The sequence below is a fragment of the Thunnus maccoyii genome, chromosome 6 (genome assembly GCF_910596095.1).
Source record: "Thunnus maccoyii chromosome 6, fThuMac1.1, whole genome shotgun sequence".
NCBI classification, from domain to species: Eukaryota; Metazoa; Chordata; class Actinopteri; order Scombriformes; family Scombridae; genus Thunnus; species Thunnus maccoyii.
In genome coordinates, this window is record NC_056538.1 from 32,239,003 (window position 1) to 32,299,950 (window position 60,948).

The window sequence follows — 60,948 nt, forward strand, 5'->3', positions numbered from 1 at the left end:
GTGTGTGTGTGTGTGTGTGTGTGTGTGTGTGTGTGTGCGCAGCAGCATTAAGTTTCTGTTCTCATGAGCGAAGCAGCTTCCTGTCTGACCAATAAAGTGAAACAATGACAACAGACCTCCCAGATCCCCATCACAACCACACACACACGCACGCACACACACACACACACACACACACACACACACACACACACACACACACACACACACACACACACCACATCCCCTTTCTGAGTACAAACCTTATATTTTAAAGGACTGTTAGCTCAGATATATATCTTTATATTTCCTTTTTTACTCTGAGTGTCATCTGTCCATCTACATTCAGTTTGTAAAGGAGATCAAAGCTTTTTTGGTTTCAACATTAGATCTGGAAAAACTCAGCATTATATGTGTTTATCTACACACACGTCATCGTCGACAGATTAAACTTCAGGTGGACTTCTTAAAGAAAAGTCACATATCTGTACGGCATTCATTATGGAATTTGATTTAGAGCTGTAGATGCAGGTCGCATTATTGTTCAGTTTACTACTTAGTGCTGCGATGTTCATTAAATATTCAGCTTACATTAAAATACTGTAGATCCTCAACAGCAGATAGAAAATGTTACTAATGTCTGATCAGTCTTACAGTTATTTTAACATTTGCAGTGGGGGGGAGGGGGTCAAAGGAGGTAAAAACCCTCTCGCATAAAGTTGTTGTTTTTTTTTAACTCTTGTGCAACCACAGTAACAATCACACAGCTGACTTCCTCCTTTATGTTTTGAACTTTAATGACTGAACATCCGGTAAAATGCTTACTTTATATTTTGTCATTTGGCTTTTAAGACAATCAAGCGTTAGAGGACAGTGACTCAAAAGAGTTGTGGTACAAATTCTCAGGTATCTGAGCAGGAATAGACAAGCAAGAAATACCATAAACAAACAAGAAAGTAGTGCAATAATCAACAGAGTGATTCAGGTACAGCATGATAACAACAATCTCATAAATGATGAAACTGATGATGAGCCTTTTAATGGAGTCACTAGAAGATAAAGTGAGCAACACTCACAACACTCACAACACTCAGTAATTAAAACTGCTTCAGCTGCAAATTAAGTTTTAAAATCCCTCCAATAAAGCTGCATTCACACATCTTCCTACAGGATTGTGTGGAGGTGTGGGTGTGTTTATTATTTGTGCTTTAGAACATAACAGCTGAGAAACAATCAGAAAATTAATTTCTCTGATTCACGGCTTTGTTTTCGCTACCGCCGCTCCCTCTCATCCCTCATTCACTCTCTCTCTCTGTTTCTCTTGTCTTTTTTAAAATGAGTCAGGGAGCTGACAACAAAGTCAATAAGTAAACAAGGTTCTTCTTGGCCACCACTGTGTGACGTTAGGTTGCGTTTTTTCTGCTGAACTCCTCCTGCAGCTGCTGTTTTTCCTTCAATGCCAGATTTTGTGTGGATGTGGCCTAATGCAGGTTTTGAAAAAAGAAGTTGGACCTTTCCATTAATGTTGTGTCATGTCTGAATATAAGAAACATTTCCAGAATATTCACCTGTCTAAATGACAAAAGGTCACCACTGTAAGGCTACGTTCACACTGCAAACCTTAGTGCTCAATTCAGATTTATTGCTCAGTCACCATTTACAGTTTCATATATAAGTTAATGTGCAGCGGAAGCCAGCGAATCTGTGAGCAGATGATGATGAGGATGAGGAGAAAGCAATGACTGAGCAATGGCTGCTACTTCTGCACAGGGGTGGATGTGGAGTCGGAGCCAGGACTGGTGGGATCGTGACGTGAAAGGCTTCAGATTTCATCCAATATTTCGGGACGTCAAAGGGCTACTTTTAACTACATCTGACAGTGTCTCTCCACAAGACCCTCAGTCCAGGCGACCCGTCTCCCTGAGAAAGCGAGTAGGAGTCGGGTTGTATTGGCGGGAGTGACAACTTGAATTCCGATATGACTGTTCGGACTTAGGTTGCATTGCAAAAAATCAGACCTGTATCTGATTGTGGACCACATGATAGTGGCCCAAATCAGAATTTAAAAGATCAGATTCCGTGTGGTTTGTGTTGTTCACGCTGTTATGAAAAAAACCAGATCTGAGTCACATATGAGGAAAAAAAACAGCTAACAGCTCAATAAAGCCGGCTGAACTTAATAACTAACCTGAAGTTACCTCTTCACACATCGTCCACACTTATTCCTGCCAGGATGGTTACCATGGAGACTAATTACGGGACAGATCAGGCCAAGTCAGTAATTACATCAGTGTCATTTAAAGGCAATAAACACAGAGAGGATACTGAACAGAGCAGGCAGAAGTCCAAAACAACGAACCAGAGAAGACTTCTTCAGTTCTCCTCGACAAACGATATGATCTGCCTCATGTGGATGTATTTGTTTGTGACGCTGAAAATATTGAAAAACTTGTCGTAAAATCGCTCTTTTCAGCCAGATGAAAGTCACCTGTTCATTCCTGAGATTAGATCATTTTCATTATCAGCTCCCCTGATTATATCCATACAAGTCGACCTGTTCCGCTCCTTTTTTGTGGGCGAGTTTCAATCACAAAAATGTTCCCAAAAGAAGAATTTCACACCACGGAGCTTCTAGTCCTGCAGTCACAAATCAGCAGATAAATTTTATCAGCGTCAGACGTCATATTAAAGGAGCTGCAACAGTTAGAAAACATGAATCCATCAGAGCAGCAGCTGCACTGTGACAGAAATAAAGAAGTAAGATGCTAAAAAAGGTCTTTCTAAAGCAAAGCACTCCATGACTAATATGAGAGGTGGTCATGTGACCGTCACAGAGATATTAGAGGAGAGAATATTACAGCCTACAGTAGGTGATGTCACACTGTCAGAGAGCTGCAGCTGTTTACTACTGAAATGTAGAAGCTGCTGCACCAAGATATGCTAATAAAAATCATCTAAAAAAAACCTCTCAGTAAATTGGCAGCCATTATGATGATGATGATGATGATGATGATATGGTGAACAGAATATTAATTTTGCCTTAAAGGGAACTTTCAGTATTTTAAGGCTTGTTCAAGGAGAAGTCTCATTCTGAAGTCTTGCAAGAGTTGAGTTGTTATCGAAATCAGCTAAATATTCTTTAAAATTAGCTAAATGTTCTTTATGTGAGGTGAAGACTCAGGGGAAGAAACAGTCTCAGTGGTTGTAAATGAAACACTGTTTACAAGACTGACGTCACCTGTTCACATCAGTCTACTGTCAACAGCTGCAGAGTTTACTGCTGCAGAACTGACTGTGCAACAATCTCTATTTCATTGCAAAAGTATTATCCCCCAGCCACATCGCTTACTTCTGATTCATTTTCTCGGTAAATACAGTCTTTCTTGCTGTAAAACTCTAGAGGCAGTTATCTACTGACACACATGTTTTTGACTGTTGGGCAAGCACAGAGTAATACCAGCCAAACATGGGTGTGGTTTCATGTAGGCACTAATAAACATGCCACAGACCAACAGCTCAATGCAGATGTTTAAAATATCACAGGACGGCTTTTAGATGATGTGTGACATAACATATATGTATATGTAACATATCTAATGTACCCGAATGCAACTCTGCCAAACCGTCTTTCACTCGTCTACAGTGAACTTTAATATATTCTGAAGACGCTTCAGGCGCTTTTCAGCTGTGTCAAGCCGCCAAGAGTTAGTTAACAACTGCACAGGAAATTACAAACACTTGCCCTCAAAATAAAAGCACAACGTCTGTCACAGGAAAGACCACCTTTTATCTCTATAAACAGATATCAGCATATGAGTGCAGGACCTGCAGGCAAGGGACGACATTTTGGTATCATGTTGGAGCAGTTCAAGTCCAATTTATTTATAAAGCTTATTAAAAACAACAACATTTGACCAAAGTGCTGTACAATTAAAATAACACAATAAAAACACAAAGACCAGTTTACAGGAGCAGGCTTTGGTTGCATGCAGGTGAATGGTCTGTGTGGGGAGCGAAGGAGGCGAAACGCATTGGCCGACATGTCGTCTGGACCTCAAACATCTACAAAAAGTATCAATGTTTGTGTATAATGTGGAGAAACTTTCGACAAAGTCTGATTACACGATTGCCTCTGAAAAAATTACAAGAGTTGGTGATTCTCCCGGGGTGGTCTCAAGTTGCTTTTCAGACTGTAAATGACTGGCGCACAGAGGAGGAAGTCTTGGCCCTGAAACATTGGGTGCGTTCTGATATGACCCATATTATCATACTATTAAGTGTGCCAGAAAAAAGATTAAGTATGTCCCAATACATAGTATGTAACTACCAGGATGTACCAGCATGCTTTTCTGACTATTCTGACCCACAATCCTCTGCGCAACATCAACTGAGCTGCCAAGAGAGCACAGACCAATGAGAACGCGCCGACGATGACGGAAGCCGCAATGGGATATGAAGTGCGTACTTTGTGAGGGCGGCTGCAGTACATACTAAGAGGAAGAAGTAGAAGTATGCATAGTATTCACAGTGTCTACACGACACACCTACTTGGTAGGTTTAAGCATGAGCAGGGGGATGGTTAGGGTTAAAGGTCAGGGCTGTGTGTGTCCTGTAAGTCTGTAAGACTGCAGATAGACCCTTAACGAAACATTCGCCGTTGCCCTGGAGACTAAATCGTCGTCAGATGATAGCCGATGGGCTCGGAGATTACCCTAAACTTTTATATGACCCCACAACTTCTCATCAATCTTTGAAGATAGCTTTGCTAATCATCTTATTTTTATATTGCTGTCTTCTTATTTTTGGCATTAAAATAGACAGCAGAGCCCGACTGATAGTGGATTTTTGAGTCTGATACCGATATTAGTGTGTAAAAAAAATTCCCATATCGATATATCTGCCGATAATCTTGTACATAAACACACATTTTTTTGCAATGATCCCTCAAATGTGGTTATAAAACACTTGTGACAAAGCTATATAATGGAGGCAGGATATTTTACAGTTTAACAATAAACTTTATTGTATAAAATGATCAGTGAACTGACAGTGAACAGTAAACTTCACTGGGAATTTAATAATTATAAATAACTATAAATAAAAGAAAACAACTTTAAAAAATAAAAAAATTTCAGTGCATATCGGACAATATATACACTGATGCCAATATATCTGTAATAGGCCAATATCTGCTAATAATATCAGCTGACAGGTATATCGGGCGGGCTCTAATAGACAGTAAAAGGTTTTCGTTGTACAGTATACAGTCCTGGTTATACTTTATACTCCAAACTAGTAAAAGTTATTGATAACAGCCTCCTTAATTGATAACAGCTGCGTGACGTGTGTTGAAGGTTGTTGGCGGAAGTGTGTCAGTGTGTATTTGCGGCAGCTTGAACGAGGGATGACTTTAGATTTTTCATCTTGTGTGTAGGCGAGGAAAGCAGAACGGTAACAGATAAACACAAACTACGTCCTGCATTATTCAACCAGAGTCTATAACACAAATACTACTACTGCAAAAGTCCCATAAAGAGTCTTTACGCAGTTAAATTAATGAAACTCCATCAACTCCTGCGAACTCGGAAACAGATCCTTTTTAATAACAGTAGTGAATCACATGACTCGTGATAGAAAAGTTATTTAATTACACTTTACCTGGAAATGTCAGCTCTCTGGATGACTCTCTCTCCTCACAGAAGCACTTCAGTGTGTTTTCCTTCTCTCTGCTTTCAGCTCGGCGATGCACGGAGCTTTTCTACTGAGCTTTCGCTTCTTTCTGTCTGTCTTTCTTTCTTTCTTTTTTTTTTTTTACGACACCCACAGTTTCAGGTTTCTTTTACCAGCACACGGACAGGCTGGTGGATTAATCTCAGTGTACAGATGGAGGAGCTGAGACACTCTCTGGAGCTCAAAACTGAGCGGCCCGCCTTCACTCATCTGGAGGGTCGAGAACAGAGTCTGTGGTGCCTTCAGGTGCGGCCCGGACAATTTACGATCAACGGGTTAAACGCAATTGAACCTTAAAACGACTCAACTTTATGCCGTTCACGTGGAAGGGGATATTCCTGTATCGATCCCATTATACTCATTAATAAGCAATTTACACGTAAAACAGCCTTTTCTGATTACTTTATCCAGAATGAGATCTTCATAGCGGTGTTTCCGACTGTGTAACTGACTAATTTACTCAGGTAGCCTGCTGTGCTTAAGTACAACTTTAAGGTACTTTTACTTTACTCAGGGTTATCCATTACTGCTACTTTATACTTCTACTCCACTATATTTCAGAGAAATATTGTACTTTTTACTCCAATATGTCTATTTGAAATTTAGTTACTTAAATTACTAATTAATTACTGATAATAAAACTTGATGGTTGCTAAAGATGAACCAGATATTTTAGTGGCTTGTATAAAATCAGTGTGTAGTTGTGTCTCCTTGTCACATTTCAGATGTCTATGAGTTGTTAACAGCTCCACCAAATAGTGATTTTTCCCTCTAAACTTCTCACATGCTTTCATTTCAATACATGTTCAAATGATCCAATATTTCAGCAGAAATCAAAGATTAGAGAAAAAGTCCAAAAACTGAAAACAGATTTGTGTATCAGAACTTTGTTTTTTCTTCTTTCCTCTCCCATTAATCATCTCACGACCCCTCAGATTTATCTGCTGACCCTTTGGAGGGGCCCGACCCCTAGGTTGGGAACCAGTGGACTATACTAGCTAACTGTATATAAAAGTAGTTGAAACTAGCTCCACCTCCAGCAGCTACAACAGTAACATGCTGCTCTAACACTGATGAAAATCAGTGAAATCTATATTATAGGTGATTGATAAACATATTTTATGGGCTAATGTTGTTCTTGGAAATTTAACATGCAAAATGAATCAGCACATGTGCACAAAGCCTAAATACTCCCAACCAGGATTCTCTTCAAAACTTATGGCCACTAGAGGAATGTGCAGCCTTGGCACTGTGCACTATCTCAGTGCTTGCTAGTGTTATGTTTTATATTTAACCCTTTCATGCTGTTCTGTACTGAAAAAACATTCACAATCACACTATATTATTATGGTCCTATGTTCCCTAAAACAGGAGAACACAACATCCATCATGATTTCAATTTTATTCAATGTGAAGAATGCAACATTATATTTTTTAAAAATAAATATGGGTCAAATTTAACCAGGAACACCGTCTATGCACAAAAATGTCTTCTGGAGTAATGTCAGAATCCGAACAGGCCCAGGGCCGCGATCAGAGAAAAACGCCGGATCAAACTGGAGAATAAGATACGCCACCACAGAGGAATTAGAGTAAGCATCACACACACTTTCCAGAGGTTTATTCAGTCACGCATAGACAGAGTTCGATGCAAGAATTTATTATAAGTTATATTCCAGTATTTGGAAAGTACTCAGATACTTTAGTAAAAGTACTAGTATAATAATATATATATAAAAAATCTCAATTACAAGTTACATTACAAATCCCTCATATAAAAGAAATATTATCAGCAACATGTACCAAAAGTATCAAAGGTAAAAATACTACTACTCTGCAGGGATGTATTGTCATCAATTACATTATTAGATTGTTCATACTGGTGCATTAATGTATAAGTAGCATTTTATTGTTGCATGGTAAATATGGGATACATTGATCCAACTTTTTCTCAATACAGATCCCATACAGTGCTTTTTCCCATAGAAAATGAGTTTATTATTATATGAGACAAATCACTGGGAATATGCATGAACAATATACCAGGAGAACAGAACATTTCTGTGGTCAAAGACGCCCCCTGCTGGACAAATATTGTCCTTGTCAGTTGTAGTTTTAACTGTATGTGTATGTTTTTAAATGTGTTTTAAATGTGTATTGTTGAGCCTTGTCAAAGGAACATTTCTGTTACTTTGTGACAGACACTAAAGTTATCTTAAAATGTCTTAAATAATGTAAACGTGATAAAAAAAAAGGCCACATGGCAGATTGGAGAAGTGCAAAGGAGTATTACTGAGTGATTTAAGGGAAGAATATACACATAACAAAAATATGCATGAAGACACATCATGTGAGACATTAGGTAGCTTAAACCGATCTCATGATTTATAATTCTTTAATTAGACTTAATTGCCCTCTTAATTGACTTACTGGTAAACTGTAAAGCAACAACAAAGTAATGATTCCCTGCATACTGGTAAACTAGAAACATTAATATAATAGCTTGATTCATACCTTTCAAGTTCCCATTCGAGGAATTTAACTGAATATAATACATTTTGAACAAAGCTTACGCTTTAGTAAGTTACAATAGAGCAATGTCTTTGACATCCCATTTGTGTGATCTTGCCATTTTAAGAGAGGGGTCTTAAACTACAGTTAAGCATTATAACTCTAGTGGCTGTAGCACCACTTAAAACACTGCATTTGAAAATACATACCTCCAGAATTTACATTAAGTTTCCAGGTCAGAAATGTGTGGTTTGCAGATACAAGTACAAAGTCTTTAAACTGACCAACGTTTGTTAAACACCACAAAAAGTCCAAGATTTCAAACGAAAAATACTTTATTTTCACTTTCAGCAAACATTTACAAGTAGTGTTAACATAAAGCAACTCAAGACAAAAACTCAAAAAAAAAAAAAAAAAAGCAGCCATGTCTTAAACTTGTAAGTCAGGGATTTCCTGGTCATTTTAGGACACCCAAAATTGACACACTGCCACTCTTTGGCATTCTGCTCCTCCTGTAAAGAGAAGACAGACATGTTTTAAAAAAGCATGCTCATTACCATAAACATTTTACACACCTAGACAAGTTTTACACATAGCCTTGTTTGATCAGCGTTAAACAGGACATCTAGGGGCATCAATTGCTATACTGAATTTGTATCATTTACTTGGATTTTGATGTAGTTCGTTGACTGGAGTTTGCATTCGTAGTCTGATTGTGTCCCCTTTAAGTGGGAGAGGCAAACCACCTCACCCACTTTACTGTCCAACATTGCAGCCTCCCTCCATAGGCTCACCACTACACATGTGCCATCCTGTAAAAGACAAAGAAATAGCTTTTAGGTACAAGATACAACCAAAACCACGTGCAAACTACTCACAATCCGCACACACGCTGTAGACTTTCACAGTGCACTGTCCACACACTGCACGCAGGCACTTTATGCACATTTTTGTTGTTTTGTTTTTTGTGCATTTGCATTTTACACCGCAATTCTTCCTCTTCTCTTCAGGCATGGTCGGCAGGATGGGACTCGCTGTTTGTATTGGCCCGGTGATGTGCTCACTGCGTTATTGTTTGCAGAGCTCCAGGATGAACACTCGCCGGGTTATAGCTGTGTCTATGCAGCTCCGGTACAGGACACGCGCTTTCAGTGCAGCCATGTCCAGCATGTTACAGAAAACCGCGACTGGCCATCTTCTGGGAGCATCTTATCCAGCAGATCCACTCCCACCTAAGATAAGATAAGATAAGCCAATATTATTTTAGGGAAATTCAGGTGTCATAACAGCAACAGCAATGATAATGAATCACTGTTTTTGTCGGTGGTACCAACCAGGCTCATGTTTTTTGCCAGGAGCTTGTAGGCAAGGGGGAGTGAGGTAAAAAAGTTACACACTCTCCCTTGGCTCTGGGTTGCGGGGCGACTCGGATCCCTCCCCAGATAGGGATATCCATCCAACATGTATTTAGTTTCTACATCTGCAGCGAGCCACAACTTTATGCCGAATTTGTCGGGTTTGTTGGGCGTGTACTGAGTGAAGGGGCAGCGTGACTTTGTGGGGAATAACTGTTCAATAGTTCAATAGTGATTTCTGCCCGTTGTTTATGTAAAGCGATGCTGTTGTCAATCAGCCTATCCCACACCTCACTGATCAGAGCAAACTTGTCACTTGACAATCGGATGCACCTTGTGTCCTTTCTGTCAAACCAACCCAGTCGCCAGAAGAAAACGTTGGCATTGAACGTTTCTGCAAACCACAGAAACGATGAATATATACATTTCAACACGTGAGTTACGTATCATATCAACATTTCTACAAACGTAGCATATTAACATTTCTACCCGTTGAATAATGATGTTTTATGGTGTGACAGCACTGTGGTTAAGATCTGGTTAGGTTTAGGCACAAAGACCACTTGGTTAGGGTTAGGAAAATTTGATAATATGGCGGATGGAAGAAGTGGATTATCAAGTGGTTACCAAACAATTTTATCAAAAACCTTATGATCTGAAGGTCTTTGCACACCATTTTTTTCGTCCGAAATTGTCGCACGTTAAAAAATAAATACGTCACGTTTTGTTGATCACGTTAACACACCGACTCCGAAAGTTTCGTCATTAAAGTTTTCAGAGCAGGTTCGATTTTCTGTTTTTTTGCATCCGTCAAAAGCCTTTACAGAGTTGTTTGACCACTCAAAGCCACCGTACACGCAAACAACAGCCTGGAAACACTGATACTATCAGCTCTAGCAGAGAAGTTATACACAGACTGATCACAGGACGACTATTGATCATGATCTTGTCTGTATGTCGCAGCGTTTTGAGGCTGTGCCCTGAATATCTGCGGATCCAGTCGAAAGGCTGATCACCTGTGATCAGGTGTGTGTGTGTGTGTGCTGCCAGCTGCTGTTCAGGATCAATTGGATCGTGGAAATTGGTGGTCCTTTTTTTTACTGTGTGGCTCTTCCTTTTTCTTTCAAGTATTTAGAGGACCACAAAATCATCCTCACTGCTTGACGACTCCCATTTTGCCTCGTATTGCGAACTGTCGCAACGAATATAGTAATAAACTGGACTCAGTGTGCGAGGTTTCTGTGCGTAACGATTTTTGTCAGATGACGGATTAAAAAAAAGCATACGGAAAAAAACGGACTTGGTGTGCAAAGACCTTTACTTCCACATCTTACACTTTACACGCACAATTTGTACAAAAAATGTAGACAAACTTGTCCTCTCTCATCCAATGTTACTTCCATTAGAATAGGACTCACGGTTTTTGAGTAAATCACCCAAAAGCACAGAGAGTACTGACCAACAGTCTCATTCACTCCAATGTAATCTGAGGTGTGAAATTCGCTTCTCTGACCTCTACCACAGGGGTTGCTGTCACCATAGCAACCTAGGTGCTTTGAGGCTATTTTTAGACCTGTTTTAAAAATAGCTTCTATTCTCTTCTCGTCAATTACAATTACACTACATAAGACACAATACATAACAAGCCAAGATAATTTAATCATACAATAAACATAAAAAATACAATAAATACAGTTAATAAAAGTTAATGAATACATTTGTATATAAACTTTTAACAGTGCACAATAAATAACAATAAATAAGAATCCAATAAATATAATCAGTATAATAAATACAATAAATGGTATAGTGAAGGATGTGCAGGAAATAAATAACTATATTACATTTTTATATTACATTTGCAAACAAATTATAATTCCCTGCTTGCACGTTGAATATGGCTGATGGACTTGCCTTGAACCTTTTATTATAAAAACAACAGGAACAACAATGTACCTCAATCTTAGTGTAGTTGGTGGTTTGGAGCTGTAGTCCATAATCAGTGGTGCAGGTCTTCATGTGTGAGAATTTGACTCGGTCCCCAATGTTGAGGTCTGTGATGGCTGCCTCCCTCCAAAGGCTCAGGTTTACCCTGACTGTGTCCTGTTAAAGATAAGGGAATACCATATTATTTATGTAAAGCCACAGTAATACCCAAGTGGAAAAAAAAAAACAACTTAAAATTTAAGTTAATTTAGTTTAATCAGCAATGAACGGGCCCTTGCGCCTCCATGCACGTCGGGCCACGACACAATCGAAGGTCTTCTGTCACGGGCATGTAGATGTCTTCAGACCCGGGCTGTTTTCAGACAATGCAAGAAGGAAATAAACATCACTTCCTTTGTCCACTGTTTTGCCTGCGTAGGGGGTGCTATTCAGCCAGTTTGCATCACTGATTAAATATTGTCATGTAGACGTGTTCAGGCCGGGACTCTTATCAAACATGTGAAGTTTGGTGCAGACTGGAGCATGTACAATAAAGTTATAGCAACTTCCTCTGTCATGGCGAAGCATCAAATCTCAACGGTAACACAGGAAGTTGCTATAACTTTATTGTACATGCTCCAGTCTGCACCAAACTTCACATGTTTGTAAAGTCAGACCTGTCAGCCCAGGTCTGGAGACATCTACATGCCCGTGACAGAAGCCCTTGGACTGCACCACGCCCCGACGTGTGCAAGGGTGCAAAGACCCGTTTAATTCATTTTGATCTTTTGAGCTGCATAACATGTCACTGAAGAACTACTCACTATACTTGATCCTACTCGATAAAATGTCACAGTTGCACAACATGTTACTCACATAACAATAAATTCAATATTAAAATGTCAAATAGTGAAACAAATGTGTGTGAGACAAATTTCTCTACTTTATTGAATAGAAAACATGAACATCCTACACTGAACAGCCTGAAATACAGTCCTGTGTGTAATCGGCTTCAGAGGAGAAAGTGTGGGAACTTTGACCAAGCAGAGTGTCGTTTCTATTCATCTTTTTATAGACAGAGAGACAAAAAGGAAGTGGTTCTCTGTGTCACTTTTATTTTAACCTCCAACATGACAGACAGCCTTCATATGTGTGATGGACTCAGTGGATGAAAATAAAACATCCCTCCGTCACACTGAAAGAGGATTTGAGACTGACAGCTGACTTTTCTAAAATGCTATTAATGCTACATAATATTATGTCCAAGTGATACCGTAAAACTTGTCGTCTCTCTGTCTCATCATTGTGACAAAATAAGCATTTATATGATATATTGTGGCTCATTATTCTCATCTCTAAATCAATTATAACAAGTCAAATTTGAACCCACTGACAGGTCATTATTACAACAGCATGTTGAGCTCATGAAAAATCAGCAAACTGTATTTTAAATTCAGGTGAAGACAATGAAGTCTCCAGTCATGAAAAAGGCATAGTGCAATATATGCAAAGTGCAAGACATATATTGTATCTGAGTGATAGAGAATAATATTCAGTTCAACTTAAAAGCTTCAGAAATTTCAGGTAAACATTGAAGATTATATAGTGGAAAAGTAACACACACCAAGGGTTGTAGTGAGGTGCTGAGCACTGGAAGCAGATTCAAAACCAGGGAAGAAGTGTTGCACACTCTGGCTCCATATGTATTTCTCTTTCATTATGATGACGTTTTGGCCCTCAGGCCTTCATCCATGATTGTTGATCTGAGTCTTGTTTCAGAGTGATGTTGTTGGTGTCTTTATTTTCAGAGAGGAGCTGAATATAAGAGCGGAAGAAGAGGAGAGGGTTCGGTGGTATTTATAGGATTGCCGGAAGTAGCGTAGTTGAGGTGTGCTCCTGCTCCTGAAACTTAACTTAATAGCTTCAATAAAATTCTAAACAAAACATGTAGCGATGAACGGGCCCTCGCACCTCCACGCATGTTTGGCCACGTTGTCCACTGTTTTGCCTGCTGCTGGGGCTACTTCGCTGCTATTTTGTAGGGGGCGCTATTCAGCCAGTTTGCATCACTGATGGAATTTTGTCATGTAGACGTGTTCAGGCCTGGACTCTTTGTTGTAGTTTGGTGCAGACTGGAGCATGTACAATAAAGTTATAAAAACTTCCTCTGTCATGGCGAAGCATTAAATCTCAACGGTGCGAAGATGAGAATTTTCTGCAGGGTGAGACATGTCTGTCTTGCTCACACCTGTGGCATCAAAATTATGCAAGTTTTGGGCCCATTCACTGTAATTTCAATTAGTAAACAAAACTCGATGAGTTTGTGTGTAAAACAAATTAATTTCCTAATTTTCATCAAGTTTAGTTTTAGAAAAGTAAAGACTTTTAACCCACATGACCTGGTCAAAGTTTGATTGAAATGTGTACTGTCAGGTGTGTAGAGACAATAAGTAACTGCAGCTGGACACAGAAAAATACTCATATATTTGAATGGAGAGTGTGAGCGAACCGCTAGGTGATTGGGCCCTAATAAAGGAAAAACTGCAGTACAGAGCTACAAATTTTAGTTTTGATTTTATTTTTCTGCAGCACTTTATCACTAAACTGTCACTCTCACTCAATGAGCTCCATTAAACCCCCACACCCATCCCCCCCCTCCTATTCTCTCTCTCACCCTCTCAGTTGGAGAGAATGTCACTCTTCTTGTGAAATATCCTCATAAATCCCATGACTTTCGACAAATCCTACATTAAAAATCACTTTTTTTGTAGGAAATTTCATCACAAATCCATTGATACAGGTTTCAAAGTGGTCAGACTTATAGTTTAGACATCAGAGCCATTTGTTTGACACAAAGTCCATGCCTAGAGATTGCCTCCCCATTGGTTTACATTGTAAGGTGTGATGTGGCACTACAACTTTCAGGGCTTATTATATCTAAACCATTCGAGTTATTACAAAGTTTTTAACAACTTTTGTTCAGCACAGTGTCATAAGTCATGTATTCAAGTTTGAAGCTGATACCATTAACACCCTAGGAGGAGATAGTCTTTCTTGGGGGTCCAAAATTGGCGCAAAGTCGTAATTTGAGCATATTGCAGACTTCCTGTTGGATTTAGGTCAGGGGTGTCAGTGTATGATTTGTAGGTCTTGATGAGTCGAATAATTGAGTTTTGGTTTGAACTCTCTACGACATTCCTACTGGCCGTGGCTGCCATATTAGATACATAGGTGGCGCTATAGAGCACATTTTGGCACTTTGGGGGTTAATTTTTACATTTTATCAAATTTTTCACCGGACCTGATGTGTGTGCCAAATTTGGTGTGTTTTTGAGCATGTTTAGGGGGTCAAATTAAGGGTTGAAGTGGCGTAATAATAAAGAAAGAAGAAGAGGAAAGAAACACACAAAATACAATAGGGTCTTCGTCCCTTTGGGGCTCAGGCGCTAATTACATTTTTAAGTTGTGCTGCAGCCATAAAAACATGCTGTCTTATAGTGTTGAATATTTTAGTAATGGTAAGTGTCATGAAGTTGCAATGTGTTGGAACAGTGTCATACAGTATTTTTTTTTAGAGGAACTTGGTTGGTGGGACATTCAGTGTTCAGTGGGCCAGTTAATGATATCAAATTTTAAATGAATTTTTTAAAATAAAATATAAAAATATCATGATGACATTCAAGCTGTTATGTTTTAAATGTAAAACAGCTCACATTACTCAGACAGGAAATTGGTCTGTACACAGATATGTGACCACTAAATATTTCCTTATATGCACAAACTAAAAGTCGTTCTTCATTAGCATTTACTTGCTCCACCACCTGTGATTATAAATTTAACCCACAGGAAGCTCAGATTGTTGCAACATCAAACCATTTACTGGCAGTCAGTCACAGCTCCAAACTATCACTAAACTATGTGTTGTGCATCATACTCACTAATGAACAGGCTATGCATGTGACACTAATCCCTGAAATCCTAGTTGTTAGTTGATTCTTGTTTTTAAAAGTATTTATTCGGTCAAAGCTGTTTTCTAGCCTGGAACAGTATTTAAGCTGCATCAGTTAGGATGATGTCAAACTTTACTTATTGACTAAAAGTGATCTTGTGGCTGCATAAAATCATCAATAATGATTTCTAATTTAATACAAAACATATTTTTGCAGAATATCAAATCCAATATTAACATGTCAGATAGTGAAACAGCTCATCATGAGAGACTCCGAGTAGCATCACCAACAGTCCAACCACAGTTTCCATGTCTCCTCATTGTTCAGCCTCTGTTCACCCAGTCAGCAGCTTTCAGACAAACTTCTCTACTTTATTCAATAGAAAACATAAACATCCTACACTGAACAGCCTGAAATATCTTCTGTTAGAGATCAACCTCAGAGAAGAAGGTGTAAAAAAAAAAAAAAAAAAAAAAAGGTGTTGAATTCAGTCACAGGTTTTATAGGTGGAGAGATGGAAAGGAAGTGAAACTTGACATGGTCACTATTTACAAGAAAGAAAACCAGACACCCTCTTCCTCCTGTGATCTTTATGTTGTCGTGACTTCCTCGTCTCCTCCATCTTTCTTGTACTACTCAACAGTCACAGACATAATGAAGCCTATGACAAACAAAACTCTGATACTATACTTTACACTAACATTACATTTCATTTGGCAGACGCTTTTGTCCAAAGTGACGTATACATGAAGTACAATCCAAGCCACAGGTGACAGTGATGCTTCATGTCAGTCATGCAGTACCAACCTAGCAGCTGTTGTCTGCTGCGTTTCAGTTGCCTTCCATGATGCTAAAAATACTTAAGACACAAACTGCAAAACAAGTGATCGATCAGTCTTTTAATACACAGAAAAACATTTATTGATTCAATAAATGAGGCCATATTCTACCATCAAACTGGGATTTTAGAATGACAGCTGGTAGTTCAACATGTAAACTGTCTATTTGTGCTCATGGGGAAAATATTAAAGGTCAGTTTAGCACAACTATGTCTCTGGATCATCATGTTTGCATCACAGCTGAATTTGAAATGTATTATCCTCACTGCAATGTAAATCATTGATGCCTTTAAACTGTAAAATTTCACCCTTCAAACCTTTTTTGAAGGTGTTGGTTTATGTGATGTTTGGTTTGACTGATGGTTGTTGTTTCAGACTAACCACAGGTCCAGTTCCTCATTTATTACGGAAACACTGACATGTCCTGCTGGTCCAGTGGACGTCAGCTGATCAAACTTGATCTTAAAATATTTATTTTACAATGTGTTGATAAATTCTATGAATATTAAATTATTGGTCACCAAAGCATTTATTCAATCAGAAACTTACATGCTCAGCATTGAAGAATGGGCAGGAGCCACCAGTTTAGGTTTTATAGTTGTATAATGTTGGCATAGTAGGTAGCGTCACATGACTGTGTCACAACATAAAATGACCGTTTTTTTTAATAGGTAAAAAAATAAATGTTTGATAGTGGTTCAGTCTGACCTTTCAGAGTTCAAGTACAGCAGTCGAATGTCTTTGGATCAAAAGCAGAATGACTGCTGAACAATTTGATCCCCATAAAATAAAATGGCTTTTTGATCAGATGGCAAAAAGATGGCAGATTGTTGGAGCAGCTTTATTATCCTGCCTTTATGCTGTCAGAAGTTCAACTGTCTTTTAAGAAGTGGGCTCAACTAGATAATCTAAGGTGGTTGTTTTTAGAACACTACAACTATCATGGGCCATAAACACTTATTTTATGGCACTGTGAATCAGCTGAATGGCATGTCATGGCTGTCGACCTTTAACCCCAAACTCTCACACCAAACCAATCATGTAACCTCTATCTTTGATTAAACCCACAAGTAAACAGCAAAACTGCTCAGGTCAAATTTAAGTACATAGTGTCATTTTAAATTCAAAGAAGAAGAAGAAGAAAAAGAAAATAGCACACACTAGTTGGTAAAACTCAACCGAAGTTAAAAAGCATTTTAATAAAGAAATAAAATGTGATGAAGAATAAACACAAAGAAGAAGAACAACACTGAAATGAACAAAACTAACACAAAGTTAGATTAAATTAAATTTGGTCTAATTTATGAAAGACATTTTCTAAGAAGTTTTTTATATAAAAATGTAAATACGCTGAACACTGCGCATCACCTGCTTTTACGGACCTTAGCGTACACAGATTCATCTTCTGATGGTTTAACAGTTTTCCGAGGTCGCCCTGAAAAGTTGACTTGGCCGTACTCCACCTCCATCTCTGCCGTCTGATGCATCTGCCTCCCCTGCCGCTGCACGATCTTGACATCAGCATAGGTCAATTCTTGGTCATCTTCTTCTTCTTCTGTAGAGTGGAAGGAGGAACACGTTAAACACAGCATGACTACACATACTCAGTGATAACAGCGGATTGTTAAAGAAATTCTTTGACATTTTGGGCAGTAGACCTGAAAAGACTAATAGCACTCTCCTGTTTGTACATTAAATATGAAGCGATAGCCAGGAGACGGTTAGCTTAGCTTAGCACAAAGACTGGACACAGCTAGTCTGACTCTTTCAAAAAGGTTAAAATCCTCCCACCTCTAAAGTTCATTAATTAACAAGATATAACATGAATTACTGAACTTTAGAGGTGCTGGTAGGCAGATTTTTATACCTTCATATGGAGCCAGGCTATCTGTATCCCCCTGTTTCCAGTCTTTGTGCTAAGCTAAGCTAACCGGCTGCTAGCTTCACATTTAACAAACATATAAGAGTGGTATCGATCTTCTCCTCCAACTCTGAGAAAGAAAGCTAATTAGTGTCCCAAAATGTCAAACTATTCCTTTAATCTATGAGTGGACAAAAAACAATCATCTTTTAATGCAGTAATGACAAAAGAAACTTTGTACCTTTAGGTTTGTTGTTTTGCTTTTTCTTGTGACTACAGACGACTGCCACCCCGACTATTAACAGAATTACCAGCGCTGAGAGGACACCAGCCAGTACTGAAAAATAACATGTTTTAGTAATAAACGACACAAGAGAAACAGATCTTTCAGTAAACATGTTCTTGATGAAAGGTGTTTTCATGCAGACATACATGGGAAGAAAAGAGAAAATGACATGAATGAATCCACTGCAGCAGAGTTAGTTTTCACTCACTAATGTAAATGTACCATGAGTCATCACTGCTGTTGGTCACAGTTTGATTGTAGAGTGTGATATTAATGGAGGGTTTATCTCCTGACCTGTGATCATGGTAGGGGTTGTTGTTGGATCAACACACAGAGTGTTATTGGCTGAAAACACCCACTGTGATATGTTTGTCCCATCGGGTAAGGTGCAGTTGATGAATATGAAGCCTACGGACAAACAAATAGATCAACTGTGACTAATGTACAGTGTAATCATCAATTATCAAGTTGATTTCTAGCTATGTTCTGTCTCACCACATGTAGATATCTTCTCTCCTTTCGAGACATTACTGATGTGATTCCTGACAGAGCAGACCAGTAGTCCTGAGACGTCTTGTTTCAGAGTGATGTTGTTGGTCTCTTTATTTCCAGAGAGGAGCTGAGCGTCTGTCAGTGTGTGTCCATCCAGAGTCCAGCTGTACTGAGGACTGTCCCCTCCCTCAGAGGAGCAGGACACCCTCATCTCTCCCTGGGACAAACACTCAGAGTCCAGCAGGACAGAGGACACAGGAGCTGAGAGAGACAATGTGGCCATAAACATATTCAGTGTTTACAGTGTATGTATACAATGCTTGCTAGTTATGTGGCAGACTTTGAATATTTCATGTGAAATGTTTGTTTGCAAAGGTAAAATGTAGAAATAGTATTTGTATAGTAGTATGTGTATTTGTGTGTATTTACCTAGTTTCATTTTCCAAAATCATTTGTATTTTGAATTTTGAATCTATAATTCAAATTATGTAGCTGTTGGTTTATTGTGAATAATACAAATTAAATTATAAGATTAATAATAGCAAAAGTAGTTATTTACCTTGAATAGACAACTGAAGAGTCCGCTGTTCTGATACATGTCCATTTGAATCAAAGATTTCAAGGGTATATTCAGCACCATCAGTCCTGATCAGGTTATTTATCCTAAATGTTCCATTACTGGGAGTAAAGACGGATCTGTTCTCTATCAGATTAAACAAAATCTTATCCTTTCTCCAATTAAGTATTCTTGTTTTGTTTTTATTCCATTCGTATCTCAATATTTCTGAGGCGTTGTCCATCAGCTGGAGCACCACAGTTCCTCCCAGAGCTCCATAACACTGAGCTCCATCCTGTCTGCCATCACAGTGGGTTTCAATACCTGGAAATATAGAAAAATACAGTGAAGAAAATGTTATCACAGTTGAGGTCATTGTATTTCTACTAAATTAATAACTGTGACAATGTTTTATGCAGGTGCATATATTCATGTTTTAAAACAGAAACAACTCTGTCTCTCTCAGAGCACAGTTAGCATTACATGTCAATGTGTCTCTGTAGTACATTTAGGCATTTGGTTTAATCTAGCTTTACTAATTAACCTCACCTGGTCATTACAAAGTCATGCTGTGTTTTCCAAAGATACCAAATCATATGTTGGAAGTTCAACTCACAGTAATTTTTATGGTGCTTCCAATAAAGTAATGTTAGTATAAGAATCATAAGTGTATTTGTTTTTTTACGTCAGAAAAAAACCTTAAAGAACGGGAGAAAAATTAAATATCTGAAGAGAAGAAGTCCTTACATCCTTAAAGTATAATGTAATACATTCATCTGTAGTGGATACTAACTAATGTTTTCTATACATGCACACTGATGTGGAATTTAATCTCTGAATGTTCTTTTGCTCTATGAAACAACTTTTTATTAGGGCCTGAGCCCGAAAGGGCGAAGACCCTATTGTATTTCTTGTGTTTGTTTCTTTCTTATTATTCTTTCTTTATTTATCTGCCACTTCAACCCTGAATTTTACCCCCTAAACATGCTCAAAAACTCACCAAATTTGGCACGCACATCAGGATTTGATGAAATGTAAAAATTAACCCCCAAAGTGCCAAAATGTGCTCGAGAGCGCCACCTATGTATCTAATATGGCCGCCACGGCCTGTAGGAATGTCGTAGAGAGATCGAACCAAAACTCAATTATTTGTCTCATCAAGACCTACAAATCATACACTGACACCCCTGACCTAAATCCAACAGGAAGTCCGCAATATGCTCATCAAAGTACAACTTTGCACCAATTTTGGACCCCAAAGAAACAAAACTAAAATTTGTAGCTCTGTACTGCAGTTTTTCCTTTATTAGGGCCCAAGCACTTAGCGGCTCGCTCACACTCTCCATTCAAATATATGAGCATTTTTCTGTGTCCAGCGGCAGTTACTTATTGTCTCTACACACCTGACAGTACATATTTCAATCAAACTTTGACCAGGTCATGTGGGTCAAAAGTTTTTACTTTTCTAAAAATAAACTATTGATTAATTGAAATTACAGTGAAAGGGCCCAAAACTTGCATAATTTTGACGCCACAGGTTTGAGCAAGACAGACATGTCTCACCCTGCAGAAAATTCTCATCTTCGCACCGTTGAGATTTAATGCTTCGCCATGACACAGGAAGTTGCTATAACTTTATTGTACATGCTCCAGTCCGCACCAAACTTCACATGCTTGTAAAGTCAGACCTGTCAGCCCAGGTCTGGAGACATCTACATGCCCGTGACAGAAGCCCTTGGACTGCACCGCGCCCCGACGTGCACAAGGGTGCAAAGACCCGTTGAACGCTGCTTGCAGCTTGAATTCATTTTGATCTTTTGAGCTGCATAACACGTCACTGAAGAACTACTCACTATACTTGATCCTACTTGATAAAATGTCACAGTTGCACAACATGTTACTCACATAACAATAAATTCAATATTAAAATGTCAAATAGTGAAACAGCTCACCATGAGAGACGCCGAGCAGCATCACCAACAGTCCAACCACAGCTTCCATGTCTCTTCACTTTTCAGCCTCTGTTGACCCAATCAGCAGCTTTCAGACAAACTTCTCTACTTTATTGAATAGAAAACATGAACATCTTACGCTGAACAGCCTGAAATACAGTCCCGTATGTGATCGGCTTCAGAGGAGGACGTGTGGGAACTTTGACCAAGCAGAGTGTCGTTTCTATTCATCTTTTTATAGACAGAGAGACAAAAAGGAAGTGGTTCTCGGTGTGACTTTTATTTTAACCTCCAACATGACAGCGAGCCTTCTTATGTGTGATGGACTCAGTGGACGAAAATAAAACATCCCTCGTCACACAAAAAGAGGATTTGAGACTGACAGCTGACTTTTCTAAAATGCTATTAATGCTACATAATATTATGTCCAAGTGATACCGTAAAACTTGTTGTCTCTCTGTCTCATCATTGTGACAAAATAAGCATTTATATGATATATTGTGGCTCATTATTCTCATCTCTAAATCAATTATAACAAGTCAAATTTGAACCCACTGACAGGTCATTATTACAACAGCAAGTTGAGCTCATGAAAAATCAGCAAACTGTATTTTAAATTCAGGTGAAGACAATGAAGTCTCCAGTCATGAAAAAGGCATAGTGCAATATATGCAAAGTGCAAGACATATATTGTATTTGAGTGATAGAGAATAATATTCAGTTTAACTTAAAAGCTTCATAAATTTCAGGTAAACATTGAAGGTTATATAGTGGAAAAGTAATGCACACCAAGGGTTGTAGTGAGGTGCTGATCACTGGAAGCAGATTAGGTTAGGTGGTATTTATAGGATTGCCGGAAGTAGCGTAGTTGAGGTGTGGTCCTGCTCCTGAAACTTAACTTAATAGCTTCAATAAAATTCTAAACAAAACATGTAGCGATGAACGGGCCCTCGCACCTCCACGCATGTTGGGCCACGACACAATCGAAGGTCTTCTGTCACGGGCATGTAGATGTCTTCAGACCCGGCTGTTTTCAGACAATACAAGAAGGAGATAAACATCACTTCCATTGTCCACTGTTTTGCCTGCTGCTGGGGCTACTTCACTGCTATTTTGTAGGGGGCGCTATTTAGCCAGTTTGCATCACTGATGGAATTTTGTCATGTAGACGTGTTCAGGCCGGGACTCTTTGTTGTAGTTTGGTGCAGACTGGAGCATGTACAATAAAGTTATAGCAACTTCCTCTGTCATGGCGAAGCATTAAATCTCAACGGTGCGAAGATGAGAATTTTCTGCAGGGTGAGACATGTCTGTCTTGCTCACACCTGTGGCATCAAAATTATACAAGTTTTGGGCCCTTTCACTGTAATTTCAATTAGTAAACAAAACTCAATGAGTTTGTGTGTAAAACAAATTAACTTCCTAATTTTCATCAAGTTTATTTTTAGAAAAGTAAAGACTTTTGGCCCACATGACCTGGTCAAAGTTTGATTGAAATGTGTACTGTCAGGTGTGTAGAGACAATAAGTAACTGCCGCTGGACACAGAAAAATACTCATATATTTGAATGGAGAGTGTGAGCGAACCGCTAGGTGATTGGGCCCTAATAAAGGAAAAACTGCAGTACAGAGCTACAAATTTTAGTTTTGATTTTATTTTTCTGCAGCACTTTATCACTAAACTGTCATTCTGACTCAATGAGCTCCATTAAACCCCCACACCCATCCCCCCCCCTCCTATTCTCTCTCTGTTTGCGCTCATGGGGAAAAGATTAAAGGTCAGTTTAGCACAACTATGTCTCTGGATCATCATGTTTGCATCACAGCTGAATTTGAAATGTATTATCCTCACTGCAATGTAAATCATTGATGCCTTTAAACTGTAAAATTTCACCCTTCAAACCTTTTTTTGAAGGTGTTGGTTTATGAGATGTTTGGTTTGACTGATGGTTGTTGTTTCAGACTAACCACAGGTCCAGTTCCTCATTTATTACGGAAACACTGACGTGTCCTGCTGGTCCAGTGATCGAAAGCTTGTTTGAGGTTCACCACTTAACTCTGTCATGTCATCCTGTCCCTCTCTCTCTCTCTGTGTTTCTCAGTAGATTCTGTCACTCTCAGTTTTCATGTACAACAACCAGAGTGTGGACTTCAACCAGAAAACAGAGTCAGTGGCCTTAACGGGCCCCTTGTTGACATCAGCTGATCAAACTTGATCTTAAAATATTTATTTTACAATGTGTTGATGAATTCTATGAATATTAAATTATTGGTCACCAAAGCATTTATTCAATCAGAAACTTACATGCTCAGCATTGAAGAATGGGCAGGAGCCACCAGTTTAGGTTTTATAGTTGTATAATGTTGGCATAGTAGGTAGCGTCACATGACTGTGTCACAACATAAAATGACCGTTTTTTTTAATAGGTAAAAAAATAAATGTTTGATAGTGGTTCAGTCTGACCTTTCAGAGTTCAAGTACAGCAGTCGAATGTCTTTGGATCAAAAGCAGAATGACTGCTGAACAATTTGATCCCCATAAAATAAAATGGCTTTTTGATCAGATGGCAAAAAGATGGCAGATTGTTGGAGCAGCTTTATTATCCTGCCTTTATGCTGTCAGAAGTTCAACTGTCTTTTAAGAAGTGGGCTCAACTAGATAATCTAAGGTGGTTGTTTTTAGAACACTACAACTATCATGGGCCATAAACACTTATTTTATGGCACTGTGAATCAGCTGAATGGCATGTCATGGCTGTCGACCTTTAACCCCAAACTCTCACACCAAACCAATCATGTAACCTCTATCTTTGATTAAACCCACAACAAGTAAACAGCAAAACTACTCAGGTCAAATTTAAGTACATAGTGTCATTTTAAATTCAAAGAAGAAGAAGAAGAAGAAAATAGCACACACTAGTTGGTAAAACTCAACCGAAGTTAAAAATCCTTTTAATAAAGAAATAAAATGTGATGAAGAATAACAGCAATGAAGAAGAACAACACTGAAATGAACAAAACTAACGCAAATTTAGTAAATTAAATTTGGTATAATTTATGAAAGACATTTTCTAAGAAGTCTTTTATATAAAAATGTAAATACGCTGAACACTGCGTATCACCTGCTTTTACGGACCTTAGCGTACACACATTCATCTTCTGATGGTTTAACAGTTTTCCGAGGTCGCCCTGAAAAGTTGACTTGGCCGTACTCCACCTCCATCTCTGCCTTCTGATGCATCTGCCTCCCCTGCCGCTGCACGAACTTGACATCAGCATAGGTCAATTCTTGGTCATCTTCTTCTTCTTCTTTAGAGTGGAAGGAGGAACACGTTAAACACTGCATGACTACACATACTCAGTGATAACAGCGGATTGTTAAAGAAATTCTTTGACATATTGGGCAGCAGACCTGAAAAGACTAATAGCACTCTCCTGCTTGTACATTAAATATGAAGCGATAGCCAGGAGATGGTTAGCTTAGCACAAAGACCAGAAACAGCTAGTCTGACTCTTTCAAAAATTCTAAAGTTCATTAATTAACAAGATATGACATGAATTACTGAACTTTAGAGGTGCTGGTAGGCAGATTTTTATACCTTCATATGGAGCCGGGCTAGCTGTATCCCCCTGTTTCCAGTCTTTGTGCTAAGCTAAGCTAACCGGCTGCTAGCTTCACATTTAACAAACATATAAGAGTGGTATCGATCTTCTCCTCTAACTCTGAGAAAGAAAGCTAATTAGTATCCCAAAATGTCAAACTATTCCTTTAATCTATGAGTGGACAAAAAACAATCATCTTTTAATGCAGTAATGACAAAAGAAACTTTGTACCTTTAGGTTTGTTGTTTTGCTTTTTCTTGTGACAACAGACGACTGCCACCCCGACTATTAACAGAATTACCAGCGCTGAGAAGACACCAGCCAGTACTGGCAAATAACATGTTTTAGTAATAAAAGACACAAGAGAAACAGATCTTTCAGTAAACATGTTCTTGATGAAAGGTGTTTTCATGCAGACATACATGGGAAGAAAAGAGAAAATGACATGAATGAATCCACTGCAGCAGAGTTAGTTTTCACTTACTAATGTAAATGTACCATGAGTCATCACTGCTGTTGGTCACAGTTTGATTGTAGAGTGTGATATTAATGGATGGTTTATCTCCTTACCTGTGATCATGGTAGGGGTTGTTGTTGGATCAACACACAGAGTGTTATTGGCTGAAAACACCCACTGTGATATGTTTGTCCCATTGGATAAGGTGCAGTTGATGAATATGAAGCCTACGGACAAACAAATAGATCAACTGTGACTAATGTACAGTGTAATCATCAATTATCAAGTTTATTTCTAGCTATGTTCTGTCTCACCGCACGTAGATATCTTCTCTCCTTTCGAGACATTACTGACGTGATTCCTGACAGAGCAGACCAGTAGTCCTGAGACGTCTCGTTTCAGAGTGATGTTGTTGGTCTCATTATTTCCAGAGAGGAGCTGAGCGTCTGTCAGTGTGTCTCCATCCAGAGTCCATCTGTACTGAGGACTGTCCCCTCCCTCAGAGGAGCAGGACACCTTCATCTCTCCCTGGGACAGACACTCAGAGTCCAGCAGGACAGAGGACACAGGAGCTGAGAGAAACACAGTCACATGACTTTTTAATGTGGCCATAAACATATTCAGTGTTTACAGTGTATGTATACAATGCTTGCTAGTTATGTGGCAGACTTTGAATATTTCATGTGAAATGTTTGTTTGCAAAGGTAAAATGTAGAAATAGTATTTGTATAGTAGTATGTGTATATGTTTGTATTTACCTAGTTTCATTTTCCAAAATCATTTGTATTGAATTTTGAATCTACAATTCAAATTATGTAGCTGTTGGTTTATTGTGAATAATACAAATTATAATTATAAGATTAATAATAGCAAAAGTAGTTATTTACCTTGAATAGACAACTGAAGAGTCCGCTGTTCTGATATCCGTCCATTTGAATCAAAGGTTTCAAAGGTATATTCAGCACCATCAGTCCTGTTCAGGTTATTTATCCTAAATGTTCCATTACTGGGAGTAAAGACGGATCTGTTCTCTATCAGATTAAACAAAATCTTATCCTTTCTCCCATGAAGTATTCTTGTTGTTTTGTTTTTATACCATTGGTATTTAAATATTTCTGAGGTGCTGTCCATCAGCTGGAGCACCACAGTTCCTCCCAGAGCTCCATAACACTGAGTTTCATTCTGTCTGCCATCACAGTGGGTTTCAATACCTGGAAATATAGAAAAATACAGTGAAGGAAATGTTATCACAGCTGAGGTCATTGCATTTCTACTAAATTAACAACTATGACAATGTTTTATGCAGGTGCAGATATTCATGTTTTAAAACAGAAAAAACTCTGTCTCTCTCAGAGCACAGTTAGCATTACATGTCAATGTGTCACTGTAGTACATTTAGGCATTTGGTTTAATCTAGCTTTACTAATTAACCTCACCTGGTCATTACAAAGTCATGCTGTGTTATCCAAAGATACCAAATCATATGTTGGAAGTTCAACTAACAGTAATTTCTATGGTGCTTCCAATAAAATAATGTTAGTATAAGAATCATAAGTGTATTTGTTTTTTTACGTCAGAAAAAAAACGTTAAGAACGGGAGAAAAATTAAATATCTGAAGAGAAGAAATCCTTACATCCTTAAAGTATAATGTAATACATTCATCTGTAGTGGATACTAACTAATATTTTCTGTACATGCACACTGATGTGAAATTTAATCTCTGAATGATCTTTTGCTCTATGAAACAACTTTTTATTAGGGCCTGAGCCCAAAGGGCGAAGACCCTATTGTATTTCGTGTGTTTGTTTCTTTTTTATTATTCTTTCTTTATTAATCCGCCACTTCAACCCTGAATTTGACCCCCTAAACATGCTCAAAAACTCACCAAATTTGGCACACACATCAGGTCTGGTGAAATATTTGATGAAATGTAAAAATTAACCCCCAAAGTGCCAAAATGTGCTCTATAGCGCCACCTATGTACCTAATATGGCCGCCACGGCCCGTAGGAGAGATCGAACCAAAACTCAATTATCTCTCATCAAGACCTACAAATCATACACTGACACCCCTGACCTAAATCCGACAGGAAGTCCGCAATATGCTCATCAAAGTACGACTTTGCACCAATTTTGGACCCCCAAGAAATGCTATCTCCTCCTAGGGTGTTAATGGTATCGGCTTCAAACGTGATACATGACTTATCACACTATGCTGAACAAAAGTTATTAAAAACTTTGTAATAACTGGAACGATTTAGATATAATAAGCCCTGAAAGTTGTAGTGCCACATCACACCTTACAATGTACACCAATGGGGAGGCAATCTCTAGGCATGGACTTTGTGTCAAACAAATGGTTCTGATGTCTAAACTATAAGTCTGACCACTTTGAAACCTGTATCAATGGATTCGCGACCAAATTTCCTACAAAAAAATATGATTTCTAATGTAGGATTTGGCCAAAGTCATGGGATTTATGAGGATATTTCACAAGAAGAGTGAAATTCTCTCCAACTGAGAGGGCGAGAGAGAGAATAGGAGGGGGGATGGGTGTGGGGGTTAATGGAGCTCATTGAGTCAGAATGACAGTTTAGTGATAAAGTGCTGCAGAAAAATAAAATCAAAACTAAAATTTGTAGCTCTGTACTGCAGTTTTTCCTTTATTAGGGCCCAAGCACCTAGCGGTTCGCTCACACTCTCCATTCAAATATATGAGTATTTTTCTGTGTCCAGCGGCAGTTACTTATTGTCTCTACACACCTGACAGTACACATTTCAATCAAACTTTGACCAGGTCATGTGGGTTAAAAGTCTTTACTTTTCTAAAAATAAACTTGATGAAAATTAGGAAATTAATTTGTTTTACACACAAGCTCATCAAAAGTTTTCAAATTATTAATTGAAATTACAGTGAAAGGGCCCAAAACTTGCGTAATTTTGATGCCACAGGTGTGAGCAAGACAGACATGTCTCACCCTGCAGAAAATTCTCATCCCCGCACCGTTGAGATTTGATGCTTTGCCATGACACAGGAAGTTGCTATAACTTTATTGTAAATGCTCCAGTCTGCACCAAACTTCACATGTTTGTAAAGTCAGACCTGTCAGCCCAGGTCTGGAGACATCTACATGCCCGTGACAGAAGCCCTTGGACTGCACCGTGCCCCGACGTGCACAAGGGTGCAAAGACCCGTTGAACGCTGCTTGCAGCTTGAATTCATTTTGATCTTTTGAGCTGCATAACACGTCACTGAAGAACTACTCACTATACTTGATCCTACTTGATGAAATGTCACAGTTGCACAACATGTTACTCACATAACAATAAATTCAATATTAAAATGTCAAATAGTGAAACAGCTCACCATGAGAGACGCCGAGCAGCATCACCAACAGTCCAACCACAGCTTCCATGTCTCCTCACTGTTCAGCCTCTGTTGACCCAGTCAGCAGCTTTCAGACAAACTTCTCTACTTTATTGAATAGAAAACATGAACATCCTACACTGAACAGCCTGAAATACAGTCCTGTATGTGATCGGCTTCAGAGGAGGACGTGTGGGAACTTTGACCTAGTGTTGTTTCTATTCATCTTTTTATAGACAGAGAGACAAAAAGGAAGTGGTTCTCGGTGTCACTTTTATTTTAACCTCCATCATGACAGACAGCCTTCATATGTGTGATGGACTCAGTAGATGAAAATAAAACATCCCTCCTTCACACTGAAAGAGGATTTGAGACTGACAGCTGACTTTTCTAAAATGCTATTAATGCTACATAATATTATGTCCAAGTGATACCGTAAAACTTGTCGTCTCTCTGTCTCATCATTGTGACAAAATAAGCATTTATATGATATATTGTGGCTCATTATTCTCATCTCTAAATCAATTATAACAAGTCAAATTTGAACCCACTGACAGGTCATTATTACAACAGCATGTTGAGCTCATGAAAAATCAGCAAACTGCATTTTAAATTCAGGTGAAGACAATGAAGTCTCCAGTCATGAAAAAGGCATAGTGCAATATATGCAAAGTGCAAGACATATATTGTATCTGAGTGATAGAGAATAATATTCAATTCAACTTAAAAGCTTCATGATTTTCAGGTAAACATTGAAGGTTATATAGTGGAAAAGTAATGCACACCAAGGGTTGTAGTGAGGTGCTGATCACTGGAAGCAGATTCAAAAGCAGGAAAGAAGTGTTGCACACTCTGGCCACCATATGTATTTCTCTTTCATTATAATGACGTTTTGGCCCTCAGGCCTTCATCCATGATTGTTGATCTGAGTCTTGTTTCAGAGGGATGTTGTTGGTCTCTTTATTTTCAGAGAGGAGCTGAATATAAGAGCGGAAGAAGAAGAGAGGGTTAGGTGGTATTTATAGGATTGCCGAAAGTAGCGTAGTTGAGGTGTTATTGACATATATTGTATCTGAGTGACAGAGAATAATATTCAGTTCAACTTAAAAGCTTCATTAATTTCAGGTAAACATTGAAGGTTAAACACTTAAATACTATGTTAACTGAAAATTAAGGATCCTCTCTCTCTCTATCTCTTTCTTTCTTTCTCTCTCTCTCTCTCTCTCTCCCTCTCTCTCTGAGTGCATGGTGGGAGTGAGCGTGGTGAGTGCGGTGGTGAGTTTGCTCTGTGAGTGACTTTTTTCTATCTTTTTATGTGTATTTTCTTGTGTATGTAAAGTCACTGTTGATTGTGTTGTTTTGTGAGTCTTTCATTGTGTCTGGGTGAGGTTTGGGTGGTGTTGGTGGCGTCAGCCGCCAGCTCTGCTCGTCAGCATGACAGCAGGTGGAGGCTCCGGCTTGGAGACGATAACTCGTCGGTGTTATGTCCCAACTGGTTTTCAAGCTAACTGGTTCCCGTACCTAACAGCAGCAGATGTTGTCTTCCTCTATCAGCAGATTTGTCACATATTCATAAACATATAACTGGAGCTTTTCAAGTCGCATCTCAGATCTACTGCGGTGAATATGAGCATATATAAGTGAGCATTACATCACAGCCACCTACAAAAAATAAATTAAACAAAATATAACCTTTGCAAGATCGCGTCGAGCTGGATTCGATCTTACTAGAGCAAAATGAGCTTCCCTCACCACTCACTTGTCTATCGCTCTGAGCTGTTCAAGCTCTCGTACACCCTGCCTTCCGTCACATATTAGTGAAGTACGTCAGCATCCAGGTAACATTTTGTTTTGGGATTACCCAAAACAACTGGTTACCTTGGGCTTGCCTGAGAAAATACCCAAACATATTTATCAAATTTCTTTTCTCCGAGGCTACAAACATATTGACCACTACTTTATAGCCCCCTACGACAGTAACGTTAAACATTATGATACATTATGATTTGAGACATACTTTTAAACAATGACGATCTAGCTCAGAAAATCATCAAAATACGCTGCATACTATGTATCAATTAAAAATAAACACTGAGCCACAGGGTGAGTAATGCAAGTGGTAATAGTCTATCCTAAACACAGTAATGAAAATATGGACCTCATTTACAGTCATTCTCCGTTCTTTTGTGTATATTGTGTAGTAAAATAAAACACAGATGGACAACCACTCGGGCCTCCATGTCATTAAGTGTTCATCAGTATTGTGTTATTCAAGAGCTTTACTCCAAATGAACCAAGCATGATGTGTTATCAAATGATCCTATCCAAAACGACTTTCAAAAATGTGATCATAAATCAGTTGTCTAACTTCCATCTTGATTGCAAGCAAGGCATTGAGAAAAAAAATTAAGTCTATCAGTATTTGTATACTGTTTATTTTACAAAAGCCCATCATTTCCCCCATGAGCAAACACTTGGCGACAGTGGCAAGGAAAAACTCCCCTTTAACAGGAAGACACCTCAAGCAGAACTAGGCTCTAGGTGGGCGGCCATCTGCTTTGACCGGTTGGGTTGAGAGAGAAAAAAGGGGAGAGAGACACACACAACAAAAATAATAATAAATAATAAGCGTGGGCATCAAGCAGGGGGTCCACAACCACAACCCACATGAGCTCGCAATCCATAACTAGGGGGTCCACGACCATGATCCATAGGAACCTGTGAGACGAGAAAGCACAATAACTCCGGGGAAGAAGCCAAGTTAGTAACATGCATGAATGAAACATGAACACTTCCCATCAACATCTGCAGCGCCCACAATGGTGAGCCGCCGGCTGTACAAAAGAGTAAGATTTCTGCAGTAGTAGCATCTCAAATTTCAGCAGGTAGGGTGTTTCAGAGTAGTGAAGCCCAATAAGAATGCTCTACAAACTGAGTTTTCCTTTACAGTTAGCATTTCGTGAGGATAAGGCTTTAGAGTGTTACTTCCTCCTGCTGCTGTTACAGTGTACATGCTGGACAATAAAAGTCCTGCTCCAATGGTGGTCTCCCAGCACAAATCCAGTGGAACCATAGACTACATGCTGTACACTGGATCTGAGGAAAAGCATGGTAGTAGATTAGTAATACATTACATTTGTGAGCATACAGAACTGTCAGATACTCTTACCCAGTCATCATGCTCTCCTTTATTTCTCCCTGGACTTTGGCATGCATTCCCACATGCTCTGCATAGATCTGACAAGTTTTCTAGCACATTACACACGTAATTAATTTCTCAATGACACCTTACTGCATGCATGACGAAACACTGATCGAAAAAATTTAAATAAAAAGAACCTGAATCAGTGATCAGTCTATAAGCAATTTCCCTCCTCAACTGAGTGACATCGGCTTCATTAGTACTGAAATCCAGCACCCCACCAGATAGGAGAAGCTCTGCAAACTACAGAAGATACAGTATAATCAGTAACATTCAATAGCTGTATTCAACAAAGGCTCAGTTGCACTCATACCTTTCAGACAAATGCCTCACAGGATGTTGAGTCTTGCTGACACGGATGATTTAGTGTATTGCAAGTCCAACGTGAGATGTTTATGTGTCTGTGTCTCATGAAAGCTCAGTAGGATAGCAAAATATTTTAGCCATTTGTAATTAAAAAAACTTATGACATTATCACTGATGTATAACTTGCCTTGTCATATCCCTGCATTTGCTTATGTGGTTCATGGGTTTCACCTAAGGGGTCAACATAAAGCGCCCGCTTCTCCTTTGGATAAATGACCTTCATAATACATATTAAGTCATATAAAGGGGATGAATAATCAAATTAAAATCATGCTAGAGTACCACACAAATGTCTATACACTCCTACACATGGTTCACTCTGCTCTATGGTAGTGTATGTAAATTCTCACCACAAGTGTCCAGTGCTGTTTGTCACAGACTGGTCCTATGAGGGCATCGTAGGTCATTGGGTCAAGCTGAAAACATACCCACATAACGAATGAATGAACAAACGAATGGATGAATGAATGGATATGTGTGCATTGCAATCATGTATGAACAGATTTTGATAATAGTCACTTTGTTTAATCCCCTGAATGATCCTTGCCACATTGCAGTCATTTGAAAAGAATCAACAAGATAAAACTTTTTCTCAATTTTCTCTTGTAACTCCGCAATGACACGATGAATGAATGTATTCACAACCTTAAGTGACAAATATGGAGTTACATTTTTGCCAACAATAATATTTAAGCATGTAAATGGAGAGACTTTATGCATGCAGATACCTCACTCTCTATTTCCCTTCCGGGGGCCAGATTTTGCTGGTCTTTGGCAAATAGCTTGTATGGTCCAATTTTGCTCCACAGCACACCTTGCCGTTTACCTGACCTAATGTCAGCTATTACTGAGAATTAGAAGACCAGAATTGTTTACCAAGGCGTCATTTGTAACTGAATGCAGCATCAATTTCTAAAAGCTCACCCAAGTTCTATTGAGGCATATGACAGACTCCTGCGTGTATGTAGATTTCTTTCAATATGTTGTTGTGAAAATTAAATTGTATTTACATCTATACTTAAATTCTTCTGAGGTGACTGACATTGAGGGTGCTGAGGCAGTTGCATTGCATGAATGGAGGTTTGAGGACAAGGAGACTTGTGGACTCAGCGTGAAAGTGGGACACCTCAAGGGGCTGGGCTGCAGTGCTGGAGGAGGGGTGAGAGTGGTGGCGGTAATCCATTTATCAGGGATTCGTGGCTGTGGTTCCACATATTTCTTTAGATGGTTAATTTTGATTTTTTTCTATGGTGTTTCCTGTTGGTGTTTTTAGATTAGCACTTTTACTGTCAATATTTGATATTGTGAAAGGGCCTAATAAATCAGCCTCCAGTTTCCCCCCCTTTCTATGTTCCTGGCGAATATTTTTCCTTAACACTCGGTCCCCCACCACAAAGCAGTCATCCTCCCCCTTTGATAATTTCCGCTTCCGCACCCTTTTTTGTCCTTCTGCAATATTAGCCTCCACTTTAGCATACACGTCCTTGAGCTCTGTAGTTCAGGTGCATGGCTCCTCATTTTCAACTAGTGCATGGAGGTTTTCGTCACTTATCTGCAACATTGGTGTAGATAAATAAGCAGAAGACACAGCAGAGAAATACATATGGTTACCAAAACAGTTCCTATTGTAGGTAAATGCCATCATACCTGCCACTTGTCTGGAAGTTCAGACGGGTAACGGGCCTCCCTTCCATACATAAGGAAATAAGGGGAATATTTACTGGTTATCTGTTTTTTTTGTACGAAGCCCAAAGACAGTCGGTTTTATATATCTGTCCCAGTCCATTGGGTGGTCTTGTGTCATCTTTTTCAAAGCCCTGAAATTGAACAAATATGGTCATTCTCTAGAGAGATAGAAAGACACTAAATATAGATAGAGATGTACACAGAAAATGTAGAAAGTTGTATTTTCACCCTTGAATGGTGCCATTAAGCTTTTCCACCAACCCATTTGTCTGTGGGTGGTATGGTGCACAGAGGCTCCTGGCAATGCCAAGCTTGGCACACAAATCCAGGTTGATCTAGCACAAGCATTGGATATGAAAATGAAGAACATACATTTTTATGTAACACCATGTTGTTTTCCCCAGTGTTGCTGTCTACAAAAATAAAAAAAGATATAATAATATCATATGTCTCAGAATTCAATTTACTTTGTTGACAAATTCTTTTCCTTGGTCAGTAAGAATTCGTTTTGGTGCACCATACTTGTAGAAAAAATCCATTATGCACTCTGTCACCTCCTCAGCCCTCTTACTTTTTCATGGATACACCTCTAGCCATTTGGTGAAATAATCCACCGTAACGCAAATATATGTGTGTCCATTGGTTGAACACTTCAACTTGCCCACAAGGTCCATCCCCACAAGTTCAAAGGGCTCTGACACCTTAAATGCAAACCAAACCATATCATCAAGTATAAGACTTTTATGTTTAATTTAATAAGAACATTCACCTTGATGGGTTTATACTGGATTTTCTCCTTTATAGATGCCCCCTTTTTTTGGCAGTCATCACATTGGGCTATCTAATAAAGTAAAACAATTGAGACACTCAGATATGAAATATGTAAATATTTCCATAAGATCCACAGAAATATGGAGCAATAATGTACTCACCCATTTTGTGATGTCTGCCTTCATACCAGGCCAGTAATTCCTTTGAAGAATTGCATGCATGGTCTTGTCCACTCCACAGTGGGCCCCGATAGCACTGGCATGAAACTCAAGAAAGATGTTGTTTGAGTCATGTGGAGTGTGGACGACTTTAGCAAGATGATGTTGCTGCTCATCGCGCTTTCTATGGCACTGGTAATACAGTTCCCCATCTAGAGATTACATTGCCATACACAATTGAAATGACATTTAAAATTCAATAACACAATGGATATAGTGCTGTTGTGTGGTTTGACGGTAAGTGTTTGGCAACTTTTGCTGCCAGACTTTTTACCATTTTTTTATGATTTTTTTTTTTACAGTGTAAACGGATGAATTGTGCATGATCAGTGAAATGAAAAAAGAACATTTGAAGTGATGAAAAACACATCAGGTCTTGTTGTATCTGACTACAAATTCATAACCTCTTCAGAGTACATCTGTCTGGTGATGAACAAAAAGCAGTGTGTTAGCAGCCATTCTGTATACACTGCTATACGACCAAAGATACACCTCCACTCAGTGGGAGAAAGGGCCGTGTTGGACTGTGCTGATCTCAGTGATGACCAGCCACCACTTTGGAAGAAGTACATGACAAAGGATTTCAACCCCTCCAGGACCAACTCTACAGTATTGGAAAGAAACGACTCATCACTTACATTGAATGACTCAGGTATTTACAGCTGTGAACACTCTTTCAAAAAGGAAATGCATTTATTGGGGGTGTGCCCCAAAATTGGTCCACCTGCTGTAGCGTTCTTCTCAGAGGGAGAAGACGTCACTCTCAGATGCAATCAGACAGGGGATTTCAAGATCTTTTGGTTCATGAAGTCGAACCAAACAGAAGGCAGAACCGTTGATCTAAATCCACAAGAACTAGATGAGGGAAGCAGAATAAAAATATCTCACCCTAACATGAGTCTGGTTCTTTCTAATGTCTCACTGGAAGACACTGGGGAGTACTGGTGTGCGGCTGTGGACCAAAATTATCGGTGTGTGTCAACATACAAGATCCTTCTAGTGCACAGAGAGCCGTGTGGGATTTGCTTCATCGTCTATGCAGTGAGGTCTTCACTGCTCAGCGGTCTGCTGCTGACGCTCTGTGTCGTTGTCGTCGCTGTAACCAGGACGACCAGGAGAGGAGAGCAGATTACAGCTGTTTGAGAGGTCATATGTGTGAGTATATGTTCATATTTACTCATCATCAGGTTTTAAAAAAATATATATATGTACTCATTTCTCATTGTCTTTAATACAGTGTGTTAAATTCTTGATATTGCAATAAACAAAAAGAACGACTCAGTGTATGTGATAATTTGATTTTAATAATAATGATTTTTTTTAAATTTGCTTTTTTTGTGTGTCTGTGTAGACACACTGTGGATTTTGGCCTCCATCACTTACATTGAAAGCACATTTGAAGGATCTTTTAATATCCAGTATGAACAGGAGTGTTTGTGAACCTATCCTTTAACTCATAGCTTAGATGTTTTGTTAAGATGTTTAAAACTGATCTATTGGAGACATTTGGTTCAAAGTAAAGCGTTGAAGAAACCGTCTTTTATTATAAATGTTGTCATCAGTGAGACGTCGACCCTTCAGTCTACTAACTGCTCTCTGTTCCTCCTCAGTTATTTCTGTGTTAAAGGTGCTTTTCTGTGTCTCACCAATAGATGGCAGGTCAAGCAACTTGAGGCAAGGCTCATATATTCAACATGAAGGCAATTTAAAGTAGAGCTGGGTGATATTACCTCAAATCAATATCATGATTAATTGTCACATTTACCTCGTATGTAATGATGAATCAAACAATATCTTATTAAATACAGTTGTATAGTTATTTGTACTGAAAAATAAACAGAAACCCTGGATTATGACTGAGTCATATTTCTTTATCATATTCAGTAGTTCAGTACACTTCTACACTTTCAGGTGTTTGTTTGATAAAACAGGAACTTCAAAGTAAAATATGGCTCCATTTAACATATCTTGTGAATGTCAGAATGTCGAAACATTGAGGATTTTGGGAATGTTGAAGAGGATCAATATCCTAGTTAAAAATTTAAATAAATTGAACTTTCTGAACATGTTTTGCTCTCACCCACAAACATATCTCTCCCTCTCCCCACACTGATTATATCTATGTCTCTCTCACGGTCTAACTCTTCATTATCTGTGTGTTTGAAGGTGTGTTTGTCTCAGTGGTTTGGTCACATCCTCTCACATTGCCCCCACAGCTGTACATCAAACCTGCAGGCACCAGTTTCACTGTGTCTGTCTCTAAAGTCCTCTGTTTTCATGCTTTTAGTTGATTTGGTGCAGATTCTCACACACATCAAAGAGGTTTGACCATATATTTACTCGGTTTTAATTCAGTTTATTTTCTACTAGTTAACACAAACTCTGTGTACAACATACACTAAAACCTTGATAAACTCTTTGGAGTTGAGGCCCATGTATACATCACATTCATTATAAAACACTTGCCAGCTGTTAAAACCTGCGAATTGCCAGGATATTAGTATAAAATTAAGAGACCTGTTAAATCAAGCATCACCCGACTTTTACTTGAAATAGTTTTAGACGTTGGTATTTTTATTTTGACTTCAGCAAAGGATCTTAATACTTTCTCCACTACTGTCTGTTTGTGGACTAATTAGTGAAACTGTTGAACTGAATTTAAACAAACACAGATTACTCGATACGGAGCCTAATGGTTCAAAGTTTCCCATGATGGTGAGATAAAGGAGAGCTGATGGGAGGTGACATCAAACTCATGAGCTGACAAGTATCAAGTGTTTGCATCACACTCACATGCAGATCTCAGAGCAGGATGGCTGCAGTCGCAGAGCTCTCCTTCTTGCTGTTTGCTCTCATCAACAACATTCATGCAGAAGAACTTATCGTCATAGAAGAGCAGAAGGACTCTTTCACCTTTGAACCACCCAAGGAAGCCAACTTCTGCCTCATCTCCACATTTGTCGGTGAGGGGAAGCGAGTTCTGCTGAACACCTCTGACCTCTGGTCCCAAAACTCCACAGCACCTGAACACTTGAAGGAAGGACTTCCAGTTGTCAGCAAGGAGAATAATTCTTCTTACAAGATCCACAACCTGACTCACTCACACTCAGGCCTGTACCAAGAGCAGTGTTGGACGGAGGGTGAGGTGACATATGAGAAAAACATCAGCATTGTTGTTTGCGGTACAATAGATGAGACAACAGTTATTCCAGTAAATTTGGGTGAAAGATTTGAACTACCATGTAAGGGAGCAGCCAATAATCTGACGGTCCAGTGGCTCCAGCATGAGTCTGGATATGAGGAAGACATATGGACAAGAGTTTTTGGGAGCAGCACGACGTCGCTGATGGACAATGAAAAAACAACATTCGAAGTGATGAAAAACACATCAGCTCTTGTTGTATCTGACTACAAATTCACAGCCTCTCTGTTGTACATCTGTCTGGTGATGAACAAAAAGCAGTGTGTTAGTAGTCATCCTGTATACACGTATATAGTACCAAAGATACACTTCTACTCAGTGGGAGAAAGGGCCGTGTTGGACTGCACTGATCTCAGTGATGACCAGCCACCACTGTGGAAGAAGGACATTACAAAGGATTTCATCCCCTCCTGGAACAACTTCACAGTACTGGAAAGAAACTACTCACTGGTGTTTTCATCACTTACATTGAATGACTCAGGTTATTACGCCTGTGAAAACTCTTTCAAAGAGGAAATGTATTTACTTGCGGTGTGCCCCAAAATGGGTCCACCTGCTGTAGTGTTCTTCTCAGAGGGAGAAGACGTCACTCTCAGATGCAATCAGACAGAGGATTTCGAGGTCATTTGGTTTTTGAAGTGGAACCAAACAGAAGGCAGAACCGTTAATCTAAATCCACAAGAAATAGATGAGGGAAGAAGAATAAAAATATCTCATGCTAACGTGGGTCTGGTTCTCTCTAATGTCTCACTGGAAGACACTGGGGAGTACTGGTGTGCGGCTGTGGACCAAAATGCTCAGTGTGTGTCAATATCCAAGATCCTTCTAGTGCACAGAGAGCCGTGTGGGATTTGCTTCATCGTCTATGCAGTGAGGTCTTCACTGCTTAGCGGTCTGCTGCTGACGCTCTGTGTCGTTGTCGTCGCTGTAACCAGGACGACCAGGAGAGGAGAGCAGATTACAGCTGTTTGAGAGGTCATATGTGTGAGTATATGTTCATATTTACTCATCATCAGGTTTAAAAAAAACAAACAAAAAAAAAACTTAAATGTTATTTTGTGAGGTGAAATATCAAATATCAATATCCTGATTTCATTGTATTGTGTGTAATGACAATAACGGTTTCTATAGATATCAATGTGAAATGTACAAGATGTGACATACAAAGACAGGTAGAGAAAGAGATACTGTGGAGGAGACCTGTACATTATGTTTTTATTTTTAACATTTCAACAATCAACCTTTTAACATTGCTTTCACTCAAGTTTTTTAATAATCCTTTTACTATCTTTTATCATGTTTTTACTGTATTGATGTTTTATTTTTAACCTAATTATTTCATGTTTAAAAAGAACATATGTTAAGCTGAAGCAGACTGATGTTTATTTTTATATCCAGTTTTTATGGTTCTGATTGTGATTTCTGGTTTTTATTATCATAAACAACATGTCTCTTGTATAATGTGTCTTAAACTGTGTTTATCCATGCCTTTACTGCTTTGCTTTTTCAAATAAACATGAACTTGATTCACAAATTTTACTGCTTTAATTGTGACTTTTTTAATTCCAGTATCATTTGTGTAATATATGATAAATTGCATTTTAAAATAAGTAAAGGATTGTATTTAAGCACATTTCAGGTACATATTACTGCTACTCCATGCTGTTCTGTATACATCTTGCACATAGATGTAGTTTACTAATTGCATTAAAGGACGGGTTCACAGTTTTTCAAGTCTGTTTTAAAACAACAGTCACCATCAGAAGATCCCTTCATAATGCACTTACAATATAAGTGATGGGAGACAAAATCCATAGTCCTCCTTCTGTGCAAAAATGTATTTAAAAGTTAATCTGAAGCTAATATGAAGCTTCAGCGTCCAAATGAGTCAAATCAAGTAGATATCTTTCAACGTTACAGTCTTTTTAGTGCCAAAGTCCCTCTTTTTGTTACTATACTTCCACCGCAGCTCAACAGGGAAACACTGTCTGAGGAAACACAAAGACGGAATCTGATGCTAAAAAGACTGTAAATGTGTCAGATATCCACTTGATATGACTAACTCAGACTGCTGAAGCCTCATATAAGCTTCACATCAACTTTTAAATGACTGTGTAGACACACTGTGGATTTTGGCCTCCATCACTTACATTGAAAGCACATTTGAAGGATCTTTTAATATCCAGTATGAACAGGAGTGTTTGTGAACCTATCCTTTAACTCATAGCTTAGATGTTTTGTTAAGATGTTTAACACTGATGCATTGGAGACATTTGGTTCAAAGTAAAGCGTTGAAGAAACCGTCTTTTATTATAAATGTTGTCATCAGTGAGACGTCGACCCTTCAGTCTACTAACTGCTCTCTGTTCCTCCTCAGTTATTTCTGTGTTAAAGGTGCTTTTCTGTGTCTCACCAATAGATGGCAGGTCAAGCAACTTGAGGCAAGGCTCATATATTCAACATGAAGGCAATTTAAAGTAGAGCTGGGTGATATCACCTCAAATCAATATCATGATTAATTGTCACATTTACCTCGTATGTAATGATGAATCAAACGATATCATATTAAATACAGTAGTATAGTTATTTGTACTGAAAAATAAACAGAAACCCTGGATTATGACTGAGTCATATTTCTTTATCATATTCAGTAGTTCAGTACACTTCTATACTTTCAGGTATTTGTTTGATAAAACAGGAACTTCAAAGTAAAATACGGCTCCATTTAACATATCTTGTGAATGTCAGAATGTGGAAACACTGAGGATTTTGGGGATCTTGAAGAGGATCAATATCCTAGTTAAAAATTTAAATAAATTGAACTTTCTGAACTTGTTTCACTCTCACACACTGTCTTATCTCTCCCCACACTGATTATATCTATGTCTCTCTCACGCTAATACTCTTCATTATCTGTGTGTTTGAAGACATGTTCGCCTCAGTGGACTGGTCACGTACATTTCCTCTCACATTTCCCCCACAGCTGTCCATCAAACCTGCAGGCACCAGCTTCACTGCGTCTGTCTCTAAAGTCCTCTGTTTTCATGCTTTTAGTTGATTTGGTGCAGATTCTCACACACATCAAAGAGGTTTGACCATATATTTACTCGGTTTTAATTCAGTTTATTTTCTACTAGTTAGCACAAACTCTGTGTGCAACATACACTAAAACCTTGATAAACTCTTTGGAGTTGAGGCCCATGTATACATCACATTCATTATAAAACACTTGCCAGCTGTTAAAACCTGTGAATTTCCAGGATATTAGTATAAACTTAAGAGACCTGTCACATCAAGCATCACTCGACTTTTACTTGAAATAGTTTTAGACGTTGGTATTTTTATTTTGACTTCAGTAAAGGATTTTAAAACTTTCTCCACTACTGTCTGTTTGTGGACTAATTAGTGAAACTGTTGAACTGAATTTCAACAGACACAGATTACTCGATACGGAGCCTAATGGTTCAAAGTTTCCCATGATGGTGAGATAAAGGAGAGCTGATGGGAGGCGATATTGAGCTCATGAAGTGACAAGTATCAAGTGTTTGCATCACACTCACATGCAGATCTCAGAGCAGGATGGCTGCAGTCGCAGAGCTCTCCTTCTTGCTGTTTGCTCTCATCAACAACATTCATGCAAGAGGACTTATCACCATACAAAAGGAGAAGGCCTCTTACACCTTTGAACCACCCAAGGAAGCCAACTTCTGCCTCATCTCCACATTTGTCGGCGAGGGGAAGCGAGTTCTGCTGAACACCTCTGACCTCTGGTCCCAAAACTCCACAGCACCTGAACACTTGAAGGAAAGACTTCCAGTTGTCAGCAAGGTGAATAATTCTTCTTACAAGATCCACAACCTGACTCACTCACACTCAGGCCTGTACCAAGAGCAGTGTTGGACGGAGGGTGAGGTGACATATGAGAAAAACATCAGCATTGTTGTTTGCGGTACAATAGATGAGATAACAGATATTCAAGTAAAGTTGGGTGAAAGATTTGAACTACCATGTAAGGGAGCAGCCAACGATCTGACGGTCCAGTGGCTCCAGCGTGAGTCTGGATATAAAAAATACATATGGACAAGAGTTTTTGGGAGCAGCACGACGTCGCTGATGGACAATGAAAAAAGAACATTCGAAGTGATGAAAAACACATCAGCTCTTGCTGTATCCAACTACAAATTCACAACCTCTCCAGAGTACACCTGTCTGGTGATGAACAAAAAGCAGTGTGTTAGTAGTCATCCTGTATACACTACTATACGACAAAAGATACACCTCTACTCAGTGGGAGAAAGGGCCGTGTTGGACTGCACTGATCTCAGTGATGACCAGCCACCACTTTGGAAGAAGTACAATACAAAGGATTTCAACCCCTCCTGGAACACCTTCACAGTATTGGAAAGAAACTACTCACTGGTGTTTTCATCACTTACATTTAATGACACAGGTTATTACAGCTGTGAAAATTCTTTCAAAGCTTGTTTTCATACACTGATGGTTTGCCCCAAAATGAGTCCACCTGCTGTAGCGTTCTTCTCAGAGGGAGAAGACGTCACTCTCAGATGCAGTCAGACAGGAGATTTCGAGGTCACTTGGTTAATGAAGTGGAACCAAACAGAAGGCATAACCGTTGATCTAAATCTACAAGAAATAGATGAGGGAAGCAGAATAAAAATATCTCACGCTAATGTGGGTCTGGTTATCTCTAATGTCTCACTGGAAGACACTGGGGAGTACTGGTGTGTAGCTGGGGACCGAAATGGTCAGTGTGTGTCAATATCCAAGATCCTTTTAGTGCACAGAGAGCCGTGTGGGATTTGCTTCATCGTCTATGCAGTGAGGTCTTCACTGCTCAGCGGTCTGCTGCTGACGCTCTGTGTCGTTGTCGTCGCTGCAACCAGGACGACCAGGAGAGGAGAGCAGATTACAGCTGTTTGAGAGGTCATATGTGTGAGTATATGTTCATATTTACTCATCATCAGGTTTAAAAAAAAAAAGAAAAGAAAAAAATATATGTACTGATTTCTCATTGTCTTTAATACAGTGTGTTAAATTCTTGATATTGCAATAATCAATGTTATCTGTTCATAATTGAACATAAGAGACAGAGAGAGAGGTTGAGATTTTCATTATCACAAAAAAAATTACTCAGTGTATGTGATGATTTATGATTTATTTTTTTATTTGCATTTTCAAGGTGAAATATCAAATATCAACATCCTAATTTCATTGTATTCTGTATAATGACAATAACGGTTTCTATAGATATCAATGTGAAATGTACAAGATGTGACATACAAAGACAGGTAGAGAAAGAGATACTGTGGAGGAGACCTGTACATTATGTTTTTATTTTTAACATTTCAACAATCAACCTTTTAACATTGCTTTCACTCAAGTTTATTAATAATCCTTTTACTATCTTTTATCATGTTTTTACTGTATTGATGTTTTATTTTTAACCTAATTATTTCATGTTTAAAAAAAAAAACATGTTAAGCTGAAGCAGACTGATGTTTATTTTTATATCCAGTTTTTATGGTTCTGATTGTGATTTCTGGTTTTTATTATCATAAACAACATGTCTCTTGTATAATGTGTCTTAAACTGTGTTTATCCATGCCTTTACTGCTTTGCTTTTTGCAAATAAACATGAACTTGATTCACAAATTTTACTGCTTTAATTGTGACTTTTTAAAAATTCCAGTATCATTTGTGTAATATATGATAAATTGCATTTTAAAATAAAGTAAAGGATTGTATTTAAGCACATTTCAGGTACATATTACTGCTACTCCATGCTGTTCTGTATACATCTTGCACATAGATGTAGTTTACTAATTGCATTAAAGGACGAGTTCACAGATTTTCAAGTCTGTTTTAAAACAACAGGGATAAACTGAACTTTCTGAGCTTGTTTTGCTCTCACACACAAACATATCTCTCCCCACACTGATTATATCTATGTCTCTCTCACGCTAATACTCTTCATTATCTGTGTTGTCTCAGTGGTTTGGTCACATCCTCTCACATTTCCCCCACAGCTATCCATCAAACCTGCAGGCACCAGTTTCACTGTGTCTGTCTCTAAAGTCCTCTGTTTTCATGCTTTTAGTTGATTTGGTCCAGATTCTCACACACATCAAAGAAGTTTGACCATATATTTACTCGGTTTTAATTCAGTTTATTTTCTACTAGCTAACACAAACTCTGTGTGCAACATACACTAAAACCTTAGATAAACTCTTTGGAGTTGAGGCCCATGTATACATCCCATTCATTATAAAACACTTGTCAGCCAATCAGATTAGAGAATTCTCCATATTGTACATATTTGAGGTATTTGTACTTTCTTTTACTTGACTGTTTCTACTTTATGATACTTTACGTCATTGAAATTTTGTACTTTTAACTCCACTTGGTTACTTTTCAGATTAGGATTTTATATAAAAAAGCATATATTATTATATAATATGATGCAGTAGTATTACTATTAATCTTCCCAGTAATATATAAAGTACCTAAAACTGGCTCGACGTTGACAAATTACATTACAAAGCTCTTACATGAACTCTTTAGTCATAAAAACAGAATAATATATTTTGATAATATAACTCTCTAAATGAGTCCTCCTGCATGATGACTACTTTTACTTTTGATACTTAAAGTACATTTTGCTGATAATACTTCTGTACTTTTACTTGAGTAAAATTTTTTTCAGGATGTTTGGTAATGTTTTATCAAACAGGTTCTTTAATTTTACATAAATGACCTGGAGTAATTTGCAGGTATATAACGGTGGATTTTTAGGACATTTTACAAAGAGGGTGGGACAATGTGGTTCAAAGTATTAGAAAAGAAAATATCAGAGAAAAGTGTGAAATTGGTTTAGTTAACAAATATGCTAATATATCATATTGACATACAAAACTAGTAAGTTTATTAAAGAATAGTTAAGAATCTAATTTATTAAGATTTTTTGCAAATGAAGAACTACATATAAACCTAAATATATTGAGTGGGTATTTACCAACTAAACCAAATTAACACTTTTTTCCATTTTTAAGATAATTTGTACCAAATTGCACCACTCTCTCTGAAAAATGTCCTAAAAATTAATTGTTAAAACCTGTAAATTGCCAAAATATTAGTATAAAAGTAAGAGACCTGTTAAATCAAGCATCACTCGACTTTTACTTGAAATAGTTTTAGACGTTGGTATCTTTATTTTGACTTCAGTAAAGGATTTTAAAACTTTCTCCACTACTGTCTGTTTGTGGACTAATTAGTGAAACTGTTGAACTGAATTTCAACAGACACAGATTACTCGATACGGAGCCTCATGGTTCAAAGTTTCCCATGATGGTGAGATAAAGGAGAGCTGATGGGAGGCGATATTGAGCTCATGAAGTGACAAGTATCAAGTGTTTGCATCACACTCACATGCAGATCTCAGAGCAGGATGGCTGCAGTCGCAGAGCTCTCCTTCTTGCTGTTTGCTCTCACCAATAACATTCATGCAAGAGAACTTATCACCATACAATGTAAAAAAAAAAAAAAAAAAGTTATTTCACAGAAACTTACTGTATTATTTTACAGTTTTTTTGTTTTTTCTACATTAAGTGTAAATCCCATAAAAACACAGTAAATTATTTTTATTTAAAATACTCATATGAAGCATCAACTATTGTGCAGTAAATCAGTTTGGGACATCTCATCCAGGTAGCATCAGTTAGAATCAAGCTCTCACTGGACAGTGGCCTCCATCATGTGGAACCACTTGATAACTGGCAAAACACACTCAATGTAATTCTGCAGACCGGTTAGAGACTCATCCTACCTGATAGGGAGGGACCGCTTTACGGCTATTATGGAGATAGGACAAATAATTTCCGCCCACTAATAACTTTGTCGATATACATTTGACATTTGAATATTGTATTGAAATAGACTTGAAAAAGTCCAAACCTATCCTTTAATCTACTTAAATTTTGAGAATGCTACAGGAGGCGTTCAAGTTCGTTTCCCATACAATATGTTATGTCAACACTGTACTGATAGATATTGACATTTCTGTGAGTGTACTGAGAAGTTACACTGCTGGTCTTGAAGAACTCAGAGATCCCTCGTGCTGATACACCGGAAGACTACGAAGGGCCAGAGTGCATCTCATGTTCATGAACATTTTGTTCTAGACTGAAAATGAAAAAGTAATAACTATTACACAAATAATTATACATCACACAAACATCAAGCACAAAACAGTGTAACAGTTCAACTAATGTAATTTCCAAAAAATAATATAATTATGATGGTTCTATTTTTTTTAAAACATTTTTTTTTAAAACCACTATCGTTGCCCACGCTAGTGTTCGAGAATTATATATATAAAAATGTTTGCGGTCATGTTTCCAGACTTTACAAAATTGCCAGGGTTATAAAATACTGACTTGCAGTATTAAAAAGTGCTATGTTGTGTTTTGGTCTCTGAATAGTCTAAAAACGCATGGATCTATCCCTCATATTTCATCATCTCACTGCTACCTGAAGCAACATGCCAACACTAATACAGACCATATTTGGTCTGAACAGGGTTCAGACAGATATTCAGTCTGGTAATAGCTCAGTACATAAAAAGCACTGAGTCTACATATTCTTGAATAATTCAATACAGACGTACTACTCCTGATGCAGAGAAAATCAAATTTAAAACATACCTGTGATTGCTGTACAAGGGGCAATGTCACTCAGTCAATTAGATCCAGCGGGAACAGATTTATCAAAAAATATGAAATAATTTGTGCTACAGTCATAATTGCTAATTATTCCAGTTAACAAGGACTTCACAATGAAATGCTTAAGTGACTTTTTAAATACAAAATGTAAATATTTATCTGACTTACCAATACAATAGCCGCTTTCTGGTGAGTGAGTGATTTAGTCCTAGATGTGCACAAAACACATGAATATGAACTTTTGATTAGTTTACAAAATAACAGTCAAGTAAAAACTTCAAATGTAATATGGGCAGGGTTTGAAGTGGATATACAATGTTAAATTGATAAAGTTGATCAATAGAAAATTTATCAGCAATAATATCTTAATTTTATATAATTGTTTCACAAGAAAAAATGCCAAAAATGTGTTGGTTTCTGCTTATCAAATATGCGGATTTGCTGCTTTTCTTTATGTTAGAACACTGTGAATTGAATATCTCAGGGTTTGGGACTGTTGGTCGGACGAAACAAGACATTTGAAGAACTTCCCTTGGGCTTCTGAAAATGACACTAAAATTGGTGTATTTTATTACTTTGACAGTTTATAGACCACACAATTAATTGATGAGTCAAGAAACAATCGTTGTAATAATTTAAGCAATACCAACAGTATTTCAGCATACATCATACCGAGATTTCTTTGAAGCTCAAGGAACCTCAGCACGCATGTTTCACTTGAGTCTAAGAGGAAAGAGAAATGACAATAAATATATAAATGACAACTTAAAATATATGAAGGACTTAGCATACAAACATACAGTATGTTCAATAGTAACACAGTTCAGTATTCACTGGTTGAGTCAAGCTATTTATATCCAAAACCAAATAATTTAGCTTAATTTTTCCTGGTTAAAAAAAGAGTTTTGACTATGTCAGTATCAAATATATCAAATCTTAAGATCAGAGGAGGAAAGTAGTTCTGGGATTGTTTTGTCTGAATAGTTTTTAGAGGCTGTGAAAAAGTGGGTGAGACCTCCATTTTGTCTCCATTAAACTTTGTATTTCCTGCCATACTTGTCATTTGTTTGTTTAGCCAGTCACATCGCTGTCATTTATGGTTCAATCAAGACAGAAAAGTATTGAAGTTCATTATTTATTGTTTCTTGAGTTATAGATTAGCTTAGCTTCTAACCTACCATACTCACCCACCATGCGGCCAGGAGACAAAATGGAGGCACTGAACCACTTCCTGATTTTAAGATCTTGCTGACATCACCAGTGATGTCATGGATTAGACCAAGTGTGAGGGAATTTATTTTATTTAGTTAAAGGTTTTGTATTTATGTTATTTGTACTTATTTTGGTTTACAATAAGGAACAATGCTGTTGTTGATGTGTGTGTAAACAATGTTAACTGATACATTGTCATTGTCATTCACCAGTTGTTGGTTTAAGGGAAAGGACACCCCTGATAGAAATATGGTTCTGCCTAGACAGATTTCAGGGCCTATTTAAAGGGAGAGATGTTAGTTTGGGAGAGAGCAGAAACCAAAGAGGATGTCAGCACAGCTGTGTGAAGTTTGATTTTGCTTGTTTTCATTTGGTAGCCTCTGAGTCTGTCACTTATCACCTTCCTTGACACTCTGGCAAAACTTCCTCACAGGCAAAACTTTATTTCACAGTAAAACAGCAAATGATTGTACAAAGCCAGAAAGGGTTGCAGAAATGTTTCATTTTTCTTGTTTCCTATCTTGTCAATTGTCTTTTTGATCCAAAATCCTTTAGGATTTAATTTAACTTTTAAATTGTATTGCATGCAAATGAAGAGATTTGCTTTTTTATCTATTCATATAAGAAAATAAACAGAACACTACTGGGTCGAAAAATGAGGGAGGGAAAGGGAGAGGAGGGGTGAGAGACAGACAATGATCAGTAGATGCTGAGTAAAAGGGAACAGGCAGCTTTACATTACGGTGCTGTAATATCTCTTAACTTTTGGGGTTGTACTAAACAGTCCTTTCATCCCCATGTCCAAACTGTGTGAGTGTCAGCATGTGTGTATGTAATACTGTAGGTCAAGGCTGATAATTAGTGTGATTACTGCAAGCGATCAGCAGCCGGCAGCAGCTCTCAACAGTAGAGTTGGCACATGTGCACCTGGACAGCGGCGTATGACTTTGGGGGTTTTTTTGTGTTTTTTTCTCACCCATCTTCATCCAGCAAATCACCAGGTGAGTTCCTTTTTGCTTTGCTTGGTAGCATTGTCAAAATACATTACATTTCCAATCAGTTTGAATTGTGCTATATGCCCTTGCTTTTGTCATAATAAAGATTTTGGTACTGTGTCATCTGATCACAACATCAAACAAAAAGCTATTTTACTGGTATATATTTTTTCCTTAAGCCTGTGATCTATTCTTTGAGATTCTTTCTGACTTACTGACCAATCTTGACTTTTGGGAGTTTTTGCTCAAATTGTTTTCCTGAAGTGAATTTAATTCCATTGAAATGTAAAAGGCATAGGACTGAAGATGCAGGAGTTAAGTTTTGAAATCAGTCTTGTTAACTACTACATCTGTACTGTTGCTAAAATAATGCCTTGTTTCAGCAGCAAGTCAACATTTCTGAGAGCGGAGCTGGACTTGTGATTCTGATGCTCCAAATTACACAGTGAGTTTAATTTTACTTTGTTTTATATGACAACATGTCCAAATAACTTAATTTATGTCGATAATATCCCATTGCTGTCTGTGTAGTGTTGTGTACTTGTAGATTTATTACTCTAGTGGCCTATATGAAACACATCAGCAATTTGCAGCAATATCCCAGTCCTTCAGTGTTGCATTCCTGGATGGATGCAACACTGAAGTGTGCTATTTATACTACTATAGTTTATAATACACACTGTTTTTTGTTTTTCAGGTGGTTCACAGGGATAAACACTAAGAGGCACCCCGGCCTTCCACTGAAGATGGAGAGAGAAGACATCAGTCAACCCTTGTGTGTCTCCTAAAGAAACTAATGGACTTTTGAATGGGACAGCAAACCCTCTCACCCACACAATCAGTCTCTTAGCCACACTCTTCAGTTACTCACTTAGTCTTGGTTACTCATAGTGACTCAGTCACTTTCTCAGTCAGTCATTCGCTCATTACAAACTTTTATAAACACACACTTGGACAGTCCGGTTACAACTTGCATTAGAGGGACATGGGTTTTTTATTGGAAAATACCAATTTTAAAAAACAAACAACAACAAAAAACAAAGATGGTTGTTGCCACAAATGTCCTACAGAGGAAAAATTTTGATCATCAGTAATTTTGTTGCATCTTTACTGTGGCACCTTTTCACTTGTGTAAAGCCCCCTGCTGGTCTATTGAGTCATCTGCAGTCTACTATTGTGGATTTTTTTCTTGGATGGATTACATTGGGTGGCACAGGGATTAATGCCTTTAGCAAGCAGGTTAGTTACCTTTTAAGCTACAGTTTGTTCAGCGGTACCTCAAAGATCCAACAGATGTGGTGTGGAGACAAGTGGCAAGTGCCCTTTAAAAAGGACTGATGGCTTGGGTCTAGATACTTCTTTGTTTTTATGAATATACAAAATGTAAACTTGTGTAACTTTTTATCAAAGTATTTTTAAAGCTTGGGACTTATTTCTTTGGAAGAGAGCAGAGCATGCAGATTCTTCTGCACTGGCTTCTAGAGGAACCTCTCATAAACAGAGCTAGGCTGGATGTGCAGGACAACACCACGCCTGGACTTACTCATATATTGCGTTCCAATGGAAACATCACTCTTTGGCATATTGTAAATGCAGCAGGACTTAATCTGGACAATGCACAGACAATGGCGTCTGTTTTATGACAGAGATCTGTCTGTCAAATTGAGAATATTTTAAATATGTGGTGCAGAAGATTGACCGTAGAAGAACAGATTTTGTTGCGGGACTGCCACGATGGGTTTGAATATCCGGATGAAGATGACCCTTTTCCTGAGCTTAGTTTTTCCTTGGGACTCAGTGGATTAGGAGGGACATTATTCAATACAAAATATACAGAAAATTTAAACTTGTATACAGTGAAGTGTAAAATACTATGTAAATGTTATGAGAAAGTTTAAAAAAAAAATAAATAAATGGAAGAGTAGACACTGTGTGGAGGGAGACATTGGGTGTAGATGACTGCGTTAAACCAGTGTGGAGGGTTTTCTATAAAGCACCTTTGAACAAAGATCAGGTGATTTACAATGGAGAATTTTACATGGTGCTGTTTCTGTCAGTGCTTTCATATCTGTTATTAATCCTGCGGTCTCACTCCTTTTGAGGATTAACTGAAACCATCTGTCATTGTTTTACGTGAATTTGTTTGAGGTACTTGAAAGTATTTTTTAAAAGTTTTAGTGTAAAATGGTCAAAAACTGCTTTCATTTTTTGAGCAGATTACAAAAAAATTTAAATGCATCAAAGTGAAGACTTCATAATTAGATAGTAGGACAGGAAAAACTTGCAACATGTAAAGGCAGAAAAATGAAATTTGAAAACAAAGCAGGTCAAGAATTAATTCCAATGTTTATTGTTTTGGTCAGGGCGAGAGTGTGGGTGGATTTTAAATTTCATAAAATAATGGATGATTTAGATGCATACAAAACTGGTGTTATTTAAATATAATATGCTCAGTAGTAGATGAGGTATTGTACAACCAATATTAGAAGGTCAGAGAGTTTCAGTAAAGTATCGTAACTCTATGATGTAGAGTAACGTATTGCTCAGTATGCTCTATTGATCATTATTTTACCTTAAAGTGAAGCATGTAAATATTTGATCTATTTTTGCTGGTCTCAGCAGAGTTTTATGAATACAGACCTATCCATAAATAATGGTGATGCCTCTGTAAACCAGCAGAGGGAAACCTCACACCTACTTATACTAGTGATGAGACTGGAGGGTTTATTCAGTTCTCAGCAGGCATTAAAGGTACAATCTGTAATAAAAATGTCAACAAAAGGGCAGCTCACCTACATTTCAAACACACAAAACTGATTAAACTGATTATATTTTTAATATCTAATTATATAACAGCACTAGAAAGCAACTATGTTAAAGCTCTTACAGTTTAATGCTTCAGAAGGTTTGTTTACATCAATAATGATTGTAAATATGAGAGCAAATCATTCTTATATTTTAAATGCTGATTGGATAGAAACAAACAAAAACATAAATGATGTCACTCTTTTCTAAGTCAAACACTTCAGTCATATATGTTCACTTGCCAGCATTTTATATTTTTTAGATTCACTTTTTGGGCTTTAATACAAACAAATTTGTCAATAAAAAGCTTTGAATACAAAATCACATTTTTTTCAATGTATGTAGCAACTAAATTCAACATACCTATACAAACGTTAAAAGCATGTATCAACAAAACATCAACCTCTGACAGTGCATATGTCAATAATCCAGTGTGTTTAAATTGGTTTAATTTAAGAAGTAAGAAAATCACCAAATTTGGAGATACAAGGTTTTAGCTGGACAGTGAGGATATGGAAATCTACAGTACAATAATTTCCAAATAGCATCAAAATTAGTTTCAGCACTAAAATAACAATATAAGATCTATTCACAATGTGACATTTTCCTTTAACGTAAATGGACACTTTCATCACATTTAGACATAAAAGTGTGTTTGATTGTAACTGTAATTCACTTCAGCAGTAATGAAAGAAAACAGTTTTGTACATTATCAACAGACAGTATCAACTGTAATGTCTTCTCTGTTCTATGATCACAGGCAGAGCCGTGGGGATCTGTAGGCTTTACCACTCTCGAAAGGCAGCAGTACACTGATTTCACAACAAGTCTGTTTACTTTTTAAATCTGTATAAAGGATGCACTGAGCCCATCTTTTGCACTGTGATAAATGCAGGAAACACTCACTAAGACTTTTTTGTAAAGGTACTCACAGCAAGCTTCTGAGCTGTGAACACAGTGGCAGAAGAAGTTTTGTAAAGAATAAAAACAGGAGAGAAATTTCACAGTAAATCCTGTCATTTTGATACCTATAAAGACACATGACCAATCACTGCAGAAGGTGAAAACCATCATGATGGTTTCACAAAGTTAACGTTCAGATGCAGAACTTCACAATTCAACCATTTCGAAGGAGTTCTCTGGATGGTCCTTTATTCGTGGTCTGGTGGAGGTTTCAGCTTTCTTGTATTTCTTCTTCTTCCAAGCAAAATAGATGGCAATCCCACCCAATAGAGAAAGTACCACAACTGCTCGCAAACCACACACAAGCAGTGAGTTATCTGTTCAGATACAGAGACACAAAAATCACATGTCAAGTTTGCACTGTGACAGCAAAGTTATGAAAGTACAACAGACTATATTGGCATGTGTGATGATAGTGGAAGGTTTAATGGTTGATTTCTAGTCATGTTCTGTCTCACCACACATAGATATCTTCTTTTCTTTTGAGACATTACTGACGTGATTCCTGACAGAGCAGACCAGTAGTCCTGAGACGTCTTGTTTCAGAGTGATGATGTTGGTCTCTTTCTTTCCAGAGAGGAGCTGAGCGTCTGTCAGTGTGTGTCCATCCAGAGTCCAGCTGTACTGAGGACTGTCCCCTCCCTCAGAGGAACAGGACACCCTCATCTCTCGCTGGGACAGACACTCAGAGTCCAGCAGGACAGAGGACACAGGAGCTGAAAGAAACACACTCACATGACTTTTTGATGTGGCCATAAACATATTCAGTGTTTACAGTGTATGTATACAATTCTTGCCAGTTATGTGGCAGACTTTGAATATTTCATGTGAAATGTTTGTTTGCAAAGGTAAAATGTAGAAATAGTATTTGTATAGTAGTATGTGTATATGTTTGGTATTTACCTAGTTTCATTTTCCAAAATCATTTGTATTTTGAATTTTGAATCTATAATTCAAATTATGTAGCTGTTGGTTTATTGTGAATAATACAAATTAAATTGTAAGATTAATAATAGCAAAAGTAGTTATTTACCTTGAATAGACAACTGAAGAGTCCGCTGTTCTGATACATGTCCATTTGAATCAAAGGTTTCAAGGGTATATTCAGCACCGTCAGTCCTGCTCAGGTTATTTATCCTAAATGTTCCATTACTGGGAGTAAAGACGGATCTGTCCTTCATCAGATTATACACAATCTTATCCTCTCTCCCATCAAGTATTTTTAAGGTTTTGTTTTTATACCATTGGTATCTTAATATTTCTGAGGTGTTGTCCATCAGCTGGAGCACCACAGTTCCTCCCAGAGCTCCATAACACTGAGTTTCATTCTGTCTGCCATCACAGTGGGTTTCAATACCTGGAAATATAGAAAAATACAGTGAAGAAAATGTTATCACAGTTGAGGTCATTGCATTTCTACTAAATTAACAACTGTGACAATGTTTTATGCAGGTGCAAATACTCATGTTTTGAAACAGAAACAACTCTGTCTCTCTCAGAGCACAGTTAGCATTACACGGACCTGTCAGTTAATAGTAATATTTCACTGTAGTACATTTTGTCATTTATATTATTCTAGTTTTAGTAAATTAATCTCATACATTCATTACAAACTCATGCTGTGTTTTTCCACATCTACAGAAGTCCAAAATTACTAAATTATATATTTGGTGGGAATTTGTATAAAATGATAATTAAACTCTCAGCAATTTCTATGATGATTCCAATTAAAATAACATACTGTTAGTATAAGCATGATATAACTGAGTGTTTTATTGTTTGTTTTTAGTTCAGTTTTCCTGAACTCTCAGGGGAAAACTTTAATTTAATAGATTCATCTGTGGTAGATAATAACTGTAATTTTTACTGTACATACACATGGATGTGGAACTGATCTTCAGATTTGCTATTGCTCTAAGAAACAACTTTTTGTAACATTTTTTAAAAACCTGATGGACCGAAGAAAAACAGAAACATCCGTTTCAAAGTGCTGCATTTCTCAATTGATTCTTAGAACTGGATTAATCTATAAAAGTGATCATACTTGATCCTATAGCTGCATAAAAAGTCATAGTTGCACAACATGTTATTCACATAACGTTGAATCAATATTAAAATGTCAAATAGTGAAACAGCTCACCATGAGAGACTCCGAGCAGCATCACCAACAGTCCAACCACAGCTTCCATGTCTCCTCACTGTTCAGCCTCTATTTACCCAGTCAGCAGCTTTCAGACAAACTTCTCTACTTTATTGAATAGAAAACATGAACATCCTACGCTGAACAGCCTGAAATACAGTCCTGTATGTGATTGGCTTCAGAGGAGCACATGCGGAAACTTTGACCAAGCAGAGTGTGGTTTCTATTCATCTTTTTATAGACGGAGAGACAAAAAGGAAGTGGTTCTCGGTGTCACTTTTCTTTTAACCTCCAACATGACAGAGAGCCTTCATATGTGTGATGGACTCAGTGGACGAAAATAAAACATCCCTCCTTCACACTGAAAGAGGATTTGAGACTGACAGTTGACTTTTCTAAAATGTCCAATATCAACAGTCACAAAAATAGATCTTATTATGTCCAGGTGATACCGTAAAACTTGTTGTCTCTCTGTCTCATCATTGTGACAAAATAAGCTATAAAGCTATAAATCTTTTTATAGACAGAGAGAGAAAAAGGAAGTGGTTCTCGGTGTCCCTTTTCTTTTAACCTCCAACATGACAGACAGCCTTCATATGTGTGATGGACTCAGTGTTTTGACCTGTTATGTTATAAATGTAAAACAGCTCACAGAACTCAGACAGGAAATGGGTCTGTACACAGATATGTGACCACTAAATATTTCCTTATATGCACAAACTAAAAGTCGCTCTTCCCATACAAGCAAATACAGTAAAACTATATTTCTGGAGTCATTGTGATAATTATTACTCAGCAGCACTGTGAGATGTTTTCATCCTTCCTCACAGATTCAGTGAGAATACAAAAGATATTGTATATCTCCAGGTTTCTTAAAATTTGATTATGATCATTTAGTCAGTTATGATCTTTGGTTAGTGGAGAAATTAGTCCATTTTTTGTGTGAGCCAGTGATCACACTAAAATGGAACAAGCCACTGGTTTATTAAGACTTAAAAAAAACAAATCATATGAACAGAGAGTCTACATGCAAGACTGCCCTCGACGGAGCATAGAGCGTGTTGATTGGCTTAGCCATAAACACTTCTACAGAACAATCATCTAACCAAATGATCTACAGTAAGTGAGAGAGTTTCCACTGTTCAAATTAAATTTAATTAATTTTGTGCTCTCAACTGATAATTGCAAAATTCAGTGATTTGGATCTCATTTTCAAAAATTTCATTAGCATTTACTTGCTCCACCACCTGTGATTATAAATTCAACCCACAGGAAGCTTTCAGATTGTCGCAACATCAAACCATTTACTGGCAGTCAGTCACAGCTCCAAACTATCACTAAACTATGTGTTGTGCGTCATACTCACAAATGAACAGGCTATGCATGTGACACTAATCCCTGAAATCCTAGTTGTCAGTTGATTCTTGTTTGTTAAAAGTATTTATCTGGTCAAAGCTGTTTTCTAGCCTGGAACAGTATTAAAGCTGCATCAGTTAGGATGATGTCAAACTTTACTTATTGACTAAAAGTGATCTTGTGGCTGCATAAAATCATCAATAATGATTTCTAATTTAATACAAAATGTCTTTTTGCACAATATCAAATCCAATACTAACATGTCACATAGTGAAACAGCTCATCATGAGAGACTCCGAGCAGCATCACCAACAGTCCAACCACAGCTTCCATGTCTCCTCACTGTTCAGCCTCTGTTCACCCAGTCAGCAGCTTTCAGACAAACTTCTCTACTTTATTCAATAGAAAACTACAGTCCTACACTGAACAGCCTGAAATATCTTCTGTTAGAGAAGATGGAAAGGAAGTGAAACTTGACACGGTCACTATTTACAAGAAAGAAAACCAGACACCCTCTTCCTCCTGTGATCTTTATATTGTTGTGACTTCCTCGTCTCCTTCATCTTTCTTGTACTACTCAACAGTCACAGACATATAATGAAGCCTATGACAAACAAAACTCTGATACTATACTTTACACTAACATTACATTTCATTTAGCAGACGCTTTTATCCAAAGTGACGTATACATGAAGTACAATCCAAGCCACAGGTGACAGTGATGCTTCATGTCAGTCATGCAGTACCAACCTAGCAGCTGTTGTCTGCTGCGTTTCAGTTGCCTTCCATGATGCTCAAAATACTTCAGACACAAACTGCAAAACAAGCGATTGATCAGTCTTTTAATACACAGAAAAACATTTATTGATTCAATAAATGAGGCCGTATTCTACCATCAAACTGGGATTTTAGAATGACAGCTGGTAGTTCAACATGTAAACTGTCTATTTGTGCTCATGGGGAAAAGATTAAAGGTCAGTTTAGCACAACTATGTCTCTGGATCATCATGTTTGCATCACAGCTGAATTTGAAATGTATTATCCTCACTGCAATGTAAATCATTGACTCCTTTAAACTGTAAAATTTCACCCTTCAAAACTTTTTTGAAGGTGTTGGTTTATGTGATGTTTAGTTTCACTGATGGTTGTTGTTTCAGACTAACCACAGGTCCAGTTCCTCATTTATCACAGAAACACTGACGTGTCCTGCTGGTCCAGTGGTCGAAAGCTTGTTTGAAGTTCACCACTTAACTCTGTCATGTCATCCTGTCTCTCTCTCTCTCTTTGTGTTTCTCAGTAGATTCTGTCACTCTCAGTTTTCATGTACAACAACCAGAGTGTGGACTTCAACCAGAAAACAGAGTCAGTGGCCTTAACGGGCCCCCTGTCGACGTCAGCTGATCAAACTTGATCTTAAAATATTTATTTTACAGTGTGTTGATAAAGTCTATGAATATTAAATTATTGGTCACCAAAGCATTTATTCAATCAGAAACTTACATGCTCAGCATTGAAGAATGGGCAGGAGCCACCAGTTTAGGTTTTATAGTTGTATAATGTTGGCATAGTAGGTAGCGTCACATGACTGTGTCACGACATAAAATGACCCGTTTTTTTAATAGGTAAAAAAATAAATGTTTGATAGTGGTTCAGTCTGACCTTTCAGAGTTCAAGTACAGCAGTCGAATGTCTTTGGATCAAAAGCAGAATGACTGCTGAACAATTTGATCCCCATAAAATAAAATGGCTTTTTGATCAGATGGCAAAAAGATGGCAGATTGTTGGAGCAGCTTTATTATCCTGCCTTTATGCTGTCAGAAGTTCAACTGTCTTTTAAGAAGTGGGCTCAACTAAAAGATTATCTCAGGTGGTTGTTTTAGAACACTACAACTATCATGGGCCATAAACACTTATTTTATGGCAGTGTGAATCAGCTGAATGGCATGTCATGGCTGTCGACTTTTAACCCCAAACTCTCACACCAAACCAATCATGTAACCTCTATCTTTGATTAAACCCACAACAAGTAAACAGCAAAACTGCTCAGGTCAAATTAAAGTACATAGTGTCATTTTAAATTCAAAGAAGAAGAAGAAGAAGAAGAAGAAGAAAATAGCACACACTAGTTGGTAAAACTCAACCGAAGTTAAAAATCATTTTAATAAAGAAATAAAATGTGATGAAGAATAACAGCAATGAAGAAGAACAACACTGAAATGAACAAAACTAACGCTAAGTTAGATTAAATTAAATTTGGTATAATTCATGAAAGACATTTTCTAAGAAGTCTTTTATATAATAATGTAAAAACGCTGAACACTGCGTATCACCTGCTTTTACGGACCTTAGCGTACACACATTCATCTTCTGATGGTTTAACAGTTTTCCGAGGTTGCCCTGAAAAGTTGACTTGGCCGTACTCCACCTCCATCTCTGCTGTCTGATGCATCTGCCTCCCCTGCCGCTGCACGATCTTGACATCAGCACAGGTCAATTCTTGGTCTTCTTCTTCTTCTTCTGTAGAGTGGAAGGAGGAACAGGTTGAACACTGCATGACTACACATACTCAGTGATAACAGCGGATTGTTAAAGAAATTCTTTGACATTTTGGGCAGCAGACCTGAAAAGACTAATAGCACTGTCCTGTTTGTACATTAAATATGAAGCGATAGCCAGGAGACGGTTAGGTTAGCTTAGCACAAAGACTGGACACAGCTAGTCTGACTCTTTCAAAAAGTCTAAAGTTCATTAATTAACAAGATATGACAGGAAATACTGAACTTTAGAGGTGCTGGTAGGCAGATTTTTATACCTTCATATGGAGACAGGCTAGCTGTATCCCCCTGTTTCCAGTCTTTGTGCTAAGCTAAGCTAACCGGCTGCTTGCTTCACATTTAACAAACATATAAGAGTGGTATCGATCTTCTCCTCTAACTCTGAGAAAGAAAGCTAATTAGTGTCCCAAAATGTCAAACTATTCCTTTAATCTATGAGTGGACAAAAAACAATCATCTTTTAATGCAGTAATGAAGAAAGAAACTTTGTACCTTTAGGTTTGTTGTTTTGCTTTTTCTTGTGACTACAGGCGACTGCCACCCCAACTATTAACAGAATGACCAGCGCTGAGGGGACACCAGCCACTACTGGCAAATGACCTGTTTTAGTAATAAACGACACAAGAGAAACACAGATCTTTCAGTAAACATGTTCTTGATGAAAGGTGTTTTCATGCAGACATACATGGGAAGAAAAGAGAAAATGACATGAATGAATCCACTGCAGCAGAGTTAGTTTTCACTTACTAATGTAAATGTACCATGAGTCATCACTGCTGTTGGTCACAGTTTGATTGTAGAGTGTGATATTAATGGAGGGTTTATCTCCTTACCTGTGATCATGGTAAGGGTTGTTGTTGGATCAACACACAGAGTGTTATTGGCTGAATAACATTCTAAATACCTTGGTGTGCATCTAGGTGATGAAACAGCAATGGAAAAAAAACTGGAAAGGTGGAATAGTGAAGGTAGAAGGGAGACTGAAGAAGTGAAGATGGTTGTTGCCACAAATGTCCTACAGAGGAAGAATTTTGATCATCAGTAATTTTGTTGCATCTTTACTGTGGCACCTTTTCACTTGTGTAAAGCCCCCTACTGGTCTATGGAGTCATCTGCAGTCTACTATTGTGGATTTTTTCATGGATGGATTACATTGGGTGGCACAGGGATTAATGCCTTTAGCAAGCAGGGTAGTTACCTTTTAAGCTACAGTTTGTTCAGCGATACCTCAAAGATCCAACAGATGTGGTGTGGAGACAAGTGGCAAGTGCCCTTTAAAAAGGACTGATGGCTTGGGTCTAGATACTTCTTTGTTTTTATGAATATACAAAATGTAAACTTGTGTAACTTTTCATCACCCTTTTCCTGAGCTTAGTTTTTCCTTGGGACTCAGTGGATTAGGAGGGACATTATTCAATACAAAATATACAGAAAATTTAAACTTGTATACAGTGAAGTGTAAAATACTATGTAAATGTTATGTGAAAGTTTTAAACAAAAAAAATGAAATGGAAGAGTAGACACTGTGTGGAGGGAGACATTGGTTGTAGATGACTGCGTTAAACCAGTGTGGAGGGTTTTCTATAAAGCACCTTTGAACAAAGATCAGGTGATTTACAATGGACAATTTTACATGGTGCTGTTTCTGTCAATGCTTTCATATCTGTTATTAATCCTGCGGTCTCCCTCCTTTTGAGGATTAACTGAAACCATCTGTCATTGTTTTACTGAGTGCAACAGAGTTGTGAATTTGTTTGAGGTACTTGAAAGTATATTTTAAAACTTTTATAATATTATAAAACTTAAACAATATTAGAAGGTCAGAGAGTTTCAGTAAAGTATCGTAACTCTATGATGTAGAGTAACGTATTGCTCA

At 37.9% G+C, this 60,948-nt stretch overlaps 2 protein-coding genes and 1 long non-coding RNA gene across 5 annotated transcripts in view; all 3 read right to left on the reverse strand.

Annotated features, from left to right (window-relative positions):
• capn5a (calpain 5a) overlaps positions 1-5,924 on the reverse strand; it is a 36,565-nt gene extending 30,641 nt beyond the window's left edge. Inside the window, exon 1 of the mRNA XM_042413210.1 lies at positions 5,638-5,924. The gene's annotated coding sequence lies outside the window, so the exon portion shown is untranslated. The remainder of the gene's footprint in view (positions 1-5,637) is intronic.
• Positions 5,925-8,538: 2,614 nt separating this feature from the next.
• Positions 8,539-11,814, reverse strand: LOC121898690. Of its 3 annotated transcripts, XR_006096539.1 has the most exons (4): positions 11,532-11,814; positions 9,207-9,452; positions 8,886-9,032; positions 8,541-8,732 (listed from the first exon to the last, which is right to left on the reverse strand). It is a non-coding gene; the product is annotated as an uncharacterized LOC121898690 (long non-coding RNA). The 3 variants fall into 3 exon arrangements; XR_006096537.1 differs by having other exon boundaries at positions 8,539-8,732; positions 8,886-9,452; XR_006096538.1 differs by lacking the exon at positions 11,532-11,814 and adding an exon at positions 9,555-9,642 and having other exon boundaries at positions 8,539-8,732; positions 8,886-9,452.
• A 5,731-nt stretch (positions 11,815-17,545) lies between these two features.
• Positions 17,546-55,298, reverse strand: LOC121898688. The gene is made up of 6 exons (XM_042414037.1): positions 55,162-55,298; positions 54,055-54,378; positions 25,811-26,068; positions 18,732-18,845; positions 18,393-18,488; positions 17,546-17,845 (listed from the first exon to the last, which is right to left on the reverse strand). The coding sequence occupies exons 1-6, from the start codon at positions 55,208-55,210 to the stop codon at positions 17,655-17,657; spliced, it is 1,032 nt and encodes a 343-aa protein (XP_042269971.1). The 5' UTR covers positions 55,211-55,298; the 3' UTR covers positions 17,546-17,654.
• Between the last annotated feature and the right edge of the window lie 5,650 nt (positions 55,299-60,948).

Excerpts from the sequence above, each read along its gene's own strand:
- LOC121898688 (XM_042414037.1), bottom strand. The coding sequence starts at position 55,210 with ATGGAAGCTGTGGTTGGACTGTTGGTGATGCTGCTCGGAGTCTCTCAT. Across the intron at positions 26,069-54,054 it reads TCTTCAGTTGTCTATTCAAG|CTCCTGTGTCCTCTGTCCTG; the intron begins GTAAATAACTAC and ends TGTTTCTCTCAG. Across the intron at positions 17,846-18,392 it reads GCAAAACAACAAACCTAAAG|AAGAAGAAGAAGATGACCAA; the intron begins GTACAAAGTTTC and ends TCCACTCTACAG.